The sequence below is a fragment of the Eleutherodactylus coqui genome, chromosome 4 (genome assembly GCF_035609145.1).
Source record: "Eleutherodactylus coqui strain aEleCoq1 chromosome 4, aEleCoq1.hap1, whole genome shotgun sequence".
NCBI lineage: Eukaryota > Metazoa > Chordata > Amphibia > Anura > Eleutherodactylidae > Eleutherodactylus > Eleutherodactylus coqui.
The window spans coordinates 145,565,141-145,627,035 of NC_089840.1; the positions used below are offsets into that span (position 1 = coordinate 145,565,141).

The 61,895-nt window shown below is 44.7% G+C and overlaps 1 protein-coding gene across 1 annotated transcript; it reads right to left on the minus strand.

The window, feature by feature from the left end:
* Positions 1–10,123: 10,123 nt before the first annotated feature.
* On the minus strand, positions 10,124–59,937 carry KCNC4 (potassium voltage-gated channel subfamily C member 4). The gene is made up of 3 exons (XM_066600242.1): positions 58,872–59,937; positions 55,633–56,563; positions 10,124–10,583 (listed from the first exon to the last, which is right to left on the minus strand). Exons 1-3 carry the CDS (start codon positions 59,472–59,474, stop codon positions 10,333–10,335), a joined length of 1,785 nt encoding a protein of 594 aa, XP_066456339.1. The 5' UTR covers positions 59,475–59,937; the 3' UTR covers positions 10,124–10,332.
* Between the last annotated feature and the right edge of the window lie 1,958 nt (positions 59,938–61,895).

Genomic DNA, 61,895 nt, shown 5'->3' on the forward strand with positions numbered 1-61,895 from the left:
GTCCAAACAACTAGAGGGAGAAGACCAAGACATTAAATGCATTGATACCCAACTATTTTTTCCTCCGAAGAGGAAGATGATGGTGGGTCAGTGCGTACGGTCAGCCCTCCACAAGGAATGTGTACATGTGGGGGGGATGTGGAAATGGAGGTACCAGCCTCCAGTGCTCACTGTGACGGAGTTCGTTCAGGAGGAGAAGAATGAGGAAGGGGAGTTGGAGGATGATCAGGTCTTGACTAGGGATGAGCGAGTATACTCACTAAGGCACTACTCGCTCGAGTAATGTGCCTTAGCCGAGTATCTCCCTGCTCGTCCCTAAAGATTCAGGGGCCGCCGCAGCTGACAGGTGAATTGCGGCGGGGAGCAGGGGAGAGCGGGCGGGAGAGAGTGAGAGAGAGATCTCCCCTCCGTTCCTCCGTGCTCTCCCCCGCAGCTCCCCGCGCCGGCCCCCGAATCTTTCGGGACGAGCGGGGAGATACTCGGCTAAGGCACATTACTCGAGCGAGTAGTGCCTTAGCGAGTATACTCGCTCATCCCTAGTCGTGACCCAACATGGAAGACAGGGAGAGTATTGATAGCAGCTTGCATTGGGAGGAGGATGAGGTGGAGAAGCACCCTGGCAAAGCAGCGAGTAGGGTGTCACAGAAAAACAAAAGGGCAGTGTCACCACCCTCAGTTACCACCAGTAGCAGCAGCAGCAACACAAGGTCCACAGCTAGGTCTGTTCACAAATCATGTGGGCATTCTTTGAAACTGCAGGTGCTGACAGAAGAGTGGTCATCTGTAAGATTTGTGGTAAACGTTTAAAATGCAGCAAGAATATAAACGACCTCAACACTACATGTATATACAGTCACATGAACTCCCACCATCCACTGCCTTGGAGAGCCCACCTGGCCAGGGGGCAAAGAGTCAGCCTCATACTGCTCCCTCTTCCGCTGCTGTAGCTGCCTCTTCTACCATTTCCCTCCCTGTTCATGCAGTGGCCTCCGAGCACAGAGAGGCAGTTTTCTGTAAAGGTAGTAGCATGACTACTTCAGGCCTCTCCCGCGCAATTGATAATCTAGCTGCATGCCTCAGAGCCAGGAATGGGAATCAGAGAGCAGAAGTTGAGTTACCACCATCACCACCACCTTCACCGTCACTGACATCTACCCCATCATGTACCAGGTCAGCAGCCAGCCTTCCATCCCCTAGCTATGGAAGCATAAAAATATACCACCTCAACCATCCCTGAGCACAGAGCCTGAACGCAAGCCTTACACAGCTGCTTGCACTGGAAATGCTGACCTTCAGGCTAGTGGACACAGATGTTTTCCACAACATGATGCTCCATGCTAATCCACAGTATCAGATGCCCAACCACCATTTAATTGCCCCAAAAACCATCCCTGCACCACCATGTAAGTGAAAACATGTCGCTGGCGTTGAACAATGCTATCAGTGGCAAAGTACACCTGACCATGGACATGTGGTCCAGCAAGCATGGCCAGGGGAGTTACATATCCTTAACAGCACACTGGGTCAATGAACTGAAGGTGCGGCATGAATCTGAAAGTGGTAGTTCACGGTATCCCCAAGAGTCATTCATCCTTGTCTGTCCCCTACTCACCCCGCTCCTCCTCCTTTTCTTCCACCACCTCTTCATACCACCTTTCAACACCCTTCAAATCAGCAAAGACATCCGTATGTGACAAAATCTGACCTCTAATATAGCGGTGCACATGGTAATCGCCAAAATGCTGTCCTAAAACTCACATGTCTAGGGAGGCACAGCCACATGACTGAAGAGCTGTTGACTACTCTATAGGCCCAGGCTGACATGTGGGTGACCCCGCACAATCTGAAGCCAGGCAAGGTTGTATGTGACAAAGGGGCCAACCTGCTGGAAGCCCTTTGCATTGGCAATAGCAGACATGTATCTTGCCTGGTTCATGTGATGAACCTGGTAGTACAGCACCTCCTAAAACAGTGGTGGTGAACCTATGGCACGCGTGCCAGAGGCGACACGCAGGGCCCTCCTTATTGGCACAAGTGGCTACTCACCACCTGTGAATACCGGCAGGAGCGCGGCTCCCCTGCCGGCATTCACTCAGCTGCACTGCTAGCAGCGCTGATCCCGGCGCACACTGTGACGTCAGTGTGCAGCCGGGATCCTCCTCCCTCCTCCCCGGACGTCTCCTCTTAGGTTCCACGAGAGCAGGGGGAGAAGGCGTCTGGCAGCACACTGATGTCAAAGTGTGCACCGGGATCAGCGCCAGCAGCAATGCTGAGCAGAGGAGGAGGGGAGCCTCCACGAGAAGGAGGAGGTAAGTATGTGGGTCTCAGGGGGTGGTCACTATGATACTGGGGGCTGCTGTGGGGTGTTACTATTACACTGGGGTATACTGTGAGGTGTCACTATTACACTGGGAGCCGCTGTGGGGGGGTCACTATTGCTACTGGGGGCCGCTGTAGGGTGTCACTACTATTCTGGGGGCCGCTGTGGGGTGTCACTATTACTCTGCGGGCCACTGTGGGGTGTCACTATTACACTGAGGGCCGCTGTGGGTTGTCATTATTACACTGGGGGCCGCTGTGGGGTGTCACTATTATACTGGGGCTGCTGTGGGTTGTCACTATTACTACTGGGGGCCACTGTGGGGTGTCACTATTTTTCTGAGGGCCGCTGTGGGGTGTCACTATTACTACTGGGGCCTGCTGTGGGGTGTCACTATTACTACTGGGGGCTGCTATGGGGTGTCACTATTTTTCTGGGGTCCACTGTGGGGTGTCACTATTACACTGGGGGCCGCTGTGGGGTGTCACTATTACACTGGGGGCCGCTGTGGGATGTCCCTATTACTACTGGGATATGCTGTGAGGTGTCACTATTACTACTGGGGCCCACTGTGGTGTGTCACTATTATACTGGGGGCCAATGTCGTGTGTTATTATTACACTGGGGGCCGCTATGGCGTGTCACTATTACACTGGGGGCCACTGTGGGGTGTCACTATTACTACTGGGGGCCGCTGTAGGGGGGTCACTATTACTACTGGGGGCCGCTGTGGGGCATCACGATTACTCTGGGGGCCACTATGGAGTGTCACTATTACTCTGGGGGCCGCTGTGGGGTGTCACTATTACACTGGGGTACGCTATGAGGTGTCAATATTACACTGGGGGCCTCTGTGGGGTGTCTCTATTACACCTGGGGCCCGCTGTGGGGTGTCACTATGACACTGGGGGCCACTGTGGGATGTCACTATTACTACTGGGGCCTGCTGTGGAGTGTCACTATTACTACTGGGGCCCGCTATGGGGTGTCAGTATTACTACTGGGGGTTGCTGTGGGGTGTCGGAATTACTACTGGGGGTCACTGTGAGGTGTCTCTATTATACTGGGGGCCGCTGTAATATGTGGCTATTATACTGGGGGCCACTGTCGGATGTTGCTATTATACTAGGGGTCACTGTGGGATGTCGCTAATATACTGGGAGCCGCTGTGGGGGGTCACTATTATCGCTGGGGTATGTTTACATGTGGCAAAAATGGGCAGGGCTGTTTCAAAATAGACAGCGTGCAGATTTTGACTGCTTTTGGATGCGGAAATGCTGCAGAATTGTCCACTGAAATTTCTAGAGGACATTCTGCAGCATTTCCGCATCCAAAAACCAGTCAAAATCTGCACGCTGTCTATTTTGAAGTGGCCCTGTCCTTTTTAGAACAATGGGGGTAAAATCATACGTAGTGATAAGCCCCACCCCCTGACATGTTGGCACTTTGCCATAAATATATGGGTTTTGGGTTGCAGTTTGGGCACTCGGTCTCTAAAAGGTTCGCCATCACTGTCCTAAACGATTACCCAGGTTTACATCCACTGCTGGAAAAGCCAAGGAAAATGTGCTTGCACTTTCAGTATTCACACCCAGTCGCCACTCATCTGGTGGAGGTGCAGCGACAGTTCGGGCTACCACCCAAGCGTCACATCTGTGACTTGCATACATGGTGGAATTCAACGTTGTATATCATGCAGAGGCTAATCCAGCAGCAGAGAGCGATCACCGAGTACCAGATTGTGTATGCCATTAGCAGGAGCTTCATGGAGGCTGATCACTTGGCGCCTGTGGAATGCTATCAAGCCAAAGACATATGTGCCGTTTTAACCTGCTTTCAGGAAGTGACCAAATTGATCAGTCGTGATGATGCACTGATCCGTGTGACCATCCCTGTTGTCTGCCTACTGGAACAGACACTGCAGTGCCTGAGGCAAAATGATGTGTTGTCGTCAAAGGAGTTGGAGAAAGGCATATCAATCTGTCAACTGTCTGGGCAGTCTACCATTACTTGACCCCGCAGGGAGAGGGGTATGCAATGCTCTTTCCATCCATCACTAACCTCAGCTATTTTACCTGAAAAGCGGGACACTCTTAGACCTGACCCCAAGGAATGTCGAACATCACCCTTAGGCACTTTGAGGCATATGAGTACTTTTATGCTGCAGTGCTTGCAGAAGGACCGTAGCATATCCCACATCAAAACGAGATCATTATTGGTCGCTACAAGGCCAAAACAACAAATCTCTTTCCGGCAGTGAAGATGGACCGCAGAATGCAGCATGATTAGGACAGACTGTTAAGCAGCTTGGGCAGAGCATTTCCCCATGCCATGGGGATGCATCCGCAATGGATTGCAGCTATGCGGCATGGAGGACGAGCAAGAAACCACTGCAGCAGCACCAACACCGGTGGCAGGGAAAGTCTAACTGAGGTGTGGCATAGTTTTTTTTAACCCATTGCAGTCTGCAGCAACAGCATAGGGTAGGATTCACAGTCACAGGTAGCACTTATCCATGATGGTCCAAGAGTATGTTGGCTCTTGCATAAATGTACTCAGACATGGCATTGGCACATTGACTTCTGGGTGTCTAAGCTGGATGAGTGGCCAGAGTTTGCACAATATGCTTTATAGGCGCTTGTCTGCCCACTGCAAGTGCAGCATCCAAGGAGAGAGCCCAGGAGATGGTGAGGGTGGATAAAGGTTTTTGTCACGGTGGCTCTACCATCTACTCCCTAGCGGTTACCTTTCAGTTCTTTGTCACTCGTGACGCCACCGTTCTTTCCTCTGTGGTAAACCTTGAGACGGAAATAAAGTAGTCCATGCACAGGGATAACTTTCTGAGCAAACTGTGAACGGTCGGTAATTCCCATTTACTTAAATCCAACAAAGTTCCAACAAAAACAATAACAGTCCAGAAAAGAACACTTTTACACTCTCAGAAGGTGGTGTGACAGGGAGGACTCTTGGGGTAAATCCAGACAATCCACAGGCCTAGTTATCTGTGAGATCCTGCTCCCGGCCTCTCTCTCTCTCTTAGGGCTCCTGCACACTTTTTTCTTGCACGTTTTTTTCACGCGATATCGCTGCAATTTTTTCACGCGACTGTCAATGGGACTTTCTATTGTTAAAAATGCATCGGCGGTTGGTGCTTTGCAATTTTTGTGCAATGCGTTTTTAACATTAGAAAGTCTTATTGACAATCGTGTGAAAAAAACGCGCAAGAAATATGCAGGTGTGGAGGAGCCCCTACTCTCTACCGGTCCTCACACACTCCTCTGGTTTCCTTCTCTTTTTCTCTCAGCGCGGATAACAGCATTGGCACATCCTGGGTAGCGTAGGCCCAGGCCAAGCTGATGGATATCTTTCAGCTTCCTCCATTCTGGACCACACAGACCACAGCTCATGCTGCGATTGCTGGAGACCTGTCAGCGCTCCCTCCTCCTCCCCCGTGCCGGAATATCGCTAACAATATTCCGCTGTGGGTGTGGACAGGGGGCCTTATTTAGATAAATCCAGCATGAAACACCAAAAGCATTTTGAGGCACTTTGCCTCTTCTTCAGTCCCGTTGGAGACACCTTACATAATATATACATCCCAATAATGGTACATGGAATATATATATATATATATATATATATATATATATATATATAAGGGTACGTAAAGGAAGAAAGCAAAGGGGTGGATGATGAAGTACAAATAGAGATTGGTAGCCAGGGATATATATATATAAGTAAAAGAATAAATAAAGAAATATATAAGTAAGTAAATGAATGATCATATTAATAGTCTAGAAATAATGTATTTTTTTGTGTATACATCTCCCAACTGTGACTTCATGCATTCTCACATATGTGTATATATGTGTGTATATATTTATATATATACAGTGGTACCATGGCTTATGAATGCTCAGCTTGCGAGCTTCTTGACTTGCGAGCAGGCTCTCTCCTGAATTTTTGCTCTGATTTAAGAGCAGAGCTCGGGTTACGAGCCTGCTCTCAGGTCAAGAAGCTCGCAAGCTTATGCTGGGGGGGTCTAATACTCACGTACCGCCGGTGTTCCGATCCTTGCGACGGCCTGCGGCACTGCTGCTGACTGCCGTGTCCTCCTCCGCGTCGACTGAGCATTTCTTCCTGGAGGCGGGGCTTGAATACCCCGCCTCCAGCAAGCAATGCTCTGATTGGTTAATCCAGCGCCGCTTCAGCCAATGAAAGCTGGCACTGGGTTAACCAATCATTGATGTCATTGAATGGCTGTGATTGATTAAACCAGTGATGGCTTTCATTGGACGTGGTGCTAGATTAACCAATCAGAGCATTAGCTTGCTGGAGGTGGGGTATTCAAGCCCCGCCTCCATGAAGAAATGCTCTGACAGCATGAAGGAGGATACGGCAGGCTGCAGCAGCTACGGAGACCTGCGCTGCGCGAAGACCGGAAGTAGTAGGTGAGTATTGATATTTGTTTTTTTATATGTAGTGTAGTTAAGGGAGGTCAGGAACGCATTAATGGTGTTCCAATTTATCTCAATGTGGAAAAATTTGGCAACACCTGAAACTGTTTGCACGCATCTATCTCTACCACACACGATAAAACCATCTATTGAAAAAACTTAAGATTAGAAAAAAAGAGATCTCGTTTTTTCCTCACTGGAGTAGTCTCACCTCCTCCTCCTTTTCTACCACCCTCCTTTCTACATCAGATTTTCAAACAAGTCCTAAAGGGAAAATGATCCAATATCACATGTTTGTAAGTGGCAAAGTATGCAAACCTCTGCATTCAATATCTGGTGTTACTCCCATGTGCAGCTATAAATGCATCTAAACGTTTTCAGTAACTGTTGATGAGTCCTGCATGTCACCTTGGAGAAATTTTACCCATTCATGCTTACAAATCAGCTTCATTATATTGGTGGGTTTCCTCCCTGAACGGCCACTTCAGGTCCTTCCACAACATTTCTGTAGGATTAAGGTCAGGACTTTTACTTGGCAGTTCCAAAACGTTAACTTTATCCTTCTTTATCCATTCTTTTGTAGAACGCCTTGTGTGCTTTGGGCCGTTGTCTTGCTGCATGACCTACGTTCTCTTGGGATTCTGCTCACAGACAGAAAATTCTGACATTTTCTTTAGAATTTGCTGGTATAATTTAGAATTCATTATTCCATTAATAATCACAAGCCATCCTGGCCCAGATGCAGTAAAACAGCCCCAAACTATGATAGTACCACTCAGAAGATGGCGGAGGTTTTATGCAGTGTTTTCCTTTCCCCTAAACAGAATGCTTCTCATGTAAGCCAAAAAAACTATTTTGGTCTCATCCATCCACAACACATTTTTCCAATAGCTTTCTGATTTGTCCAGGTGATTTTAGGCAAACTGCAGACAAACAGCAAAGTTCTGTTTTGAAAGCAGCGGCTTTCACCTTCAGCCATGCACACTGTTATTGTTCAATGTCCTCCTGCTGGTGGACAAATGAAGATTAGTATTAGCTGTGAGAAAAGCCTTTAATTGCTTACATGTTATCTTGGGTTCCTTTGTGACCTCGCGGACTATTATACGCCTTGCTTTTGGCATGATCTTTGTTGGTCAACCACTCCTGGGGATGGTAATAATGGTCTTGAATATCCTCCATTTGTACACAATCTGTCTGACTGTGGATTGGGATTGGTGGAGTCAAAACTCTAGAGATGGTTTTGTATACTTTTCCAGCCTGATGAACATCAACGACTCTTCTCCTGAGGTCTTAAGAAATCTCCTTTGTCCATGCCATGACTTCCACAAATGTGTTGTAAAGATCAGACTTTAATACATCCTGTTCTTTAAATAAAGCAGGTCACCCGCTCACACCTGATTGCCATCCCAGTAACTGAAAACACCTGACTGTAATTTCACCTTCAAATTATCTGCTAATTCTAAAAGTTCACATAGTTTTGCCACTCAGACATGTGATATTGGATCATATTCCTCAATAAATAAATGACCAAGTCTAATATTTCTGACTCACTACTTTGAGGATTTGTGTGAAAATTCAGTACAGTTTTAGGTCAAATATAACTAAAAATATAGAAAATGTTGAAGGATTCACAAATTTTCAAGCACCACTATATAAGCAATCAAACCTATGGTAATGATTAAAAAGGGAAAAATTGGTTTGATGAAATTTTTACCTATTAGTGAATTTCAAAATATTGAATGTTTGAACCGAACCTTTTCCCAGTTGTGACATGAAGAAAATTGATATCACTGTGTTTGTAAAAGTTCAATTTATTAAAATACTAAATTTATTTTGCATGGTGAAAGCCATCAGAAAAACTTGTCACACAAATAAACAAGCACTGATCTAGCTATATTTGGAGAAAATAAAAAATAAAAAGTTAGGCTTGGGGATCCGGAGATTATTCTGATTACCAGATTGGAATCAGGAAGATATTTTTCCCCTTAAATGAGGAAAAATGTTTCTTTTTGCCTTCCTCTGGATCAACATTGGGGGTTAATAGGCTAAACTGGATTGACATGTCTTTTTTCGGCCTTATATACTATGTTACTATGATTTTTTTGAAAGTGGGAATGGCAGATGAAAGCAAAAAAACAAAAAGGGGAGAGGTTAAAGCAGTAAATAGCATTATTCTGACTACAATGTGAAATCTCACAGTACCTTGCAAGATCTCATGTTCTAAGACTGTTTGGTGCAGTGATGGATGCTAAAACAACATGGGGGATGCAAGGAATCCACAATCTGGAAGTGCCTTCCCAATTTCCTGAGAAAAGTCGAACATTCATGGAGCAGTGTGGGGCTTTTTTTTCCCATCGGTCTCAACTGGTCAAAATGTCATTTTTGGGGGTCAGCTATTCAGTCTTAAAATAAAAATGATAGGGTTCTGTGATAGGTTCACTTTTAGAGAGCATGTGCATTTAGTGCTACTTGTGGTATACCTACACTTTTTTTCTATATTCTGTCATGACAGAAGAGGTCAATGACAAATGTTTATCAAATAGGACCTGATTGCTAAAACGAAGGCACCTGCTGTGGTCTTGCTTATGTTGTGCTCTTTTGGCTTTTAGCTTGGGCATAGCCATATCTTTATAGTATATACTGTATATGCAACTGAAACGTAAACTTTCTTCCTTCAATATAGCTCAAATGTACCAGTATCTCTTAGTTCAGAGCTGAATGAATATGGCACTTAGTAGAGTCCCATGGTGTACGTCTCTGACATGACATAAGATACAGATGGGAAGATGGAGCAATGCCTCTAGAAGGCAGCAGTCCTGCAAGTCAATGTCAGACCTTTTAACAAGCCTTGTAACAATGACTGGGAATTATGAATCAAAACCAGAAGGAAGAGAGAACCATCCATGGACAGCTGTTTTGGGGGATCATTATCTCCTCATCTGTGTGCAGTAGGTTTCTTGCTTGGCTAGTGAGAGGCCTGTAGACGTGGGTCGAGAAGGGTATAATTTCTATTTAGGGAAAGCACCAGAAAGTGTGAGGAGATTTATAGGGCTATCCATTTCCAATTATTGTTACAAAGCTTGTTAAAAGGTCTAACATTAACTTGCAAGAATGCTGCCTTCCAATAGGTGGAGCTGTTGAGGTATCATTCCATCTTTGTATTTGCATATTTCCCAGAGGAGCATGGATGGCCTTATAAGTCTCCTCACACATCTTCTAGGTGCTCTCCCTACGGAGAAACAATACCATTCCCGACTCACCACATAAGATAAAATGGTAGCCCAAAAAAAGCATATCTGTATAACTGACATCAGATTCAATAAAATAAAAGTCTTGCTAACAATAATTTGATTTTCTTACACAGAATTAGCTTTATTTAGATTTTTCTTCAGACAAAGATAAAAGATACAAATAATAAGAAACATTTTACCACACAGGTGACCAGAGACGAACTGTAACACTTCACCTATGTAGCTGTCGGCAGTTTTCTATGGGAAGACTATGAAATTCAGAGTTATTATACATCCAGGTCAACATTACTATGCGGTATTTGTTTTATGAGGGACCTAGGAGAATCTGTGAGTCCATCTCTATATCTATATCTCGTATGCCTTTCTTTATTCCTCCATCAGCAGCACAAGTATAATCTGCAGAGCTCAGCAGAAAACATGAGGCCCCGGACTTGCTTTTGTCTTTGGCACTAGCTCGACGGATAATTCTCTTGTCCTCCAGCTGTTGGAATGGCGGGGGGTCTTCATGATCCTCATCTGACATTATTGTGTTGGCATCCCCATTTTGTTTAGAATCTGTGAAAAACATATTTAAAAAAAGAATGTTAGAATGCAATAAATTATGTTACATCTGCTAATCCCACAAGTTAGTGGAACTATAGAACAATCCCAACACAATGTTATGGAGATTACAGAATTGGTGGCAGACAATATGGTTGGCCCCTATTGTGCTCACACTATTATCACGTCCGTTTCACATGGATCTACTTATAAACCTGCTGTAAAGGACAATGCTGGCCGGATAGAAGGGTCCGATCTTCCATTACCATTCATGATAATAACAGAAGTACCAGTTTTCCTTCGGTGCAGCAGACAGCTACCTACGCTCTAGCCAGCATTTATGTCTAACAGGATGAAAATAGAAGGAATATGTTGACTTTTTGACTTGGCTTGTTCTGTCTTAAAAAAAGCATATATCCAATTCTTTGGGGAAATGTTCCCACCTCGTCTTACAGACAGTATAGTTTCTCATCAATTCAGCATGTGAAATGGGAGATGCACTTGTGTATTGACCCTTTAACTGTATAGGGTGCGTCTGTCACGTTATTCACAGGGTTTTCTACATAGTATAAAATACAGTTATATAAAATTTACACCTTAAGGACATGGCCCTTTTTTATTTTTGTTTTTTCCTTCTCACATTCAAAAAAACCATAACTTGTTTTTATTTTTCCATTTACATAGCTGTATGAGGGTTTGTAATACAACCCAATACCACCATCTTTGGGAAGGTCTTGTTTTTTACTGCGTACACGTTGCAGCACAAAAAACATGATAACTTTATTTTATGGATCAGTACGATTATGATGATCTCAAATTTTTTTTTTTGCTGTACTACTTTTAAAAAATTAAATATCTTTGGAAAAAAATTAAATTATTTTCTGCCGCCATCTTATGACAGCCATAACTCTTTTATTTTTCCATCGATCTAGTTGTGTTTTGGAGTTTGTGACTTTTTGATTGCTTTTATTACATTTTTTTCTTGGAAACCACATGACAAAAAATGTGCAATTCTGCTGTTTTTTTTCTATTTTTCTGACGACATTCACCACGCAGGATTAATAATACATTACTTTGATAGAGCAGACTTTTGCAGATGTGGCAATACCAAATATGCTTTTATTTATTTTTTTCATTATTAGTATAGGAAAATACATTTTTTTAAATGTTTACTTCTTTTAGTTTTATTCAGTAGTTAAAAAAACTTTTTCTTTTTTTTTAAATTTTACATATGGGAGTTGAACTTGCGATTGTTTGATCCTTCATACAATATTATGTACTAACACAGCATTATATTATACCAAATTATGACAGGCAGTCTATGAAGGTGTGCCACAGGCACGCCTTCATAGGCATTTATGGATGGCAGCCCTGGGGGCCTTCAGAAAGGTCCCGGCTGCCCTGGCAACTGAACAGAACCCCGCCATCGCATCGCAGGGCAGGCCATTCAGGGCATTTAAATGCCACTGTCAAAAATGACACAGCATTCAGAGAGATAACAGCAACTATTAGTTTTAGCACTGATCGAGTCTGTTGCAGGCAGGTGTCTGATATCATAGTTAGCCAGCACCCACCTTGCATGGAGCAGGATCGACTCCATATAAACCCTGCACAATCAGGACCTAAATGTACGCCCTGTGGTGTTAAAGGTTTAGTTAGTATCCTCATTGCTAACAAGAGGTTTGTCCAAGCCCCCAAACCAGACTTTGTTTCTCTAATTATGTTACATTGAGCAACTTTGCAACTGACATGGTATTAAAGTCATCACAGATTGTAGTGGGATCACAGCACACGTATTAACCTGGGTATATACAGGGAAGATAGTCCTCTCTAGGTGGTGCACGCTCCCAAGGGTCCTGGATCCTGGACCGTATTTCCAATCATAGAGTATAAGTAAGAGCAGCACTCCAGGAGTTAAGTCAAAACACAGGAATCTTTATTGCCATTGCCCACAACGTTTCAACTCTCCCACAGAGAGTCTTTATCAAGTGCCCCCAAACCAGACTTTGTTTCTCTAATTATGTTACATTGAGCAACTTTGTAACTGACATGGTATTAAACATATCTGTGAAGAACATCAGCGCATCTCCATTCAAGGATATCCCACCAATAGTGACATACGTAGACGCTGGTGACATATTTATACAGCAAGCCAAAAAGTGCTCACGATATTTTGTATGTAATGTCAGCTGAAGTACAGTGGTTTTGACATTGGATCATAGTCCAGATTGGCAAAACGGTGCACATTTTTAATAACAATTTCATTACAAGGTTTGCTGAATCTAACATAATTAGATCAATAAAGTCTTTTTTTAGATACTGAAAAACTGCTTTAAGTAAAGATGTAAAGTCTCACACTACATTATGATAAAAGATAAATTTGTAAATGTGCATCTTTTACTTTTCTTGAGTTGCACAATGTATTAATTACAAGATCAGAAATACCCCTTGACGATTAGGGCTGGCTTCACAGGGCAGAGAAAATCGTGCGAGATGCACAAATATGAACCCTATTGCTTTGAATGGGGTCAAATGCATGAACTATGTTTTCCTGCATGGCACCACGATGCGATATGGGAATCAAATTCCAGCATGTTCTATTTTGGTATGTGTTCTTGCATCGCAGCGCCCATTAGTTTCAAAAGGGCCGGCAGCAGCATCACACCACGTGCTAATTGCACACGATGCGATGTTTCCCATTGAAAACAATGGGAGAACCTCTGTAAATTTCAGCTATCAGCTGCGGTGGAGGTTCCCTGCATCCTTGAAGTTATGCGAGGCTGTTTTCACATGAAAACGCCCTGCATCCTCAGGGATATTGCAAGGGCGATATCGGGCCGTCATTCATGAACCAGTATCACCCTCGCCCATGTGAAGTTAGCCTAACAGAACTGGACATCACAATCTGTACCTTTCATCCCTGGCCCCATCCACCTCAACCAATCCTTTGAATTGCACCTGTACTTTCAGGTGAATTTACTGAATACTTTGCCCTGTGTGTGTACATGAGGAGTAACACTATAGCTAGGCATTAGATGACTGTATTTTTCATACTCATTCTCTTCTGCAGACTGCATCTCTAATTTTCAGCTTTCTCTTAACTATTAGTTGTCAACTAGCTGCTATGATATCTTCTATGCATTTCACACGGAAAAAACTGCTAATTCTGCTCTGTAGTGCACACAGAAATATTAGCACTAAGGAGGACATAATGCAGCAGTACTGAGCAGTTTATATGTTATTTCAGTAGCTGTGTAATACTAAATCACTATTAGCTGCAGTTATGTCTGTGGGAAACTTTCTGCCCCTCTCTTCCTCCTCACTCTTTACAGACTTCTATGGGCAACATGAGAAAAGCCTTACATTTACAAATTTCCTGTGTTCCATTTAGTTGTATCAATGTGTTGACTATTTAACTACTGTTCCTTGCACGTTATTAATTACACACGATTTGTGCCGATGCTGAGTATATCACACTTACAACTCTTAGATCCATGAATGTCCATCTACACTTCCTTGCGCAAACATATATAACTGTTGGAATGAGTAAGTGTCGAGACTATTTAGAACTGTTTTCTAAAATGATGAGAAAAGTGAGCAGGGTATAGCAAGAGGATGTTGGGACTTCCTGCAAGCTTACAAATTTACTATAACTTGCTCACTGTTGCCTTCATCCACTCTCGCCTCGATTATTGCAACTCGCTGCTGATCAGCCCTCCCTCCTCCAGACTCTACCCCTCCAACCCGTCCTGAATGCGGCGGTCAGGCTCATCTTCCTGTCCAGCCACTACTCGGACGCCTCTGCCCTGTGCCAGTCACTGCACTGGCTGCCCGTTAAATACAGAATTCAATTTAAACTCGCTACCTTCATCCACAAAGCCCACAGTGCAGCGCCCCCCTATATTGCCTCCCTCATCTCAATCCACCACCCAGCCCAGATCCTCCGCTTTGCTAACGAAATCAGACTAAGTGCTACTTTAATTCGAACCTCTCATTCCCACCTCCAGGACTTCTCCAGAGAAGCACCAGTCCTCTGGAATGCGCTACCCAATCCGCGCAATCCCTGATTCACAAAATTTCAGGCGTGCTCTAAAAACGCACCTCTTCAGGGAGGAATACCATATCCCCTAAACCAAACCTCTCTTTACTCTACCTGATAACGTGCTCCCTGTCCTAGTGAGCCCTAGTGAAGCCCTGCTAGCCGCCATCAACCGCCCCCTGCAGTCACACCGATTCAGCCACCACACGGCTTATGTCTGACCATTGTCTATGTGTATAGCATCCCACACTCTCCATTTCACCATACCGTGCATATCTCCAGCCCCTTTCCTACTGTATCACTCTATTATCTGCAGTGTGTAAGCTCCTTGGAGCAGGACCCTTACCTCTATTGTTTCCATCAACTAATTACTATGTAATCGTGGTTTTTGTATTTCTGTACCCTCCTGTTTTTGTAAGCACTGCGGAATATGTTTGGTGGAATATTATAACTCACTCCAGAAACCGCTGTAAATTATGGCACAACTCTATGCCTGTTAGTAACAGTAACATCATTTACAAGGCTGAAAAAAGACATCCAGTTCAGCCTTTATCTATTTTGATCCAAGTGAAGGCAAAACCCCAATGAGGTCGAAGCCAATTTTCCTCATGTTAAGGAAAAAATCATTCCCATCTCCACATCTAACAGTCAGAATAAATCTTGGGATCAACAACCCTTCTAAAGTAATTTAGTGACTAGAACATGTGCTCAAGAAAGTGTCCAGGCCCCTCTTATTAGCAAATTCACCATCACCACATCATCAGGCAGAGTGTTCCACAGTCTCACTGCTTTTACAGTAAAGAACCACTTTCTAAGTTAGTGCATAAATCTTCTTTTCTCTAGATCAGGGGTCCCCAACCGCCGGGCCGCGGCCCGGGGCCGGGCCGTTGGGTGCTTAGCGCCGGTCCGCGGCACCGCCGGGAACTTTTACTCTAAACACAAGGCCCGCGGGCCGAATCCGGCCCGCTGCCTTGTGCTATGTGGCCCGCGGCGTGCCGACGCCGCTGACCACCGAAGCGATTACCAGCGAGGGCGCCGCAGCTCCCCGCTGGTAATCGCGCTGATCCCGGCGCACACTGACGTCTGTGCAGCCAGGATACTCTTCCCCGAGTCCCCTGCTCATTAGTTCCGCAGGAGAGGACTCGGGGAGGAAGCGTTCCGGGCTGACGTCAGGGCAAGCAGACAGAGAGCGACAGCAGGGAGGAGGTAAGTCTATGGGTTGGGGGGCTACTTATTACAGGGGAAGGGGCTGCCAATTACTGGGAGGGCTGGTTATTACTGGGGGCTACTTATTACAGGGGAAGGGGCTGCCTATTACTGGGGGGCTGGTTATTACTGGGGGGTGGGGGCTACTTATTACAGGGGAAGGGGCTGCCTATTACTGGGGGGGGGGGGTACTTACTACTGGGGGACCTGCTTATTACAGGGGGGACCTGCTTATTACTGGGGGTTGCTTACTGGGGAGGGGGGAGGGGGTGTGCTTATTACTGGGGGGAGGGCTACTTATTACAGGGGAAGGGGCTGCTTATTACTGGGGGGGGGGCTGGTTATTCCTGGGGGGGGCTACTTATTACAGGGGAAGGGGCTGCCTATTACTGGGGGGCTGCCTATTACGGGGGGGCTGCCTATTACTGGGGGGCTGCCTATTACTGGGGGGGGGACCTGCTTATTACTGGAGGGGTTGCTTACTGGGGGGGCTGCTTATTACTGGGGGGGGGGGCTACTTATTGCAGGGGAAGGGGCTGCCTATTACTGGGGGGGGGGCCTGCTTATTACTGGGGGGAACCTGCTTATTACTGGGGGGGGGGGTGTTCTTATTACAGGGGAATGGGGTTGCTTATTACTGTGGGGGCTGGTTATTACTGGGGGGGACCTGCGTATTACTGGGGGGATTGCTTACTGGGGGGGGCTGCTTATTACTGGGGTGGGGACTACTTATTACAGGGGAAGGGGCTGCCTATTACTGGGGAGGCTGCCTATTACTTGGGGGGGGGGCGCTGCCTATTACTTGGGGGGGGCGCTGCCTATTACTGGGGGTGGGGCGCTGCCTATTACTGGGGGGGGACCTGCTTATTACTGGGAGGGGACCTGCTTATTACTGGGGGGGGGGGCTGGTTATTCCTGGGGGGGGGCTACTTATTACAGGGGAAGGGGCTGCCTATTACTGGGGGGCTGCCTATTACGGGGGGGCTGCCTATTACTGGGGGGGGGACCTGCTTATTACTGGAGGGGTTGCTTACTGGGGGGGCTGCTTATTACTGGGGGGGGGGCTACTTATTACAGGGGAAGGGGCTGCCTATTACTGGGGGGGGGGCCTGCTTATTACTGGGGGGAACCTGCTTATTACTGGGGGGGGGTGTTCTTATTACAGGGGAATGGGGTTGCTTATTACTGTGGGGGCTGGTTATTACTGGGGGGACCTGCGTATTACTGGGGGGATTGCTTACTGGGGGGGGCTGCTTATTACTGGGGTGGGGACTACTTATTACAGGGGAAGGGGCTGCCTATTACTGGGGAGGCTGCCTATTACTTGGGGGGGGGGGGGCGCTGCCTATTACTTGGGGGGGGCGCTGCCTATTACTGGGGGTGGGGCGCTGCCTATTACTGGGGGGGGACCTGCTTATTACTGGGAGGGGACCTGCTTATTACTGGGGGGGGGGGACCTGCTTATTACAGGGGGAGGGGCTGCTAATTACTGAGAGGTGGGGGCTGTCTATTACTGAGGGATGGGGGCTGTCTATTACTGGGGGGGGGGGAGATAAATTATATGCTGCCCTATGTGTGTTCTGGGGGGGGGGGGGGATTATACACTACCCTATGTGTGTACTGCCAGGACATTCTAATGTCATAACTAAATAAGAATGCACTAAACTCCAACCCCCTTCATAACCCCGCCCCCTATAACCAAAGCCCCGCCCATGTCCCGCCCAACCCTGCCGGGCCTTGTAAAAATGGTCTTGCTTGAAGCCGGTCCCTGGTGCCAAAAAGGTTGGGGACCACTGCTCTAGATGATTGCCGCCTAGTTACAGTCCTGGGTATACTAGATGATGGGAGAGATCTCTGTATTGACCCCTGATATGTCTATACTTAATTATTAGAGCGTCCCCTTGTTACAGTGACAGTCTATAGTATACTGTAAATAGATCATGGGGTGAATCTCTGTACGAAGCTGGCATAATCTCTTTAGCTGGCATAAATTTGCTTTTCTGGTACACAGATGGAAAACTTGGTACCTCATAATAAATTGGTGTCTTTTATTCAAGAATTCTTTGCCTTAAAGGGGTATTCCACTTTCAAACTATTGCCAACCTATCCTCAGGATAAGTCATCAATAGTGGTCTGGCTTTGATCCGTTGCCTGGGACCTCAACAGATCAGCTGTTTGCCAGGCTGGAATGCTTGTGCAATCAGTTGAATTCTGCAACAATCATACTGTATCATTTTTACTGTAGTGACCAGACTGGCATTCCCAGCAAAGTTCCTATTCATTTCCATTGAATGTTTTCCTGCAGTACCAAGCCTGGCCTCTACAGTGAGAATGGAGTTGTCTGTTTCTTGCAGAATTTAGTTCTGTATATGATTTCACCAGCCCAGCGAACAGCTGATCAGCAGGCATCTCAGGCAACGGACCGCAGCCATTCTACTATTGATGATATATCCTGTGAATAAGCCATCAATAGTTTACAACCAGAAAACCTCCTTAAGACCAGTGTATGAACTGCCAGTCTTAATATATTTCCCTCATTGACTTTAATGAGCAAGGAGCGCATAGAAACTAGAGCTCAGAGCCAGCAAAATTCAGTCTGCATTAAAAATTATATAAGGCTAGCTGTGAAGATAAGTAAAGTAATGTATTGGTAAAAGTCTCTTGTGGTGAATCAAAAACCATTGCTGTAACTCGTATGAAAAATATGCACCCTCAATAACATAAAAAAGCTAAAACATGCTCTTCCTTTAGAATCAGCCTAGTGGAAACTGTTCACTGGTGATCAATACTTTTCCCAACATCGCTTTATTTCAAATTATGTGCCCACAGCATTCATAATATGTCTGATCAATGCTGAACACAGACCACTTAGGGGCACTGTGCTCAAACATATGTGCCATCTTTAGCCCACATTCCAACATCTTTTTATGTAGTGACCCAGAGAAGGGTCCCTCCATCATTTGTAAGTCTGTTTGTCTTTAAGTAAGTTTTTTTGTCTCCATTTCCCATAAGTGTGTTGTGATTGATGGTTTGGGAGAATGGGAAAGAGTTTGCGAGAGCGAAGAAGACGTATGGTGTGTGGTCGGTGAAGGAGGTGCGCGCAGGAGAGATGAGCTGATGCTCCTGCCAGTGCTAGGCTGCGGCTATGTATCTGCTGCTAGAAGGCGTGTCTCCTCCAGGGAGGAATGCACGGGAGATGCTGCTTAATTGGTTTGGGAATGCAAGAGCCGCACGCACCCCCGCTGAATTGCATCTGAATGGGACAGAAACCTGTTACAGCTAACAGCTAAAGTGAGTGTGATTTTGAGAGACCGTGTAACACAAGAAAGTGTCCTTCAGATAACAGCGACTGAGAATGTGTGTGTTTTGGGAAAAGAACATTGTATTGTCAAATGTGTTTAGAAAGGTAGAGCTCAGAACTGTTCCGAAGTCTGTATCTTCATGGTAAGAAGTACAAGTAATTTGCCTGTGTTGGAAAATCAAACTTGGAACGTGAATAAAAGGAAACCGCATGTCCCAGGTTTTGAAAAAGCACTCTTTGTCTGTGAAATCATTTATTTATCGCGAGTAACGCATGACTTATCTAGGGACACTGGCATCACGACAATAATCTAGGACTGAACTGAAGCTATCAGAGCCTCCTAAAATCTTATCTCCCTTGCTAGTGATCAAGCTGGGCTATAGTTCAGTTTTTGGGTAAAGGAGATGGTAGAGCCATTGTGAACTGCTAACATCTTGTACCTGCTGTTTCCTCGGCTGAAGGCCTGATTCTCGCTCGGTGCAGGCCGGTGCTTGGCGTCATGAACAGGATGATAAATAACTCCATGCTGTGTGTTGATGGAAAAGTAAAATGGACTTTCCACTGTGATATTCTTACTTGTCTTGGATGGCAAAGAAAAAAATTATGAGAATTGAATTGAGACTTTATGGGAACCAAATGTATGTGGCAAGGATGTCCTACAGGCTGGAAGACTGTTTTGTGTTACTGGATAAAAAGGAGTTATTAGATTTTCATGCATTGGTGGAAGGTTTTGGTGACAATATGGACATACAAAATAGCGCCCAGACTACACCTTCCTTCCCTCAGGAGGAGCCCACCAATTTTTACCGCCAAGAAGTTCCCGCCTTTAGTGAGAAAATAGTAGGGGGGGACTCCTCCACCATGGAGTTGGAGGGGAAGGAAGTTTGGAGCTGCCCAGAGGTGGAGTTAGTGGTGGTAGCAGGAGTCCACCAGGAGTGTGCTCAGAGGAGTGGGGAGAGACCAGGCAGCACAGACACGACTGCTATCTACCACCCTGACCTAGGTGGTACTTCTGGGATGAAAGGGAGGTACAAGCACTGATGGATTCCAGCAGTTCATTGCCTGAGGAATCTCCACCAGCACAATGCACTACAATTGAGGAGCTGGAGTGCTCAAAAATCACCACATGACGAGGTGATGTGGCTGTGGCCTCGGATGATGCTGCACTTGTCTCTGCACCTGCAAATAAAAGGGACTGGATCCGTAAGCTGTTCACCATGCATGTAGGAACTGTGTGGTCACATTACCCGGCCATGGATCCTGATCCATAGGGATAACTTGGAGGCCTGACAGGCCATACCAGAACATTTATTGCCCTTCATGATTACGGAGAGGAAATTTTACTTTTGTGTTCCGGGATGACGGGGATGATCGCCCTAAGGATTCACCCTATTTTGCTGCTCCCAGGCGGACTGGACAGAGTGCATTTCAGTTTCAAGGTATTTCATGACAATAGTATCAGCAAATTACCTGCGACCAGACTGTCAGGAGGAATTGGAACCACTGGATGCGTGAGGGCACTCACACAAGGAGACTGGGCTCAGGATGCCCTTGCCAGACTACTAACAGAGAGGATCATCTGATCATGCCTTTGTTTTGGAGTGGCCCACTGCTCCCACTGTTGGTGTGATAGTCTGTTGGGGGGGGCCATCGCATTCAATAGTCGGTCACTCCTAGTAGTGGTACGAGGGACAATGACAGCTCAGTGATATGTTCAGGACATTCTGCAGCCACATGTGACCCTCTCATGGCAGCTTCTAAGAGGTATTTCCCAATAGGGAAATGTTCGGCTGAACACACAAGAGGGTCACAGGAAGCCTCCACAACATTACCACACTTCAGTGGCCTGTCTGGTTGCCAGATTTATTGGCAATAGAACATGTATGGGACCATCTAGGACACTAGCTTCAACAGCCTATGAGTGTGCATGATCTACAAGCTCAATTACCGCATATGTGGAGCGATATTCCACAGGATACCATACTAAACCTCTATGTCTCAATGCCTGCCCGTATCACATCTTATATCCAAGCTAGAGTGGCCCAATAGGATACTAGCGCCTCCATGCCTGCCCATATGACATCTTGTATTCAAACTATAGGTGAACAGGGTACTAGAGCCTCCATCCTCACCCGTATCACATCTTGTATCCAAGCTGCAGGCGGTACAACAGAGTACTAGAGCCTCCATGCCTGCCCGTATCACATCTTGTATCTAAACTGGAGTCAGTACAACAGGTTAGTAGAGCCTTTATGCCTGCCTATATCACATCTTGCATTCATGTTAGAGGTGGTATAACAGTGTACTAGAGCTTTCATTCACCCCCCCCCCCCCCCCCCGTATAACATCTCGTATCTAAGCTAGAGGCGGTACAACAGGGTACTAGAGCCATGAGTGTATATATATATATATATATATATTATACATACATACATACACACACCTTCTAGGGGAGAGATGTTATTGACAGGGAGTATATGTATATATATATATATATATATATATATATATAGATAGATAGATAGATAGATAGATAGATATGCATATAAATATATATATACACACACACACACATACATTCCTACTAGGAGAGGGATGTTACTGCCAATGAATGTATTTAAAATGAATAGTGAGTGACTGAAGAAATATATTTCTCACTGTTATCTCTAAGGAAAACGGCTTTATTTCCTGAAGAGCTGGAAAACCTAGAAAATCTAATGCAAGAATTAAACAATACAGCAGCTTTTTTGTAATATTGGATAATGAAGGCAGCATTACGCCTTAGGCAGAGAAGTTCCTTGGGTCTCTATGAACACAGCAGTCCATTCAGGAGGCTACTTGCACCAGTATCAAGGTGGACGGTGCAGATAAAGCAGCAAGGATCTTCACAATTCTTTATAGAAGAGTTTAACACAAGTATTATACTGTGTTTTCCCCGAAAATAGGATCTACCCTGATAATAAGGGGGGAGGAAGCGACTTGAAATATAAGCCCTCCTCAAAAATAAGCCTTAACTACACTAGGTAAAAAAAACAAAACGTAATACTCACTTCGTAGCCGGCGTCTGTGTCCCCAGCGATGGTCTCCCCAGCTGTACGGCAGGTTCTGTAGTCCTCCCCACTGTCATCTCTCTTTGTTAAACGGGACTTTGAATTCCCCGCCTCCAGCAAGTAAGCGGTGTGATTGGACCATTCACAGCCATTCAGTGAATGACATAGTGTTTTTACTAACGCCTTTGTGAGACTGGCCTTATATGCAGTTATGTTATATAATATATACAAAAGACTGCTTATTACTAACAATACTAAAAAACTTTTTTATGAAAGAGTAAAGGTCTATATGTATGTAAACTTCACATAAAGGCCACCTAGATATGAATATTAACTATCTGTCTATCTGTACCATATAGGTGGGGGCTTGGAGACACAAGTCTCGTAGCCAGCAATACCTCTATCTGACACAGCAAAAACAAGCACTATGGAGAGAAAGGGTTCGAGCTAGCTTCCAAAATGATCAAGTATGCCCTATTTTTGTATCCATGTCTAGTGTTTGGCTGAAGATCTAGGGGAATAAGGGCTCCTTACCACGGGCGAATTTTCGCTGCGTTCCCCGCGGCGATTATCCGGCTGTGGGGAACGCAGTGAACGCTTTCCATAGCATTGCTCCCCTGTCCACGAGCGGAGAATCATAGCGATTCTCCGCTCACGGCCAGCAATTTGCAGCATGCTGCGAATTTCTGCGATGAGCCTATCTGTTAGATAGGCTCATCGCGGAGATCCGTCTCCCAGCTCTTGGGATTTCGCAATGCCCGTGGACAGGCTGCCTAAAGTTTCTCCTTTTGGAGACTGTCAAGTTAGCATAGGGAGTCTTATAGGCCATGCAATGCTACCTGGGAAAATGCTATGTAAATAGGAGACAGATAAATGTCTCTATCATTTTTCTATCCCCATTTTACATACCCATTGCATAGCCTATAGAGGGCTCATATCCACAACCACGTTTTCACCGTGTATTATGCGGGCGTTGGATGGACGAGTGATACATGGTTAATGGAGTCAATGAAAAAGTCAATACACTTTCACTAATCCCTGCACACCGGCGTATAGACTACGTATCAATACGTACGAGGGATGAATCACAGTGTGCTCTATTTCTCTGCGTACCACACAGCATGAGCCCCATACATTGGTATAGGCATCGTATGAAGCGCTGTCCATACACAATACATTGCATTGACTGCATTGTCATACGCAATCCCACTTTCAAACACATAAGGTGCCTCTGCCCTGTGCCAGTCACTGCACTGGCTGCCCGTCAAATACAGAATTAAATTTAAACTCACTACCCTCATCCATAAAGCTCTCCATAGCACTGCGCCGCCTTACATTGCCTCCCTCATCTCAATCCACCACCCAGTCCAGGCCCTCCGCTCTGCTAACGAAATCAGACTGAGTGATACTTTACTTCGAACCTCTCATTCCCGCCTCCAAGACTTCTCTAGAGCAGCACCAGTCCCACGGAATGCGCTACCCAAAACTATCCATGCAATCCCTGATTCACAAAATTTCAGGTGTGCTCTTAAAACGCACCTCTTTAGGGAGGCATACCGCATACCCTAAACCAAACCCCTCTGTACTCTGCCTGATAACGTGCTCCCTGTCCTAGTGACTGCAACCGTGCTAGCCGCCATCAACCTCCCCCGGCAGTCACACCGATTCAGCCACCACACAGCTTAATGTCTGACCATTGTTTGTGTATAGCATCCCATACTCTCCACCTCACCATACCGTGCACATCTCCACCCCTTTTATTTTCTGCATCACTCCATTTCTTGTAGTATGGAGCAGGACCCTCACCCCTACTGTTTCCGTCAACTGATTACTATGTAACCATGGTTTTTGTATTTTTGTCTTTCTGTATCCCCGTTTTTGTAAGTGCAGCGAAATATGTTTGGGCTATATAAATAAAGAATATTATTATTATTACAGCATGGCTGGACACAACCTTTTTGGCCAAGATAAATTTGATGGAGTTTAATACAGCAGTTGCTAAACAACAATGTAAAGCGATTAAATATTACAGAACAAATGTCGAAGATGATATTCCTCAGACATAGTCAGGTCTGCATTTTGCTCTAAGGCACTTGAAGCCAATACTGTTGTTTTAGACACAAGTCTTTTCAACTCTCCTTAGAATTAAATCCATTTAACTTCTACTTTGGCCTCAAGTCACAGACCCCGCTCTCCTGAGGCCGTTCTCATTACAATTCTGCACATGCGGCTGTTACATTTGTGCACTAGTAGAAATAACACACAGTATGAACACAGGATGATTGACTACAATGCTATCAAATTATTTTGCTGCCTTACTTCACAATTGCTGGAAACAAAGTATCAAAAAGCCAAAAAAAAAGTTGGAATGACAGTCTACAACTCTCACTACACACTCTTCTACAGGGCATCTCTACCCAAAGGCATTTGCAGGATGGCAACATAAGGGCTTAAATGACAGCCACAAAACAGGAATAAACGAAAGCAATGATTTCAATGGTTTAATTTTCAATAGCGGGATTCTCGAGTGTTAATGCTACGCCTGAGAAAAGATAGGGCAGGACCTATCTAACCACTTCTTTCTTCCAAACTCGCGTGCGAGCATACTAGCACATGCACCCTTCTGTTTAAGCCTTTAGTGACCAACACAGCTGAGGTCATACACAAGACCCCCATAAACATTAAAGTTTAAAAGTCCGAACCCACTGGTGATGGTGGGACCAGATGACTCTCTAATGTATATGGAGGCACTTCAACTTTCCTCTGACAAAAGTAGGAAGATTTGGAGAAATTAAATTACATATAAAAAAATAAGCCAGTCACAGCGCGCAGCCAATCAGAGGCAGCGCTTTTTTAATCCCATGCCACCAGAAATACAGAAGAAGACCACCGTGGACCAGGGAGAAGCGACGGACAGCGCTTCTAGGTAAAGTATGATTATTTTTGCTCTTTTCTGCAGATAGGGATGATTTTTGGGGTAGGGCTTATATTTCAAGGCCCCTCCCCCCCAAAAAAAGCAATGGGATAGCATTGCGGTTCTCTGCCACAGCTGTGACATCAATTTCAATGGAGCTTGCGGTGCTGCCGCAGGCCCAATTGACAACAAGGTGAAGCCCCTGGATGTGACAGCATCCAGTGGTTTCACATCCAAGGAATCCCCTGCTGCGACAGCAGCGGATAGCGGTGGTACTGCACTTTTATGTGCATATTTTACTATGGTGTGACCGCACAACAAGTGCGAATAAAAAACGCGTTTGCCACTTCGGTCACGTGTTTTTTTACACGTGCGCTTTGCGTTTCGTTTTCACGGACCTATAATTCAGTGAAAAAAAGGCTCGTCTGACTGAGCCCTTAGGCCGTATTTACACGACCGATATACTTGTGCGAGTTTTGTGCATTGTAAGACACACAAAAGAAGCACGAAAATAGACCCCATTGTTTGCAGTGGGTCTATTTACATGGGTGATTTTTTTCTCTCTAAGCGATGCTGTGAGATGGAAAAATGGCAGCATGTCCTATTTTTGTGCGATTCTTGCACAAGAGTAATACATGCAAAAGTGCGGTGTCAAAACAGTCAGGCGCATTTTGCTATTAGACGTGTAAATATGGGCTAAGGCCTTATGCAAACGAGCGTTTTTACGCCGCTAATTGAGCTGTGCAAAAAAATTGCAACTATCTGAAGCATTGGTTTTCAACGTATTCAGAGAAACAATTTTTTACTGCGCAAAAATGTCCAACAGCAAAAAAACTAGCACATAAGTGACTGAATTAAGCGACCAAAATTTGATGCTGCTAAAAAAAGTTTGACCGAAACACGCTGGCGGCTCCACAGACTCCTATGGGAGTCTATGGGAGCCATCAGAAAAGTGAGGGGGAACGAGTTTAGCAGCGGTGAGTTTCCTCTAGTGAGGCATTTAAAAGTGATTAGCAATTCTGCCAACCGAGGGATTTTGGGTCTGTGGCGTATTTTCCCTGCAATCTGCCACAGCCGACCGTGTGAATGGAAAAAATCGTGAATAATAGCTGTGACTTGGTCACGGCTATTCTTTATTCATGCAATTTTCGGCAGAGATGCAGGAAGTGTTAAAACACAACACCCATGTGAAAGAGGGCTTAGGCTGTAATTCTACACAGCAAAAACAACTTCTAGCTGACCGCCCCACCAACCTGCCAAGTCACCGACCACACAATCTTGCAGATAATAGTGGCAAGATCTTTAAGCCTTTGACTGCTGTGGGTGGTTGGGGTTTAAACCACAGGTGGTTTTCGCTATTTGGCGACACGGCCTACTATAATTCACTGATCTGCTGTCACTCTATAGACTCTTCTTAGGATTAGCTTTTAATTTGCCTCAGGCTGTGGCAATGGGGCACAATTTATAACCCAACTGATGTAACCAGAACCAAACAAACACATGGAAAATATTATTTCTCTCTCAACTTAGTAATAGTGCAAGGACTTCACAGCACCTATGTGTACGTACCGTAGAGACAGACTGCTATGGTTCTCCTTGGAGACAGCGGAGCCCAGGGGCCTACTTGATGGTGAGAAGCTTTGCATAGTTAGCAACAGGGTAGGGAACTGTCCAAATGGTCATGGAAAAGACATGGAAGGAAACACGAGGTCGTTGTGTTCTTGGTGGCAAGGTTGGGCACAATAAATAGATGACCATTTTAAGTTTTGTGATGGAGCCCTTCCTTTCTATTTACACCATGCATAGTCCATGAGGACACATCTACACAGTTAGGCCTTAGTCACATGGGTGTTTTTTCCCGCGATTTGCGGATCGCATGACGGATGCGCATCCGCAAATCGCGTGACCGGGGCCGAAAAATCGCCCCAAAAAACTGCTCCTAGCCGCGTTTCATTAGCAACGGGCCGGAGCAGTGCAGCGCTGCCCAGCGCATTGAATTCAATGGAGCCGGCAATACAGCCGGCTCCATTGAAAGCAATGGGCTGCAGGCGATCTCACGATGAATTTTTTATATGTTTAAGCCCTTCCCGGAAATTCATCCAAATGTGTAAAAAAAAAAATATATATATACTCACCTGGTCCCGGCAAACAGAGCTCAGCCGCGGCCGCCGGCAGTTCTCCTGAACTGCTCTGAGTAGTATTCAGCAGCCGGGGCTTTAAAATCCCCACCTGCTGAATGAGCTGCCTCTGATTGGTCACAGCCTCACCAATCAGAGGCAGCTCTCACTCACACCCATTCATGAATGGGTGAGTGAGTGCTGCCTCTGATTGGCTCAGTGCATGTCATTCAGCTGAGAGCTGCCCCTGATTGGTCCCTGCGCTGAGCCAATCAGAGGCAGCACTCACTCACCCATTCATGAATTCATGAATGGGTGTGAGTGAGAGCTGTCTCTGATTGGTGAGGCTGTGACCAATCAGAGGCAACTCATTCAGCAGGCGGGGATTTTAAAGCCCCGGCTGCTGAATACTACTCAGAGCAGTTCAGGAGAACTGCTGTCCGACGCGGCTGAACTCCGTCTGCCGGGACCAGGTGAGTATATATTTTTTTTTATTTTTACACATTTCTGGATGAATTTCCGGGAAGGGCTTATATTTTTAAGCCCTTCCCGAAAATTCATCGTGCGATCGCCAGCAGCCCATTGATTTCAATGGAGCCGGCTGTATTGCCGGCTCCATTGAATTCAATGGGCAAACATCATTCTTCTCTGCCACAGCTGTTACAGCTGTGGCAGAGGAGAATGATTTGTCTAGTATATGTTCTCAATGGGGTCGGCTCTGCTGCCGCCAGCCCCATTGAGCGCATATAGAGAAGAGAACAGGAATAGCAGATCGCAGATAGGTGCGATCTGCGATTTCTGTTCTATAATTTATCGGACGAGCGCATAAAAAGCGCTCATGTGTCCGATACCATTGCAAAGCAATGGTTCTATAAAATCGCCGGACGCATGCGCATGCGCAAATCGCGTGAAAAAACGCCCGTCTGACTGAACCCTTAGACTGCTGAGAGCGTGCCCAGACAACTCATTGCTCAACTTGTTGATACACTTATGTTGTGGTTGGGGCATGTGCTGGCCGTTCCTCCAAGCTCCCCTGGTTTTCAGAATGTTTTCTCCTTTATCAGTAATATCTGATGTTGTGTCTTTTTTCAGTCTATGTAGTATATTTGTTGTCTAGTCGGTCTAGGGTTAGGGCTACTCGCTGTTGGACTACAGTAGTGACTGTAGGTGGTTTTGTTTGCACCTTCTTGCCAACATACAGTTATTATATCACTGTTTATCCATTAGGGTGGTATTTATCACTTTGTGTCCTTTTTGCCTTATACAACTACTAGTATTATTTGTCATCTCTGGTTTAGAAGTTAATTTATTCACAATTATCGTAATTATTTCAATAGCGTCACAATTATTATATTTGGCGTGACTCAAAGGGTTAACAGCTTGCTGTGTTCTGTAGCACCAGGTTCATACTTAAGGTGTCATTGAGGTACTTTTTAATTGTTTTTGACATTTTTGTGTTTGTCTTGCTATGTGATAATGAATAAAATATATTTATTGATGGGAATCTAAGTGTTGCTGTGCGTCCTCTCACGTTCTTATTCTACAAGGATCAGATGGCTCAAACTAAAGCAATGGTTGTTAGTGAGGTCTGATTAAGGCTACATGCACACGATCGTAAATATCGCACGAGTTTTTTGCATTGCGAGATGCATAAAACTCGCACAAATATGAACGCCATTCTTTTGAATGGAGTCATGAATATGAGCAAAGTTTTCACTCACAGTAATGCTGTGAGGTATAAAAAACATTCTTTTGAATGGAGTCATGAATATGAGCAAAGTTTTCACTCACAGTAATGCTGTGAGGTATAAAAAAAAATCGCTGCATGTCCTAATTTTTCACGTTTTTCGTAATGCATCGTCCATTGCTTTCAGTGGGACAGTTAAACACATTGCATGCTGTGTGATGTGCACGCGAGTGCGATGTGATGCTTCCCATTGAAATCAATTGGAAACAGTTGCCGATCCTCCAACACGCATGAAACAAGTTGCCGGAAAATCAGAATTTCAGAGAAGTGACACGAAGTGTTTTTGCATGAAAAATGCCTTGCATCCGTGGGTAAAATGCATTTTGACAAGCGTGATTTCAAGCTGGGTTTCTCGGGCCAATATCTCGCTCACCCATGTGAAGGTAGCCTTGGGTCTGATTCACACAGACGTTTTTTTAGCACGTGAAAAAAAAAATTCACACTGTCAAAACGTAAAATTGGTGACCGAAAACAATTTTTCATGCTGCATCAAAAGATAGGTCTTGACTAGAGATGAGCGAGCACCAAAATGCTCGGGTGCTCGTTGCTCGAGTCGAGCTTTCCGCGATGCTCGAGGGTTCGTTTCGAGTAAGGAACCCCATTAAAGTCAATGGGCGACTCGAGCATTTTTGTATATGACCGATGCTCGCTAAGGTCTTCATTTGTGAAAATCTTCAAAACCTACGAAAGTGATGGAAACGACACAGAAACGGATAGGGCAGGCGAGGGGCAACATACAGGGCTGCATCTTAGGTTCCCAGGTCTCACTATTAAGCCACAATAGCGGCAAGAGTGGGACCCCCCCCCCTCCCAACAATTTTTACTTCGGACAAACCCTCATTAGCAAGGCATACCTTAGCTAAGCACCACACTATCTCCAACCAAGCACAATCACTGCCTGTGGGACACACCGCTGCCTCTTCTCCTGGGTTACATGCTGCCAAACACCACCACACGACACAGTGTCTGCAGCGCACACAAAAGTGTCCCTGCGCAGCCTTCAGCTGCCGTCATGCCACACGCTAGCCTCATAGCCACACCACCCTCATGTCTATTTATAAGTGTGTCTGCCATGAGGAGGAACCGCAGGCACACACTTCCAATCCTTTGCCACCTCCGTCAGGAGCTGCAAACGTGGGCATAAAGGGGAGTCTGCTGCCAGCCCAGCACTTCTACACATCTCCACAATGCCGCAATACTCGATGTGGGAAGTATGTGAGCAGGCCCTGGGTCAGCCTCTGTCCCAGCAAACACCTTGTGTGGCCCAAGGTGCTGCGAGTGCCATAGCAATGGGGACTCCATGTGTTCACACACTACTCATTCTGTTTGGGTGTCGGATACCTCATCGACAACGCAAGGGATAAACCATCTGCACTCTGCACCCTACCCAAGTCTGTCAGTGTTTTGGGGACAGACAGGTACATCTCCGCTATGGCAAGTCTGTGTGCACCCGCAGCTTGGGTGGCTAGCAGGAACACACAGACGGTACAGAACAAAATCCCATTGCAGTGCCCTGGATAGCTGAGGTTATGTGAGAGGGAATACATGTTGGCTGCGTCCCACACACCATGCCCTAGACATTCTGGTTTTTTTTTTAAAGTGCCAGGCAGGTACAACTCCGCTATGGCAAGTCTGTGTGCACCCACAGCATGGGTGGCTAGCAGGAACCCACAGACGGTACATAAAGAAATCCCATTGCAGCGCCCCGGATAGCTGAGGTTACGTGAGAGGAAATACATGTTGGCTGCGGCCCACACTCCATGCCCTAGACATTCTGGGTTTTTTTTTAAGTGCCAGGCAGGTACAACTCTGCTGGGGCAAGTCTGTGTGCACCCGCAGCATGGGTGGCTAGCAGGAACACACAGATGGTACATAAAGAAATCCCATTGCAGTGCCCCGGATAGCTGAGGTTACGTGAGAGGAAATACATGTTGGCTGCGGCCCACAGTCCATGCCCTAGACATTCTGTTTTGTTTTTTTTAAAGTGCCAGGCAGGTACAACTCCGCTGTGGCAAGTCTGTGTGCACCCGCAGTATGGGTGGCTAGCAGGAACACACGAACAGTACATAAAGAAATCCCATTGCAGTGCCCCGCATACCTGAGGTTACGTGAGAGGAAATACATGTTGGCTGCGGCCCACATGCAATGCCCTAGACATTCTGTTTGTTTTTTTAAAGTGTCAGGCAGGTACAACTCCGCTGTGGCAAGTCTGTGTTTTTTTCCCAATCAAGGAAGGGGCCCGAGAACAGTTCCTGGGAGTCTGTCTGCTCCTTAGAATGTGTCATTGTAATGGAGTGAGGAGGCTGGGAGAAAGGAGGAGCAGCGAGAGGATTCAGAGTTGCAGCAGTGGACGGCGTAGGAGGCTGGGTGGTCAATACATTGCTGGATGCATTTTCTGCCATCCACGACAGGACCTGCTCACACTGCTCATTTTGTAATAAAGGTCTACCGCGTGGACCCATTAATTGTGAGATGAATGTGGGGACGCCAGAAACGTGCCTCTCTCCTAATCCCGCATCAGCCGGCTGCGATTCACCTGGACCAGGAACTCGGCCTGTGCCCACACCCTCACTTGGACCTCCGCGTCCTCGCCCGCGTCCACGGCCTCTAGGCCTACCCCTACCCCTCAGCATGGTGTATTACCAATAGAGCAGACACAGAGCTGTCTGAATAATTATGCAATTAGTGGCGTGCAGTTGGAGGCTGACAGCGGTTATGTTACGCTCACTGCAGTCCGCAAAAAATTATATGCTAGGCTGCAAAAAAGCCTAGCTGGCTAATAGTGAGCCACTACAACTCCCAGCGGCCACACAGTAAAATGCACTCGGTCACAGGTAGCCCTAAGAAGGAGCTTTTTTTCAAATTTTTTTGAAAAAGCAAACAGCCTTGATAGCGTGTATATGTCTTTCCCTCTATCAGCGGCTGTGGCCGTACGCTGTGCGTGAAGTTGATGGGACGCACAGAGCGGTGTAAAAAATTAGGCAATTATTGGCCTGCACTTGGAGGATCACAGCGGTTATGTAACGCACACTGTAGGCCGAAAAAATTATACGTTGGGCTGCAGAAAGGCCTAGCTGGCTAATAGTGAGCCACTACAACTCCCTGCAGCCACAACAGTAATGCACTCAGTCACAGGTAGCCCTAAGGAGGAGTTTTTTGGGGGTACTTGTTGACAGGATTCTACACTACCACTGTCCCTGCCTCACCAGTACTGCCCCTATACTCTGTATAATTGGCTGCAGACTGAGAACACAATAGTCTGCACAGCCCAAGATGAAAAAAAAGAAAATTGTGCAAAACTGCTCCCAGCAGCCACAACAGTAATGCACATGGTAAGATGTAGCTCTAAGAAGGACCGTTGGGGTTCTTGAAGACGCCAACACTCTAACTATAGCACCAGCAGAACCCTCCCTAATCTCTGCCAGTGTGTGTCTGAGGCGAGCAGCGGGCGGGACTGCTTTAAATACTCGGTGGTCACTTGATCTCACCAGCCACTCACTGCAGGAGGGTGGGATAGGGCTGGAACGTCACAGGAGGAAGTTGTAATGCCTTCCCTACATGTCTATTGGCCAGAAAATGGCGCAAAACATGCTGGGAAGGAAATGGAATTGACTCGAGTACCGCGTGGTGCTCGTCTCGAGTAACGAGCATCTCGAGTACCCTAATACTTGAGCAAGCATCAAGCTTGGACGAGTACGTTCGCTCATCTCTAGTCTTGACCTATCTTTTGATGAATAAACTCTGGAAGCTCAGGAAAAAAAAGGGAGGGGGAGGCAGTTTGCCTGCGTCCGGCACTCGGGAAAGAAGGCAGCTGCCACTATTTAAGCTATTAGAAGTCATTCTGAGGATTTCTGCTGACCGACGGAATTCTGTGCTGCAGCATATTTTTCCACACGATACGCCTGTGTGAATGGACGCGAAAAAGGTAACTAAGCTCAGGACTCGATGGGATTTTCGGCCATGATGTGGATAGCGTAGAAATGCATCACCCATGTGAATTAGGCCTAAGATTGGTATATGGAGGAGATAAAAGGGCAATTAATTACATTAAGATAAATTAGGTAAAAACAAGCGCTGCGCTACTCATATGAGCAGAAAATAGAGATGGAGGGGAGCTGCTACCGTTAAAAATTTCCTTCTTTATTGAATAAAATAAAGCATACAGCTCACAAGTGCACGCTGAACGCGTTTCGGCAAAAGCCTTTGTCAACAGCTGCGCTACTCAGTACATGGGGCAGAAATGCTTCCTCTTACTATAGTAGGTGTGATGCGATGAGACTCGTCTGACGGCGTACGAACACCGGATTATCTACAGTCAGAAACAAAACTGAATTCTCTATACAACATTTAATGAGACGTTATTCACCACAGATTCTATTACTGTTCCTCGTTGCGGTACATTTCACTTTATTATTTGTTCTTCATAAATTGATGTCATCATTAATTATGCATATGTGCAACTGGTTAAGCTGGACTGGATGTGAATATTGTACATGACGCATGTACGTATGCAGCGTCCCGTAGGGTGACCCCCGACACAGGGCATAAGTTGAGGAGCAGGGAGGGTAAGATGCTGGCTTGTCACGGCGGCACTTACCAACCTCCTTCCCGGAGGGACGCACATAGCCTCGGCCAGGGTAACAGTGGGCCACTTCCAGACACCCCTAAGATAGGGATGCCCAATAAACTGTAGAACAGGGATAGGTATTGTCACGGGTGATGCCACTGTTCCATTACACACTGGAAGGACCTTCGGCAGAGAATAAGGGAGCCGCAGACAGATATAACGTACCTCAGGTCCCTGGGAACGGTCAGGGCCTGGCAGAACTTTACTTGAAGATAATTCTAATAGTACAAGGCAAAGTAGACAATATTCCAAGTGTAGGCATTTAGACAGACTTGATTAAGAGTACCTCCACACAGCAATCCCAGGCTTCAGGATGCCCGTGTGGGAACAACTGAAAACGCGTACCTCCACCCAGCGGTCCAAGACTTCAGGACGCTTGGGCGTGAACAATGGGAGAAGAGTACCTCCACTCGGCAGTCCCAGACATCAGAACGCTTGGGCGTGAACAATTGGAAAAGAGTACCTCCACTCGGCGGTCCCAGGCTTCAGGACGCTCGGGTGTAAAAAATTGACAAAGAGTATCTCTAAACTGGGCCTTGAGGAGTAACACTCACGTTTCACCAATGCTCTCTCTCTTTGGGGCTCACTCTTCTCCCATGCTAGAACAGTCAATTCAGGGAACCTCTCCTCCTCTACCATTCTTCACTGCATGAGGGTTAAAGGTACCCTCCTGATCAGGAACGCAGAAGAAAATGGACCTCTGAAAAATGGAACTTAAAGAATCGACTCTTTCCCGCTCTCACACACTCACATTTATAGCCTCACTCATCCCACATGACAGGACATAAATTGATACATTCACAGGCAACCAGCAGACTCTTGCAAGCACTTAACCAATCGCATGCTGCAGTTGTTCAGTACCTATAACAGAATGACTAGACAGATTTACACAGCGCACCTACATAAGACATGACATGTATGACATTATGGAGGGGGCCAGAAAAGCATGCACCGGGCCACTAAACATACAGTATATTCCTTTCTACAATATCTCTCTACCATAACTACTACATTTTTCTTGAAAGTGGAATCTACCAGCAGATCTTAAAGCGACAATAATTTAGCTATAGGATGCGGAAAAGATGAAACGGGGGGAGGTTTACAATCCCTGTTTAACATAAGAGTATCACGTCCAAACTAGGAAAAATTGGAAAAAACTGATACAGTAGCGCAACCTTTTTTAGAAAAATGTGCACATATTTGAATAGAATTGTTGTTTGTTTATTAAAATAAGATAAAATCCAGCACAAAGCGCTCAGCGTTTCGAGGCAAATATGCCTCTTCTTCCGTCCTGCTGGAGAACACACTACCTAGTGGCTGAATTGAGAATTGGCTGATGTGTAGGAGGCTGGGGGAACCTGAAAGACTCACGGACTGCGAACACACTGGCCACAAGTGCACAAAAAACAGTGGTAGACAATAACAAAAACAGACACCAGGGAAACACTGTCCCTATAAACCCTTTATCCAGGAAAGGGACCTGCCTATACGCAGATAACCCACCCTAACAAGGGTGAACTTGACCACGGACCTAGGCCACTCACAGATCCTATGTGGGAGAGGAAAAAAACACAGAGAACAAGTTATTAACAATAGTTTCTTCAGTACTTCGCTTAGTGAAGAATCAGGAAAAGCTGGAGATCCAGCACCAAACTCTAACTTCCACCACAGTCAGAGGGAGACTGAATTAAATAGCAATGAGGTAAGCGCAAGGCCAGGTTAAATAGTCCTCCTAAATTATCCACAGATGAGACTAAGCAAGTCTGACCTAAACCCACCCCCACCAGAGCCAGAAGATGAAGAGAAACAAATACAAGACCTAAACCAGATTACTAGAAAGGAACAGATCCCAGAACCGCCACAACAAAGAGAAGAGCAATGACTGTTCTAGTAGTTGTGTAATTATGTTATCACACATATTAGCTATCGTACTAAAGAAATGTATGAATCACATACAGTGTGATGGCATTATATGTACACCAGACTGGCAGTATATCTGGCGCAGCGCTCTACTGTTTTGGCTACATGGACAATTTAAAAACAAGTCGGTAACTTTAATTTTGGTAGTAGGAACAGTATAAATTGGTGGAGGTGAAATTCATGTTGTAAGTGTCTGTGAATGAAAACACAGGTTTCTTGCAGAGCTAAAGGTGTTAATCAGGCTCACCTCAGACTGCAGAACACAGATAGTCGAGCAGGTGCCACTCAGCTATTTCCATGAGTCCCTTTGAAATAGATGAAAAACTGACCGCACGAGCTCAGCCGGCGCCCCATTCACAGTGACGTCACTGTGGAATTTTATTCAAGCACTTTTAACTATTTGAACTATTTTATCAAGTCCGTTATATAAAATCTAAATTAAAATCCACTTTAATCCACTTGTGGTACATTTTGGTACAGTTCTATCAAAATCGGCATCAACATCCACATTAGATGATGCAAGTTTTGTCAGAGGATTTCACACTTTCAGTTGAAGGAGTGAAGGCTGCTGCGGATCTGCTTAAAAGTCTGCATCAACATCAGCACAAAATTGTGCAGATTTTAATGCGCATGTTGGTACAGATTTTCCACCACGGCCAGCTTCACATGGTCATCAAAATCACGTAAGAGTTTTGCGTTTTGAGATGCACAAATCTCAAACAAATATGAACCGCATTCTTTTGAATGGGCTCATGCACATAAGCAATGTTTTCTCGCATGGCACCGCAATGCAATATAAGAAACAAATCGCGGCATGTTTTATCTTTCTGTTTGCTCTTACATTGCAATGGGAGAACTCTGCGATCCTCTGCCGGACGATTCCTGCATCCATGAAGTGATGCGAGGCTGTTTTCCCATGAAATGCCTCACATCCCTGGGGATTTCACATGGTGGGGACCACGATATGGGGGCGGGAGTTATGGCCCCATATAGCGCTCGGCCATGTGAAGTTAGCCTTGAGATGCATTCGCACGTAGCTGGTTAGCTGGTTTGTTGTGGATCTGTGGCAGATATCACCTTTTCACTTGAATACAATTTGAAGAACTGCGGATCCACAGCAAAACTCCTACCAGACGTTGCAGGTTTCTTGTGGATTTTTTACACACATTAACGCACCTCAAGGGCGGCCTCACAAGAGCGCAATTGCATTCGCAAATAGAACCCACTGACTTCAATGGGTTCCTTCAAATGTGTTTTTTTTAACCCGTGCATTTCAAGCATGGCAAAAAAAAAGCAACATGCTCTATTTTCAGGAGCAATTGTGCACAGAAGGCCACTTTTTGCACAAAATCACGGAACTGTGCAAATCTGCGGCACTAGACGATTTCACCTGAGACTACTAGGTCAGCTGACGCGCTTACCGTTTCAGCTGGCCCGCCTACTAAACATGGCACTGCTGGGACCACGCAAATGTGAGCATCCCTGCAGCACAAAAATGTACCGTAAAATGTGCCGATCAGGTCGCAATAGCCTGCGATCGAATGCTCTACATAGCGCATATACGCCTGGTGATAGCAAGTGTATATGCGCTTATCCCTGTGTGACGTTGCCTTAAGGCCTCAGTCACATAGGTGTATGCAATTAGGGTACATGAAAAACGCCCTGTTTTTCACTGCATTTTAACTTCCTTGTTGCATCCATATTTATTGTGTTTCTTGTGTACATAAAAAAAGCAGCCCAATTAATGTCTTCTTTTTCCACTACGTATTAACTACTTGTGGGAAGGATGTATCTTTCTGTTGTTTTTTCAAACCTGCATGCACTAGGGCAGAGTTTGAAAAGTCTAAGAAGGAAAAAGAAAAACCTTGTTCATGCGCAACTACGCTCCGTAGCAACGAACGCAGTTGCGAATACGGGTGTGTGAAGCCACCCTCAATGACAGTCAATGGACTTTCATTGATCCATGCATACTGGCATGTAGACACTGCGTTGCACATCCTCCTGGGTCACGCTTGAAACATTTAGACCAAAAACTTGGAGAGTTGGACAGATCTTCTGGATTGGACGAGTCTTGAAGGATTGAAGACAAATGGTACTGCTGTTCTAGAGCCAGCGGGTTGTACTGGTGCCGCATGCATGGAAGACAAAAACAAGGGACTAGGAGATTTCCATTTTTTGTACCTTTCTTTTCTTTTTGTTTTGCCCTGTGACTATTTTTACCGTGCATTGTTTCACTTATTTCAGGGCGCCTTCGCACTGGCGATAAAATGACACGATTTTCATGCAATGCGAGAGTGAGTGAAAATGCAGAATTATGAAACCAATGATTTTCAATGGTTTCCTTCACATTTGCGATGTTTTTACTCATGCAATGTTGGAATGAAAAAGAATTGCGGCATGTCCTATCTTTCTGCAATGTGTGTTTTTATCTCCCATGTTTCCCTATGGAGCCTCCTTTTTATCGCATCGCAAAGCACAAACTTGCGATTTTTGTGCAATGCGATCCTATTTTCTTACGTGCTAAAAAAATTGCAGCAAAATCACGCTAAAAAACACTAGAGAAATTTGCAGTAACAGCAATGTTTTTGTGAGAAAAAGCAGCACTGACATTCAAAAATCGCAGGAAAAAAGTCCCAATTTTGCAGCAATTTTCTTGCGGCAATATTGCGATTGCCAGTGTGAAGGAGCCCTCAATGTATATCACAAAGTCCAGCTGTATGTTTTTTTAGGGAGACTACAAGTGGCACTACTGTTTTCCGAGGCGGGTCAGATAGGGCTACAACAAGCACATAACTAGGCTAGCAGCAGAGTTTTTGTTGGTAGAGAAAGGGTTAATGGGATGCTGGAAAAGTGAGTACCCAAATATACACTGTATGTGTTGCAAACTTTACAGACACAAGTTTTGACTGGAAGAAATCATTATGTTAGTCTGGAAAAAACAAGAGAAGTGAACCCCATAGAGGACGTCACCTGTGAGTCAGTAACTATAACTGTACTGTAATCACTTATATGGTCTTTGTATAAGCACTCTGATTACAATGCGCCTCTATGATCCTGTGAGTTTGGGCCAGTAGACCCAAGGCTGGGCTGGGATAATTGTCTCTATTATAAGTGCAAGAAGCTACCCATTATACACTTGCCTGAAACTGGCCATGTAGAGAAGCAATATAGTTTTTGGTTTGGGTGCTGCATTTATGGCATTACCTTGGTTCTTGTACTATATCTATATAATGAGCTTGGTTATGGTACCATATGTATGTTATAACATAGGCTCTGGCGCTGTATTTGTTATGAGCGTAGCACTGGTGCTGTATGTACATGCTGAGCTTAGTTCAGCTCTGCTTTATATCAAATAGACAAATAGGTTAAATTACACCGAGTCACAGTGGCCATTAGTTGTACAATATTGGCAATTATTTGTGTAGCTGTTGGCTTCAACAAGTGGACATGGCTTGGCTTTGTGCAGCCATCCGCACCATGTGTTCGTAACTCTAAGATAGTCCTTTGCTCATGGGCCAGTGCTGTGTGATTGCCCCTTCCCCCCAGTAAAAGTTTGCCAGCCCCTGCTTATAACATTGCATTAGTGGATATTACCTCTGGCATACTCCTACTGTAGATATTGATAGTATTTTTGCATTTATAAACTGGCACTACTGCTGCAGACATACTAAAGGGCATTATTTGCTGGCACTATTATTACTACTAGTGTACCCTATGCTGCAGATACTGTACAATACTTCAGATGTGCTCTAGTGAACAGGGGTCATTCTGGAAAAATGTTGGCATCTGTAAATGTTCGGAACTGCAATGCTTCATACCATTACTAGATTTGCAATGTAAATAATAGGTGAGGTCATGCAAATTAGGCAATGTAGTATGCTACTTTTTTAGGCACACGGTGAGATAAACAAATAGGCTTCACATACATTATTGCATGTGCTGATTACCATCCTAGCTTAGTCTTCGTTAACCAGTTCCTAACTGCCCATAGACTATAAACCTCCAGGTAGCTCATGCCTGGAAAAGAATAGAGCTGCGACATCACTAGGACTGGAGATCCGCTTTGTTCCCTCGAATCCCCAGGTGACTGCCACACTCAACTGTATTGGCATTCACAGGATGCCAACACAGCTGATGACTATGGTTGAGTCGTACACAGACCCCCCCCCCCCCCCCCCGCCCTACTATTCTCTGTCGCTGGAATTACATGGAATATATGGCTAAAAATATTAAATATTATACTCACCTAATTCCTGATGAACACAGCGTCAACTTCCTTCCTGCACTATTGCCAGCCCGGTACAATAGTGCAGGAAGGGAATTTAGGGGAAATTATAGTTGGGACATTTATTTTTGAAGAACAGTATTTGGGGGCACCTTGTTATACAGCAAGTGCAGTAATAAGGGTAGACATGGCAATATTTGGCACAGAATTTGTGGAGGTTGGCATAGGTTTTTAGGGTGCTAGAAAAGCGTTGAGGATCCATAGATGCATGTGTTGCAAACTTTGCAGACACAAGTCATGCTTGGAAGAAGTCATCATGGTGCTCTGTGTTAGAAAAGATGACAAAAGGGAATGACTGTTATCACTGGATATAAAGGTACTGCAATAACTTATACAGTCTTCAGAGTGCCTGTGTAGAGATGGTACCACTATATGGTCACTGTATAACGGTAATATTAGTCTTTGTACAGTGGTTTTTATACAATATACGTGGTTTATATACAATAAAAAGTTATATTTATTTACTATGTAGTGGTCATAGTGTGGTGGTATTATTTGGGCTTCGTATATTGGCATTGGTAATATTTGTCTTTCTATAGTGGTTTTTATTCAGTAGCAATATGGTAATATTAGCCTGTCACTATCTTTTAGTAGTGGTAATGGTGTGGCAGTATTATTTAGGCTTTGTATAGTGGGAACTTTAGTCTTTACCTTTATACTAATATAAGGGTACACAAGGCTCGGTATAAAGCCCACTTCCCATTAAAATACATACAGGCAGATTGCTGTATGGAGGAGCATTGTACAAGTGCAAGATACTAATAAATAACCAATTCACATATCAAATTACAAACGACCACTTGTCCGTCAGTATGTATGTGAGTGATTCTCATGCTCTGCCCGTGGCAGCGTCATAGCTCCACCCCTGGTAACATCATAGATCAGCCCCCCGGCACCGACCTACCGCCACCACAGAGATCTGGCGGGCTGAAGGACCTGTGGTAACATCACTGCTGTGGGAGAAGTCATTCTGGAGTTTGGTAGTACAGTAGTGCCTTGGCATACGAGTGTAATTTGTTCCGTGATGAAGCTCTTAACCCAAAACACTTGTATGTCAAATCACTTTTCCCTCTTAAAATGAATTGAAACACCATTAGTACGTTCCGGATTAATGCGTTTCAATTCATTTCAATGGGGAAACTAACTACACTACATGTAAAAAAAAACAAACATCAATACTCATGCATGATGTCATTGAATGGCTGTGATTGGTTAACCCAGCACCGGCTTTCACTGGCTGACACGGCACTGGATTAACCAATCAGAACATTAGCTTGCTGGAGGCAGGGTATTTAAGCCCCGCTTCCAGGAAAAAATGCCCTGTCGGCATGGAAGATGCAGCAGCCTGCAGCAGCGCCGCAGACCATCACGAGGACCAGAACGCCAGCGGTAGGTGAGTATTAGATCTCCCCGAGCCTCAGCTTGTGAGCTTCTTGACTTGCGGGCAAGCTCGCAAGTCAAGAAGCTCGCAAGCTGAGACACTCGCAAGCCGAGGTACAACTGTACTGTATACTGAATAAGCCAACAGAAACTACCAGGACCTGTGATGACGTCACCGTCACGTGATCACCTGTATAGGTGGAGTTAGGGATCACATGACCAGGGGCTGATCACTGTATCCAGGAGTTGTGTTTGTCATGTGTGCAGTCAGCATAAATGTAGTAGAGCTGTGAGTGGCTGTTCATCTAATGTGCTGTGCGTGTAATGTGTATAGTCAGCATGGATGGATGTCATGTAGTAGAGCTGTGTTTGTAACATGCGCATGTACTGTGGCACAGCTGTGTCTGTCACGCGCATATAATGTAGCAGAGCTGTGTTTGTACTATGCGCATGTCATCTCTGCCAGGCACATGTCAAGTACCAAAGCTGTGTCTGTGACGCGCATGTCATGTAGCAGAGCTGAGTTTGTAACATGCGCATGTACTGTGGCACAGCTGTGTCTGTCACGCATATATAATGTAGTAGAGCTGTGTTTGTAACATGCGCATGTACTGTGGCACAGCTGTGTCTGTCACGCGCATATAATGTAGCAGAGCTGTGTTTGTACTATGCGCATGTCATCTCTGCCAGGCACATGTCAAGTACCAAAGCTGTGTCTGTGACGCGCATGTCATGTAGCAGAGCTGAGTTTGTAACATGCGCATGTACTGTGGCACAGCTGTGTCTGTCACGCATATATAATGTAGCAGAGCTGTGTTTTTACTATGCGCATGTCATGTCTGTCAGGCGCATGGCATGGAGCACAGCTGTGTGTGTCTGTCACACGCCCATGTACCACAGTTGTGTGTGTGTGTGATGGGCATGCAGCAGAGCTGTGTTGCACATTGCGCCACCAGAAACACTGGTACTATAATTTCCTAATAATTACTAGTCTACCATATATCGTGGGGAGGTGGGTTGCTTAGTGTTACACCTGCACATAGGCATACAAATGGTCCCAGACCAAACAAAACGTGTGACAACATATTAATGACACCACATACGATTCAGGCGGGCAGGATACCCTACACCTCAAAGTGAATCGGAGCGACTAAGCGATCACAGAATCTGACGACTTAGGAGCAGGAATGGCAGAGTTGGCCCAACCTTTTCTCCTTAGTATGTCAACAAGGGGTTAGGAGATCTGACCGGTGTTCCTTTATTTCTCTGATCTGCCTCATAGTGCCCCAAAGATTGAAAAAAACACCCCTGACATCACCCCAGTACTCCCCCCCCCCCCCCCACACACACACACCCTTCCCCGTGTTATCTGCTTTTTTGTTTCATATAAATTTTAAAAAATCATTAAAAAACTTTTGCGTGGCTTAGAAAATGGTTGGGGTACAGGTATTGGTAGTTAGGGGGCAGCTAGGAATAGTTAGTTAGGCTAGTTTAGTGAAGATTTATCAGCATTATGTTAGGGTTATAGGGCTAATGTGTTAGGGACACTTGTATTTTTAAAAAATTCTAAAAAATTATAATTTTTTAATAGTTTTATATAGTGGGCATCGTTAAAAAACAGCTATGTGTCTGTATCAAGGCCCTTCTAGATGGAATGATTTTCATTCAAAAAATCATTCAAACGAGTGAAAGTCAATGTCATTCAGTGTAAAAACAGGCAGCGACCGAATGCTTTGCAATAATAATTCACTTCTCATTTGTCATTCATTTTTTGTAGGTATAAAAATCATTGTTGGCTCGTTCACTCCAGGGTTCAGGGACGCTTCCTGCATCATGCTGACAATACCTGTTGTCCCCCCGGTGACGACGCAATAAATGCAATGGACTGCCAGCAACCCCTGCAGTGATTTTTGGAAAGGGCTTTAAATATAAGCCCTTCCCTGAAAATCATCCCTAGCATGTGTAAAAAATAAAAAAAATATATACTCACCTCTCCGCTGCTGCCGGGGTTCAGCCGCGTGTAGCCGCTTGTTCTCTCTGCACTGTTCTGATGTTCTTTCATGATCCCTGCCTGCTGAAAGAGCTGTATCTGATTGGCTGAGCGCTCAGCCAATCACAGGCAGTGCTCAGCTATTCATTGAAAGCAATGCTGCAATGTGGAAGCAGGCTCGTAACCCGAGTTTTTGCTCTTAAATCAGAGCAAAAATTCAGGAGAGTGCCTGCTCGCAAGTCAAGAAGCTCACAGGCTTAAGCACTTGCAACCCAAGGTGTGTGTGTGTGTGTGTATATATATATATATATATATATATATATATATTAGAGATGAGCGAACGTACTCGGATAAGCACTACTCGTCCGAGTAATGTGCTTTATCCGAGTATCTCGCCGCTCGTCCTGAAAGATTCGGGGCGCTCCGCTGCTGACAGGTGAGTCGCAGCGGGGAGCAGGGAAGAGCGGGCGGGAGAGAAGGTGAGAAAGATCTCCCCTCCGTTCCTCCCCGCTCTCCCCTGCAGCTCCCCGCTCCGCAGCGCGTCCCGAATCTTTCAGGACGAGCGGGGAGGTACTCGGATAGAGCACATTACTCGGACGAGTAGTGCTTATCCGAGTACGTTCGCTCATCTCTAATATATATATATATATATATATATATATATATTTATATGCTGGGCATTAGGTTGGTGGCAATTTATTATACTGCATGTGATATCTATCCAGAAACCTCACTAAATTTTCCAAAGGAAATTGTATGCTCTTTATATAATATGTGTAAATGCATGTTTATGCTTATCTTTCATATCATTAAACCAAATGTGACAGCCACGTCAGGGCTAAATAGCTATATTCTCTATATGCATGCCTTTCGTTCTTATTCTCCAGAATCCTGTTGTTATACAATTACAGCTTCTCTCCAGTGGCGATGTAGGCTACGGTGATAGTCTGAAGCAACTATCATTCAGACAGTCGCTCCGAAAAGTCATTGAAGCATATGAATTACAGTCATTAGTTTCCTTTTACACAGAGCGATGATTGTTAATTAGCTGCTACTGACGTCGCTCATAGAGGGATCTCCAGGCAAATTCTTTTGCAAGTTGTTCAAGTACGAATGACTGATTTTACACCAGACGAGTTTTGATCAACCTGCGACTATTTTTTTATAAGCTGAAACAAAATAGATGGCAATTTATCGCTCGTTACCCTGTTGGTGGCCGTGTTTACATTGAAAGACTATTGTTTGAATTCGCTGTTTTGAGCGAATTTTCAGCAGATAGTCGTCCTGTGTAACGGTACCTTAACAATATGCTGACATCTGTTAACCATTAGCACAGTCTAATGGAGTGGGTGGCAAAGATGCTGACATCGCTCACAAGCCTGTGCTGGACAGCTCTATTCTTATGCAAATTTTGGCATGTTTTAGCCTCCACTGGGCTTAGGCTCCTTTTAGATGAGCCAATTCTTGTCTGCAGGAGCCGACAGGAGCCGAACATTCAGCTGAGAGTTGCCCCTGATTGGTCCCTGCGCTGAGCCAATCAGAGGCAGCACTCACTCACCCATTCATGAATGGGTAAGTGAGAGCTGCCTCTGATTGGTGAGGGCTGTGACCAATCAGAGGCAGCTCATTCAGCAGGCGGGGATTTTAAATCCCCGCCTGCTGAATACTACTCATAGCAGTTCAGGAGAACTGCCGGCCGGCCGAGGCTGAACTCCGTCTGCCGGGACAAGGTGAGTATATATTTTTTTTTACTTTTTACACATTTCTGGATGAATTTCAGGGAAGGGCTTATATTTTTAAGCCCTTCCCGAAAATTCATCGTGAGATCGCCCGCAGCCCATTGCTTTCAATGGAGCCGGCTGTATTGCCGGCCTCATTGAATTCAATGCGCTGGACAGCGCTGCACTGCTCCGGCCCGTTTCTAATGAAACGCGGCTAGGAACAGATTTTTTGGGGCGATTTTTCAGCCCCGGTCACGCGATTTGCGGATGCGCATCTGTCATGTGATCCATAAATCGTGGGGAAAAACGCCCGTGTGACCAAGGCCTTAAAATGGATGATGAGTGAGAAACAAACAATTCTCGTTCATCGTTCAGTCATTGGCTTGCATTTAGACTGAACGATTAGCATTCACTTTTGCTCGTTTCAACGATTTTTGGAATGACAATTGTTCTGTCCAAAAGCACTCTTAATATACCCCATGCCACGACTATAATCACTGTCCATTCATTCTTAGAGCAGAGTGAATGGCAGACGAACTCTGTGTTATATGTTATTTTTGAAAGTTCTTGAAATAAAGTCTACATTGGATTTAGTTATAGGAAAGTCTAGAAGGACTTGCTGCGCTACCTGTCAGTAAGATGAACTGCAACATGATTTCTACGTTTAGGTTTTCTGAAAACAGGTTGGTCTACTGCAGGTTTTAATAGGTGATTAATTGTCTATTTTTTTAATATTTGTATATTTAGTGCAACCATTTTTTATCAAACTAGAAACAGGTCAATCTTCAAATTAGTCACAGAAGTTACAGCACATAATGACAACATGATAAAAGTCAGTGAGGCCATCAGCTGAACCCTAATTACCATCTAACTGGTCAGCTACAAATTCAGATATTCTTTTACATTAAAGTCTTCAAATTTTCGAACCACATACACTGTGACCAGGATTAATTTTTAACATGTTCAAAACATGAGCAACAATAACAAAGACACAAAGACAAATGAGAATCTTTATATTTCATTATATAATCAGTCTTTATAATTTATTGTATTCCATACGTTTAGATGAACAATGAATCAATGATTTGCAAAAGTCTTAAATGAGTAAATCAATTTTTGAACAAATGTTATATTTTTATAGCTCATGCTGAAAATCAGTGGCATCTCATCCCTAAAACGCCCATTGTTAATTTAAATGAACTGGATCCTATTAAAGTTCCTGGAACCACTTGGATGATGATTTGTTATTAGGGATGAGCGAGTATACTCGCTAAAGCACTACTCGCTCGAGTAATGTGCCTTAGCCGAGTATCTCCCTGCTCGTCCCTGAAGATTCGGGTGCCGCTGCGGCTGACAGGTGAGTCGCAGCAGGGAGCAGGGGAGAGCGGGTGGGAGAGAGGGAGAGAGAGATCTCCCCTCCGTTCCTCCCCGCTCTCCCCCGCAGCTCCCCGCCCCACGCCAGCCCCCGAATCTTCAGGGACGAGTGGGGAGATACTCGTCTAAGGCACATTACTCGAGCGAGTAGTGCTTTAGCGAGTATACTCGCTCATCCCTATTTGTTATGAATGACTTTCAAGAACGTTTTTTTGGCTGGATAACTCCTTCAATTTTCAATTTCCTACTGATCCCTTCCAGGAGGAACCAAGTGGCTGGGCTTAGCTAAAGGCAGAATGTAAACGTCCCGAATTCTATTGCGGGTAATCAATTACCTCCAAATGACAGAGTTGTGAGGAGGAAGAAGGAAAAATGACCGATCTCCTGAGATACATATAGCAATATTTTGTACATATTTCTCATAGTTCCAATTTCAATATGGGACAAAATATCATCAATATGATATTAAGTCATTTTTTATTTTGTGCTAGTGAGGCTAAAGTTCAGTGGTACCAATTACCAGTGGTACTAATACCATATAACAGAAGTGATCATTTTAAACACATTCCTTGCAGTATAATTCATGCTAGAACTCACATGATGGGTTTATTGAGAGACATATGCTTAGCTTACAATGTCAGTTCGGCTTAATGACACAATACAATGATCACTACTTAAACCACATGATGAGGATACATAATACAGGTAAGAATTCCCTATAGATCTAGTAGAATGACATTACAATAATGTAGAACATGACATTGTTTGGAAGACATTATTTAGTTCTCGTACTGATGACCCAGATCTAAAGTACATTAATCTGAAAAATGCTTGCCTTAGAAACCAAGGTGTTGTACGTACATTCCTGGAGACATTCATGCTTCAAATATTCCTGGATAAATATTATAAGGATTTCTCTACAAAACGTTCAATTGGCCAAAAGAATGTGGACACTTGTAATGAATATACTTCAGCATTCCTGCCAACTCAAAGAGCAATGTACGAAATCCAGCACACAGCCTTGTAATTTGCATAGGAAAATGATAGTAGAAGAACTAATTTTACTGCGGAGCAGGTTCAGTACAAGCCATTTTATCAAATATCTGCTCTGCCGAGATGCCCTAGTTACCTGAAAGTGATGTTATTGTGACGTTCAAATGTCTGGGAACAACAACATAATGAGACCGCCAAGGACTGCACGTATACAGTAGGACAGGACTGTCAAGGGCAAGGATTGCATGTATATAATAGGACAAGACTGTTTAGAACTGCACGTATGCAGTAAAACAGGACTTGCTAGGACTGCACGCATACAGTAGGACAGGACTGTCAAGAGCAAGGATTGCACGTATACAATAGGTCAAGCCTGCCTAGGACTGCATGTATACAGTAGAACAAGACTGCCTAGGACTGCACAAATACAGTAGGACAAGACTGCCTAGGACTGCATGTATACAGTAGGACAAGACTGCCTAGGACTGCACAAATACAGTAGGACAAGACTGTCTAGGACTGCATGTATACAGTAGGACAAGACTGCCTAGGACTGCACAAATACAGTAGGACAGGACTGTTAAGAGCAAGGACTGCACGTATACAGTAGAACAAGACTGCCTAGGGCTGCACATATATAGTAGAACAGAACTGTCAAGGGCAAGGACTTCACTTATACAGTAGGACAAAATTGCCTAGGATTGCACATATAGTAGGATAGGACTTTCAAGGGCAAGGACTGCACAAATACAGTAGGACAGGACTGTCAAGGGCAAGGACTGCACGTGTACAGTAGGACAAGACTGCCTAGGACTGCACATATATATTAGACAGAACTGTCAAGGGAAAGGACTTCACGTATACAGTAGGACAAAATTGCCTAAGGTTGCACGTATACATTAGGATAGGACTTTCAAGGGCAAGGACTGCACGAATACAGTAGGACAAGACTGCTTAGGACTGCACATATACAGTTGGACAAGACTGCCTAGGACTGCACGCAATGCAGCAGATTTACTAATCCTGTCTAATAGACAGTGAAAACTTAGACCAAGCAGTATAAAAATGCCCAAAATTTATCACAGTAGCTCATGCTGGATGATAAATTTGGCATATCTTTAGAGACTTTTGTCTAACTTAATACCACCTTTTGTGTGGCTTAGTCTGTACCAAATGTTTGTTGCAATTTTGGTGCACATTGTCGCATTAAAGTCATGCCCTTTTTGCCATTAAGTCACCGCTCTTATTGAGTGAGGCACAGTCAATTATTCTTTTGTTTGAATTTGCTTCAAAAATAGGTCAAAAACTTAATGCAACATTAAGTGCCAGAAATTGTGCCAATTTTGGTGCATTGTATGGTCTAGGTGCTGTCACTTTACTAAAACTGTTCCAATGTGTAAAAATCTTCTGTCCTCAGTTGCAACACTTACTTTCAAGAGTTCATTAGAAACCTAACGGATAGTGGTTCTACGGCTATCTCTGTCGTCATGTGATTTTTGCATTACATGATGGTTGTGTGGTCCTGGGACAATCATTCTGATCTGCTTGCAAACCCAATGCCAAAAAAGTTGGGATGCTGTAAAATGCAAATAAATGTTAAGAAAAGAAAGAATGTGATGATTTGGAAATCGCATCTAACCATATTTAATTCACCATAAGACACAGAACACATATCAGAAGGGGAGGGAGACAATTTTCAATTTCATTAAAAAAAATATTAACTTATTTAGGATATATTAATATTGACTTATTTAGAAATTGATGGGAGCAACACATCTCACAAAAATTGGGCTAGGGCCAGGTCTACTATTGTGTAGCACCCCCTCTTCTGGAAAGTGAAGAGACCAATTGCTAGAGTTTGGGGAGAGAATCATAGAATGGTAGAGTTGGAAAATACCTCCAGGATCATCGGGTCCAACCCCCCACTCAGTGCAGGATTTACTAAATCATCCCAGACAGATATTTGTCTAGCTTTTGTTTGAACACTTCCATTGAAGGAGAACTTACCACCTCTCGTGGTAACTTGTTCTACTCATTAATCTTCCTTACGTCAGAAAGTTTTTACTAATATGTAATTTGGGTCTCCTCCCTTTTAGTTTCATCCCATTGCTTCTAGTCTTTCCTTATGCAAATGAGAATAGGGCTGTTCCCCTTTAGATATTTATAGACAGCTATTAAGTCTCCTCTCAGCCTTCTTTTTTGCAAACTAAACATTCACAGATCCTTTAACCGTTCTTCAAAGGACATGATTTGCAGGCCGCTCACCATCTTGGTAACTTTTCTCTGAACTTGCTGCAGTTTGTCGATGTCTTTCTTAAATTGGGGTGCCCAGAACTGGACACAGTATTCCAGATGAGGTCTGACCAAGGAAAATTGGGGAATAATTACCTCACGTGATCTAGACTCTATGCTTCTCTTAATACATCCCAGAATTGTGTTTGCCTTTTTGGCTGCTGCATCACATTGTTGACTCATGATCAGTCTATGATCTATTAGTATACCCAAGTCTTTTTCACATGTGCTGCTGCTTAGCTCAAGAATGTTGTCTCATTCTTGTCTAATGACAGATTCTAGCTGCTCAACAGCTCTAGGGCTTTCCTTGACAGATTACAAGCTGGACAGTACCACTTCTCTTGGGTCCGCAGGACATGGCGTCTGTGGTTTCAAAAAAGAATTTAAAATTTTGATTCCTCTGACCACAGAGCAATTTTCGATTTTGCCTCTGTCTATTTTAAATTATCTTTGGCCCAAAGAGATGCCAATTTTTTTGTATTGTGTTGGTATATGGCTTCTTCTTTCCATGATACAGCTTTAATTTGTATTCGTGGATTGTACGGGGAGCTGTGTTCACAGACAATGATTTCTGGAAGTATTTATGAGCCCTTGCAGTGACTTAATTTCAGAATCATGCTTGTATATAATGCAGTGCCACCTGAGAGCCTGTGGATCTCAAACATCCAATATTGACTGTTGGTCCTGTCCATTGTGCACATGAATGTCTTCGCAATTTTACATTGAGGGACATTTTTCTGAAATTGTTCAACACTTTTTAGATGTAGTTTTTTCCAGATTGGAGAACCTCTGACCATCTTTGCTTCTGAAAGACTCTGCCTCTCTAACATGCTCTTTTCATACAGTCATGTGACTAAGTAGAAAATTGGTCCTCCAGCTATTTTGCATTACTACCACTTACTTTTCCAACCCTTTGATACCCCCGCCCCAACTTTTGTGAGATTTGTTGCTGCCATCAATTTCTAAATGAGTTAATTTTTTTAAATGAAATGGAAAAATGTCTCCCCTTCCCCCTCTGATATATGTTCTGTGTTCTACTGTGAATAAATATGGTTAGATGAGATTTCCAAATCAGTGTATTTTCTTTCTTAACATTTATTTACAATTTATACAGTCTTCCAACATTTTTGGAGTTGGGGATGTAACTTCATTGTACAGCATAATATTCGGCCGAGCAAGGGAATAAGAAACAGTCCTTGTTGGTCATGTGATATTGCATCACATGATAATCATGTACATCATTAAGGTACTGGAGGTGTGGGACGTGCATCAGGGTTGGGCAAACTATTTGATAATAAGGTATTTCAAATGATTGATGAGTTATATAAAAAGTGTGTGATGGTAGCTTACCCACAACTTCTGGAAGAAGCAGGACGCGAAATACGCATTGGGGATCGTGAGTGATTTATATTGCATGGTGTGGTCTGTATATTTGTATTCTCTGTACATGCCCAGTTAAATCTTTTAATGATATTACCTGAAAATAACACATAGGCTCTGATGAGGGTTATTGCTGTTAGACATGTTCTTTTATTGTGGGTTTTTAAAGATGATATTTTCCATATATTTAAGCTCTGTGTCTCTGTGGAGAATTAATTAACCGGTCTATTCTTCATGGTTTGGATTCTGCTCACTATTTCCAGTGAAAAGGTGCGTTCTCATGTTGCTGATTTGCTGCGGATTTCACCCTTTCTATTCAATTCATATTGAAGGGATGAAATCTGCTGCACCAATACAGCGGCATTTGAATGCACCCAAAGGAAAATCTTAAAAAGGCGGGAAGGGCTGCAACAGTGATATTCCAGATCTTAGGTTCTATAATATATTACACGGTGCTATAAGCACTATAAGGGTGGTTTCGCACAAAGTGCTTTTGGAGAAAAAAGACGCAGTTTTGGGGTAACTTTCCATGCAGTTTTTCTTATTCAAAATGAGAAGCAGATTCAGCAGGAAGAAGAACTGGAAGACCTTACTTTATATTTCCCATATCTTTTGAATCCACGTCTGGCTTTGGCTCAAAAAACATCATAAAAACTGCCACAAAAACTGCATTTATGGCCTCCTTCACGCGGAAAATTTTCTGCAGCTAAGTTACATGCGTCAAAAAATCGTGAGTAATAGAACCAATGGTTTCCTATGGAAACCTTTAGATGAACAATTTGTAGTTGCATCAAAAATTCGCAACGAAAAAGATAGGACATCAGCGGCAGAATTCAGCGACTGAAATTCCCTGCTGCGTGAAGAAATAGGTCTTGATCTATCTTGTTGCAGAAAATCACAAAAGTCTTCATAGACTCCTATGGGAGACTATGCGAGGTGGCTGGCAAAGGCAGATTAATTCCTGAGCAGTGCTATGCTGGGGTTCTCCTGCAGGGGAGAATAAGGGATTCCCTTTATTATGCCCGAGCAGCGCTGCTGGGGATTTCCTTATTCTCCCCTGCAGGGGAGCCTTCGCATTGCGCTGAGATGAAGGAAGTCCCCAGCAATGAAGGGAAGCCCTTGGGGAACCCCCTTCATCTCTGCAGTCAGGCTTCCCTTCATTGGAGAGAGATGAAGGGGGTTCCCCTGGGATCTCCCTCTATCTCTCTCTTTAGCAGTACATCTTTTCGGTCAGCCCCAGCCATGTAAATGGCCCTGACCCTGCCAACTAGCGTTGCAGAAGATCCTCAGTTCAGACGAGTTTCTGCAGCGCTAACTCCTGCGTGATTTTATAGCCCGTGTGAACGAGGCTTAAAAGAAAAAAAGCTGTGCGTGAAAATTACCCAAAAATATCCTCATCATTTGCACTTACAGAACTTTTAACAAGGGAGTTGTAATTGTAAATAACACGCAATGACTGACGATTTAACACCTAAAAGATGCAACAAATGAGAAACAAGTGTTTTATTTGATACACCCACGATTTTACGCCGTGGGAATCCCGTGGGGTAAACAAAAAAGTCCCTGTTGGCGATAGCGGAAAAACGCGCAAAATAGAACATGTTGCAATTTTATTACAGCGCCGTAAATCCGCGGCAGAATCCCGCATGTGAGGACTGAGCCATTAGGTTCAATAGAACCTAATAGCTGCGTTATTCTGCCACAGATTTACGCCGCAGGGAGCAATTCAGCATGTATGGGGGGTGGGAGGGGGGTGAACAAGTACACAAATGACCTTTCGTCCTCATTCCGATTCATCATTGCCGGCTGCCTATCTTCCATTCACACAGGGAGATGTGCTGCCAACAACAATGATTTGTTGTGCAATCAGCCAATGAATGAGCGTTTGCATGTTTGTCGGCTGATTGGGTGCAGCTTTCCAAGATACAGTTAACATTCCTACAAATATTCTTACCCCACCATCAGGCTGTGTATTCTCTCTTTGGTTTGGGAAGGCCCTTTCCTGTCTAAGCATGGCGCTGCCACATGCATAATGAAAAGTCCATATAAAATGGTTGGGCTAATGTAATGTTGAAAAGCTTAACTGGGCCAAGTATGAGCATAGAGCCCCAGCCTTAAGTCAACACCTTCTGACGCTACACAGTTCTAAAATCTAGTGGAAAGTCTTCTCAGATTGGATGCTTTTATACACTAGAGCATATAATTTGGCCATGCTTTGGATCAGATGTTTAGGACGCAATTGTCATATGAAGATCAAGTGTCCACATAATTTTAATGTAGTGTAACAGTAATAATTAATTTTATCAGTTAGCTACAACTTCAGAGATCAGCAGAAAATAACTTTTAACATAAACTCTTGGTTTACATACCGTATTTATCAAAACTGTATAATGAAACATTTGACCCAGTTATGAAGAGAAACCAATCCCAGTGCAGCTTACATTTTTTTCAGAACAGTTTAAAAATTGGTTGATGTTGGTCTGATTGGTAGTTATTCCTAACAAGGCCAGATTTTCTATAGGATAGTTTTGATAAATGAGGTGTTCTGGAAGATAGATGAAAATACACGGACATAAATCCACCTCCTTTCTCAAAAGACACATGTACTAATAAGACATCCAAAGGATTTACAGTAGAAGCCGTGTGGAGGAGATTTCGAAAATCTCCTTGACATGGTGCAGAGACTTTCTGCAACAAATTCGCGGCATTTTTGAAAAACACTGTTGATTCTAAATCTACAACATGTCTATCTATCTATGCTGTGGATTTGTGTAGCGGAATTCAACCCTTGAAATTCCACTCATGTTTTGCATTTATAAATGCAGCCAAATCCGCACCACTTAGATGCGGGTTTGGTCACTGTGGAATTGCAGCAGGTATTCTGTTGTGGAATGCTCACAGCGATTCCGCCACATGATAAGGTGACTTTAGGGAATGTTCACCTGATGGATCTTTGCTGCGGAATCCACATCTTCTTACTGCCCTATTGGTCTCATTGTGAATCTGCATCATAGTCTGTATGGCACAGTTTTGAAATCAATATGCGAAAAAAAAGTAACTCGTTGCGTCTTGACAAGGTTTCTGTGCCGAATCAGGAAATCCACATTAAAAGGCCTAAATACATATGTGGATCTTCAGGTATACAAGTACATAGCTGCAGATCTTTGACGCAGTTTTTGAGGTAGAAAAATCGAATGCAGAGTTCTTGTGGATTCTGTGCTAAAATCGATGCACAGAATGAAGAAGGCCTAAGATAGGTTGTGAATTAAAGATGCACACAGGCGCATTTGTGGCTGCAAAATCTGTGCACCGAATGTGCAGTAAATAAAAGCCATTGATTTCAATGGGTTCCTTCACGCATGTTTTTTTTCCGCATGCATTTCGAGCGCAGGGAAAAAAACGCAACAAGCTCTATTATGGTGCACAATTGTGCACCAAGGCCCCCGTCTGCCCGATATCGTACACTGAACTGTGTGATTTTGTGGGGTTAAACAATAACACCTGGGACTACATAGGCTGGCCAGCTTACTAAGTCAGCTGCCCAGCCTACTCAAACAAGGCTCTGCCGGGACTGTGCCGATGTAAGCACTCCCATCAGCAGAAAAAAGTACAGTAAAAAGCGCCAAAAAGGGTGCCACAGCACGTGATCGTGCTCTCTGCATGCGTCATGCGATAGCGAGCGTATATGCGCTTACACCCGTGTGCGGCCAGCCTTAGGCTGGATTCACACGAACGTATATCAGCTCGGTTTTCACACCGAGCTGATATACATCGTCCTCATCTGCAGGGGGGAAGGATGGAAGAGCCAGGAGCAGGAACTGAGCTCCCGCCCCCTCTCTGCCTCCTCTCCGCCCCTCTGCACTATTTGCAATGAAAGGAGGTGGGATGGGGGTGGGGATAAGTCTCATGAATTAGCCCCGCCCCATCCCGCCTCTCCCCATTGCAAATAGTGCAGAGGGGCGGAGAGGAGGCAGAGAGGGGGAGGGACCTCAGAGCACTGCTCCTGGCTCTTCCAGCCTCCCCCCCTGCAGAGAGAGACGACGTATATCGGCTCGGCGTGAAAACCGAGCCAATATACGTTCGTGTGAATGCACCCTTAAAGTGTTTTTTCGGAACTACAGTAGTGATTTGCTTACAGTATGGCCATCAATGTCATAGTGCTGGGGGGCTGAATTTTCGGGTCCCCATTGATTAGCCACATTCCCTTTATTGATACCAGTCACAGTTATGCACTTTTGGTATTTCAGTTTACAACAACTCTGTTCCGAACAAGTGAATGAAACTGAGCTGCAAAACTAAGCAAACACACAATCAAAAGTGCGTAACTGAGCCTGGTAAGTAATGAAAAGTTTCAGCAGGTTCCACGGCCCTCAAGTCAATTCATTATAGCCAGGGGTGCCAGGTGTTGATACTGCTGACCAATTCCAAGGATAGGCCACAAATATTGTAGTCCCATAAAACTCCATTTATATTAAAGTAACTAGCCAAACCACTTCCAAAACGACATCTTCTGAGTGAAGCAATGCCTTTCACATTCCACCATTTTATTCCTGAGACTTTGCATAGGCCACAGTAAAAACGAATCGTATTATAGTTATGCCACACGAGAATATCGGACGTGTAAATACGGCCTTAAATAAGATTGAGAAAGTACAAAAATCGGGCGTCAAGAACATTCACCCCACTGCTAATTCCCTTATCACTGCACAACTCTGTTGTGCATCTTACCTGTCCTTTTTTCTGCGGCATCCTCTCCAGCCAATGGGCAGGATTCACTTTGAGTGCTATTGCGATGTGATGTGTCCTCAGACTTAGCAGTAGTTGGAGAGTCCAGCTGAATAGGCTTCGGGACATGTTTCTTCTTCTTCTTTGGAAGCTTTTGTTTGGCCATAGCAAGAGAATAATACATTCCAAAATTATTCACAATGACTGGAACAGGCATTGCAATAGTAAGCACACCAGCTAGGGCACACAAAGCCCCCACCAGCATGCCAGACCAAGTCTGTGGATACATGTCCCCATACCCAAGCGTGGTCATGGTTACCACTGCCCACCAGAATCCTATGGGAATGTTCTTGAAGTGCGTGTGGTTGCTTCCAGTTGGGTCTGATGACTTTGCACCTATTCGTTCTGCATAATAGATCATGGTGGCAAAAATTAAAACCCCTAAAGCTAAAAAGATTATTAGAAGCAGAAACTCATTTGTACTGGCACGAAGAGTGTGCCCTAAAACCCGCAGCCCAACAAAATGTCTTGTCAGTTTGAATATACGTAAAATCCGGACAAAACGAACTACACGTAGGAAGCCCAGAACATCCCTCGCAGCTTTCGATGACAAGCCACTGAGACCCACCTCTACGTAAAATGGCAGAATGGCCACAAAGTCTATGATGTTGAGTAGTTTCTTCACAAAGACCAACTTATCTGGGCAGCAGGTAATTCGGACAATGAATTCCAGTGTGAACCAAAAAACACAAACCCCCTCTATGTATGTCAAAACGGGTTCTGTTTCCAGCTCCTTTATCACTAACTTCTCAGTCACATTTCCCACAATCACATGTTCCGTTACATTTATGTCCATAATAAAAGCCTCGTGGGTCTCCAAGCAGAAAGTGGTAATAGACATCAGAATGAAGAAAAGAGAAATAAATGCCACTACCTGCAAGAGAAATAAAAGACAAGCACAGATTTTCCATTTGCACATATTCAGATTATGGAAAATGTATCTATGGAACAAAACCTGTCTGCATGAGGTCTCAGGGAGCAACACGTATGCCATTTCCATGCCCTAAAATGAACTAGTTTTCATTTGCAGCTTCAGTCTGCCTATTTCCTGAGCAACCACTTAGGTCATTCAGATTGCTGGGCATTCAGCCAATAGCAAAGTGAGATACCTAGAGTAAGTTTCAATGACTTTGTCTATGCAAAAAGAACTTAAGCACTATTTGCTTTTAGATCAGCTCATCTACAGCACGCTCTTGCTATGAACAGGTGGGAATGTTTTAGGCAAAAGTTTTTGAGAATGTGTCAGTGCCTAAATCTCTAATTGTGGCCTATTTTCAAGCTGCTGTAACAGCAGTAAGTTTGTGGGTACTTTTACACCCTCAGAATAGTTCCTCAAAGCTTCTATTGTACATAAAACCGTACATTCTTTAGGAGTAGTGCCTCTCTTGTCCATGGATCACAGAGTGATTATGTGATCCCTACTGACCAGTCAGCTGGGAGCACAGCACAGCCATTAGTGGGACATAATAGATAAGGTCACCAATTCCCTTAAGAGTGCAGAACAGCAGATATGATGGCCATAATCACAATTTTTCATACAATACAAAAGAATTACTTCTATGATACAAAGCTGATCAACTACTTTGTTTTAATTGTGATTGATTGTTTGATCGTTAGTACTGATATTTGGTGGTTAGACAGAATTACTAGAATGGCTCATGTGAACACACTAGTTTACATTGTTGCAATTATTTTGATCTAATCCTGTGAATCTTATACAACGATGAATCATTTGCTGTATCATCGTACTCATATTATGTTAATGACCAGTAATAACTATGAATGGAAGAAGAAGCGTATGTTGCACGGGATTATTAGTAGTACAGGGCAGGAAATCAATTACAGCTCTGCCACATTCTGCAGTTAGGACCCTTTTATACGAGCCAAGAAATCGTTCAGAGTCCTCCATCCACCGGGAGTCTGAATGATTATCGTTCAGTGTAAATGCATGCCCAACTGAATGAGGGACAAGAATTTGTTTGCTTTCTGTTTGTCGTTCAGCTTCTGCATGCAGAAAACTGAATTACGGATCGGCCCAGTATCACTTATGAACAACGGCCTGCTTACTGGAGGCAGATGGCCAGAATGATTCCCGGCCGCTCCACCACTACTCATTGAGCGATGCTCATTACGGTGTAAAAGCATGGTAACCGTTATCACTGGGACAAGCTCTTGGGCGTCCGCAGCTGACAGGTCGTCCGGTGTAAAGGGGCCCTAAGGCCTAATTCACATGAATATTTTATCGCTGCTATGATGCCGTGATAAAAGGTCAGCTGAAAATCGCGACCATCTGAAGCGTTGGATTCCAATGCATTAGTTCAGATGGGTAGTTTCCTGGCGTGCAAAATCGGCCAGACAGAAAAGATAGCACATACGCTGCTGATTCTGCATGGCCGCTTTTACACGTGGCTGGAAAACACAGGTCTTGCCCTATCTTTTGACCCACGATCAGCCGGAAGCTCCCATAGAAGCCTATAAGAGCTGCCGGCAAGGGGAGGGGGAAGGAGTTTTGCACGACTAGCGCTGCTCTCTTTGCCGGCAGCTCCCATAGGCTTTTAAGGGAGCTTCTATTGCCGCAATCAGATGGCAAAGGGAGGGAGGGAGGGAAAGAGTTTAGCATCACTAAACTCTCCCTCCAGTTGACGGAATTCCAGACTGCAGTATATAAACGTTGCAGTCGGCCGTGTAAATGGGTGAGAGAGTGCGAGATTTAGCCATGACTTGGTCGCGCCTTTCTCTCGCTCATGTGATTTTTGGCCGCGATGCAGGCAGCCTAAATCACAATGCCCAAGTGAATAAAGCCTGAGGGTGATTTTTACATGGAACAATTATCATTCAAATTCGCTGGATTGTGTGAATGCTAATCACTCCGTGTAAACATGGCCAACAATTGAACGATAATTTGTTGCTTATTGTTCATTTTATATAGTGTGAAAATCATCATTGGCTCGTTCGTTTAAATATCAGTCGTTCTCACCGCTACAGTGAATGTGAACGACTGAACAATTTAAGGAGCGAACAACTTATCTGTTGGTATGGACAGGCTGAAGGAGCGAACTTTGACATCATTCTCCAAGAATGAATGGTCAGATGTAGAAGCTCCCTAAAAGTATTCTTAGTTGTGTGAACTCCTCTCAGCTCCCTAAGACACCGGGGGTGGGGGGAAGGAGTAGAACTCTCACCCTGGCCGCCTTGGAGGAGTAGGGGTCCTCGAAGAGCGCCCACATCCTGGACTGCCACCGCTTCCAGCGCCCCCGGGACCGCTCTGGCCGCTCCTCGATGCACAGCAGCTCCGGCGTGGAGTCCTTCTCGTCGTCCCCGTCGTCTACGTTCTCGAAGATGTCCAGCGCCTCCTCCGCCTCCCTGTGCTGCCGGTAGGTCATCCAGCAGCACGGCTCCACGTCCGTCTCATCGATGCCCCAGAAGGCCAGCTCCTCCTCGAAGAGCGGTCCGCAGATGTCGGCCGGGCAGTGCAGCTTCCCCGTGCGGTAGTAGTTCAGCACGTACGAGAAGATGCCCGGGTGCCGGTCGAAGAAGAACTCGCTCTGCTCCGAGTCACAGTCCAAGTGGCTGGGGGTGTCGGGGTCTGCCAGCCATGCCAGCCTGGTGCCGGGCAGCGTCCTCAGGGTGCTCTTGTAGGTCTCATGCCGGGTGCCCCCCACATTTATGGTGATCTTGCCACAGTCTTCCCCCTTGGCCATCTCTTCCTTCAGACATGTTTTGGAGGGGGGTTTGTTCCCAGACTTTCGTCCACGGTAAGATGAGACACACACCGAACTAATCATAGATTTCTCCGGGTGAGACCCCTCTAGACAGTCTCAGGGGGCTCCAGAGAGACTGCCTGGGGTGTGAGACACACGGCTCTTCCAACAGGTGACGGAGAGAGGAGGAGAGAGCTGCAGAGAGCAGGGGAAGAGGATGGGAGTGACTGCGATGATGATGAGGATGAATTGTCTATAGCAATTGGAGAATGAGCTCAGCAATCATGGACCCGGACAACAAACACGATCTGCAGGAGAGGTGAGGAGAGGGAAAGGCAGATGCTGGGGCTTGTAGTGCACCGGCGCTGGGAGAGCAGCCTGCTTCAGCTGGAAGGATGCTGCTGCTTAGTGACTGTGCAGCTCATGCTGCTCCACCTGTAACAATCCTACTGTAAAGCCTGCTCCACCTGTAAGAATACTGATTCTACTCTGCCTATATAGCCTGCTCTACCTGTAAGAATGCTACTGTACAGCCTGCTCCACCTGTAGGAATAGTGATGCTGCTCCACCTATACAGCCTGCTGCACCTGTTTGAATACTGATGCTGCTCCACCTGTACAGACTGCTCCACTGTAAGGATATTACTGCTACTTAGTGGCTGTGCAGCTCATGCTGCTCCACCTGTTAGAATGCTACTGTACAGCCTGCTCCACTTGTAAGAATACTGATGTTGCTCCACCTGTAAGTATACTACTTTACAGCCTACTTCACCTGTAAGAATACTAATGTACAGCCTGCTCCACCTGTAAGAATACTGTTGTACAGTCTGCTGCACCTGTACAATTACCTATTCACAGCCTGCTCCACCTGTACTATTACCCAGTCTACTCCACCTGTAAGAATACTACTGTAGTGTCTGCTCCACCTTTACAATCACCCACAGCCTGCTCCACCTGTACAGTTACCTACTCACAGCCTGTTCCACCTGTAAATACTACTGTACTGTCTGCTCCACCTGTACAATTACCTATTAACAGCCTGTTTCACCTGTAAGAATACTACTGTACTGTCTACTCCACCTGTTCAATTACCTATTAACAGCCTGCTCCACCTGTACAATTACCTATTAACAGCCTGCTCCACCTGTAAGAATACTACTGTACTGTCTACTCCACCTGTACAATTACCTATTCACAGCCTGCTCCACCTGTGCTCATACCATTACTGCTGCAGAAAATGCAAGCTATTCAGATGAATCCTGCCTTTCTGTGCAGTCACCTTTGTCTTCCATACAAGCAAGCTGTGTTCTTAAGACTCCTTCCCACACAGATATTAAGACCTCTCTCCTCCCTGGCAGCGCGTAGGCCCCTTTTCATAGGTAGAGAACAGGATGGAAGTTGCTGAGATGTGAAGAACACATTTCCTGCTGTTGCTTCTTGATCAACAATTGGTCTTTTCCTTCAAGTCGTGAAGGTTCTTTAGATGTCTGACAAATAGGATCTCACAGAAGGCGCCACGTCCTCCAGCCTCATCAAGCTGAAGTTTGCTTCCCAGCATACAGATGTGCGTTTGGTGCCATAACCCAGGAACAGCAGCTGAGGATTCTCTTTGTTGCCCTTCCAGTGTCCTGGGTAATCTGAGCTGCCAGCTAATAGAGAGGCGTCCCTCCCTGGACTAGGGGCCGCTTGTCCTTGCAGCTCTGAGTCCAGGATCCAGCAGGTGGAAGCAGACGCTTGTCTCTGTAACCCTTTCACCCTGTGTGCTTCTGCCTGTGCTGTGATGCATCTGCTTCCAGGATTGCTGGCTGTCATTTATAGAAACACAACATGTGGGAGGACCCCAGCAATTTTGCAAGGACAAGCAAAAACAGCAAATCAATACATTATGATGATGATGGTGATGAAGTGGTCTGTATTCATTAGTAAAGCTTTCAGACATGATACTGAAGCTTAAAGTGGCTGGATGTAAGGATAACATCGGCACTATAGTCTCCTTTACTCTGGTTCTTATGAGAAGAGCAGGTAACTTTGTTATCTACACCATTAGGAAAGTATCACTTAGTGTGAATATACAGTACTTAGAATGCATACCTTTGGGTGAGATTAAAAAAATTGTAAATGCATTAGGGCTCAGTGGTTAGCAACTCTTGCAGTGCTGGGATCCTGGATTCAAATCCAACCAAGGGTAACATCTGCATGGAGCTTCTATGTTTTCCACATGTTTATGTGGGTTTTCTCTGGGTACAACAGTTTCTTCCCAAACTCCCAAAATATAGATTATGAGCCCCATGGGGGCAGAGCCCACTGTACATGATGACAATTTGTGTATAGCGCTGCAGAATATGTATCTAAATGAGCAAATTAGTTGTTTAGTATTGACTGATGATATGCAATTGTTATAGCCCAATATACAATCCCAATTCCAAAAAAAGTTGGGACGCTATGCAACATTTAAATAAATGTTAAGAAAAAAAGAATCAATGATTTGGAAATCTCATATAAACAT

Bases quoted from the DNA above. Each gene is read 5' to 3' on its own strand.
- KCNC4 (XM_066600242.1), bottom strand. From the start codon at position 59,474: ATGATTAGTTCGGTGTGTGTCTCATCTTACCGTGGACGAAAGTCTGGG. The intron at 56,564-58,871 runs GTGAGAGTTCTA...TTTCTCTTGCAG, and splicing joins ACTCCTCCAAGGCGGCCAGG to GTAGTGGCATTTATTTCTCT. The intron at 10,584-55,632 runs GTAAGATGCACA...TGTTTTTCACAG, and splicing joins TGCCGCAGAAAAAAGGACAG to ATTCTAAACAAAATGGGGAT.